Source organism: Corythoichthys intestinalis, chromosome 7 (genome assembly GCF_030265065.1).
Source record: "Corythoichthys intestinalis isolate RoL2023-P3 chromosome 7, ASM3026506v1, whole genome shotgun sequence".
Lineage (NCBI taxonomy): Eukaryota > Metazoa > Chordata > Actinopteri > Syngnathiformes > Syngnathidae > Corythoichthys > Corythoichthys intestinalis.
Genome location: NC_080401.1, coordinates 364,328 through 436,416, shown reverse-complemented (window position 1 = coordinate 436,416; position 72,089 = coordinate 364,328).

Below are 72,089 nucleotides of genomic sequence, written 5' to 3'. Positions count from 1 at the left end.
GGTGAAGTTTGGTTGACTTCTGCGCAGCGGTTTGGGAGTTAACATCAAATTTACATTTCTCGGCCATATCGCATAGATCTCACTGTGAAAAGGCTTAAATGACTTTTTTAATTAAGTTTGATGATTTCGCTCAAACAAAATTTCCTAGAACAAAATTTTCAAATGTAACTACTAGATTGTGATACAATACACTATTGGGTGAAGTTTGGTTGACTTCTGCGCAGCGGTTTGGGAGTTAACATCAAAATTACATTTCTCGGCCATATCGCATTGATCTCACTGTGAAAAGGCTTAAATGGCTTTTTTGACCTAAGTTTAATGATTGCGCTCAAACCAAATGTCCTAGAACGAAATTTTCAAATGTAACTACTAGAATGTGATACAATACACTATTGGGTGAAGTTTGGTTGACTTCTGCGCAGCGGTTTGGGAGTTAACATCAAAATTACATTTCTCGGCCATATCGCATAGATCTCACTGTGAAAAGGCTTAAATGGCATTTTTGACCTAAGTTTAATAATTGCGCTCAAACCAAATGTCCTAGAACGAAATTTTCAAATGTAACTACTAGAATGTGATACAATACACTATTGGGTGAAGTTTGGTTGACTTCTGCGCAGCGGTTTGGGAGTTAACATCAAAATTACATTTCTCGGCCATATCGCATAGATCTCACTGTGAAAAGGCTTAAATGGCTTTTTTGACCTAAGTTTGAGGATTGCGCTCAAATCAAATTTCCTAGAACCAAATTTTCACATGTAACTACTAGATTGTGATGCAATACACTAATGGGTGAAGTTTGGTTGACTTCTGCGCAGCGGTTTGGGAGTTAACATCAAATTTACATTTCTCGGCCATATCGCATAGATCTCACTGTGAAAAGGCTTAAATGACTTTTTTAATTAAGTTTGATGATTTCGCTCAAACAAAATTTCCTAGAACAAAATTTTCAAATGTAACTACTAGATTGTGATACAATACACTATTGGGTGAAGTTTGGTTGACTTCTGCGCAGCGGTTTGGGAGTTAACATCAAAATTACATTTCTCGGCCATATCGCATAGATCTCACTGTGAAAAGGCTTAAATGGCTTTTTTGACCTAAGTTTGAGGATTGCGCTCAAATCAAATGTCCTATAACCAAATTTCCACATGTAACTACTAGATTGTGATACAATACACTAATGGGTGAAGTTTGGTTGACTTCTGCGCAGAGGTTTGGGAGTTAACATCAAAATTACATTTCTCGGCCATATCGCATAGATCTCACTGTGAAAAGGCTTAAATGACTTTTTTAATTAAGTTTGATAATTGCGTTCAAACAAAATGTCCTAGAACAAAATTTTCAAATGTAACTACTAGATTGTGATACAATACACTAATGGGTGAAGTTTGGTTTACTTCTGCGCAGCGGTTTGGGAGTTAACATCAAAATTACATTTCTCGGCCATATCGCATAGATCTCACTGTGAAAAGGCTTAAATGGCTTTTTTGACCTAAGTTTAATGATTGCGCTCAAACCAAATGTCCTAGAACAAAATTTTCAAATGTAACTACTAGAATGTGATACAATACACTATTGGGTGAAGTTTGGTTGACTTCTGCGCAGCGGTTTGGGAGTTAACATCAAAATTACATTTCTCGGCCATATCGCATAGATCTCACTGTGAAAAGGCTTAAATGGCTTTTTTGACCTAAGTTTAATAATTGCGCTCAAACCAAATGTCCTAGAACGAAATTTTCAAATGTAACTACTAGAATGTGATACAATACACTATTGGGTGAAGTTTGGTTGACTTCTGCGCAGCGGTTTGGGAGTTAACATCAAAATTACATTTCTCGGCCATATCGCATAGATCTCACTGTGAAAAGGCTTAAATGGCTTTTTTGACCTAAGTTTAATAATTGCGCTCAAACCAAATGTCCTAAAACGAAATTTTCAAATGTAACTACTAGAATGTGATACAATACACTATTGGGTGAAGTTTGGTTGACTTCTGCGCAGCGGTTTGGGAGTTAACATCAAAATTACATTTCTCGGCCATATCGCATAGATCTCACTGTGAAAAGGCTTAAATGGCGTTTTTGACCTAAGTTTGAGGATTGCGCTCAAATCAAATGTCCTAGAACCAAATTTTCACATGTAACTATTAGATTGTGATACAATACACTAATGGGTGAAGTTTGGTTGACTTCTGCGCAGCGGTTTGGGAGTTAACATCAAAATTACATTTCTCGGCCATATCGCATAGATCTCACTGTGAAAAGGCTTAAATGACTTTTTTAATTAAGTTTGATGATTGCGCTCAAACAAAATTTCCTAGAACAAAATTTTCAAATGTAACTACTAGATTGTGATACAATACACTATTGGGTGAAGTTTGGTTGACTTCTGCGCAGCGGTTTGGGAGTTAACATCAAAATTACATTTCTCGGCCATATCGCATAGATCTCACTGTGAAAAGGCTTAAATGGCTTTTTTGACCTAAGTTTGAGGATTGCGCTCAAATCAAATTTCCTAGAACCAAATTTTCACATGTAACTACTAGATTGTGATACAATACACTAATGGGTGAAGTTTGGTTTACTTCTGCGCAGCGGTTTGGGAGTTAACATCAAAATTACATTTCTCGGCCATATCGCATAGATCTCACTGTGAAAAGGCTTAAATGGCTTTTTTGACCTAAGTTTAATAATTGCGCTCAAACCAAATGTCCTAGAACAAAATTTTCAAATGTAACTACTAGAATGTGATACAATACACTATTGGGTGAAGTTTGGTTGACTTCTGCGCAGCGGTTTGGGAGTTAACATCAAAATTACATTTCTCGGCCATATCGCATAGATCTCACTGTGAAAAGGCTTAAATGGCTTTTTTGACCTAAGTTTAAAGATTGCGCTCAAATCAAATGTCCTAGAACGAAATTTTCAAATGTATCTACTAGATTGTGATACAATACACTAATGGGTGAAGTTTGGTTTACTTCTGCGCAGCGGTTTGGGAGTTAACATCAAAATTACATTTCTCGGCCATATCGCATAGATCTCACTGTGAAAAGGCTTAAATGGCTTTTTTGACCTAAGTTTAATAATTGCGCTCAAACCAAATGTCCTAGAACGAAATTTTCAAATGTAACTACTAGAATGTGATACAATACACTATTGGGTGAAGTTTGATTGACTTCTGCGCAGCGGTTTGGGAGTTAACATCAAAATTACATTTCTCGGCCATATCGCATAGATCTCACTGTGAAAAGGCTTAAATGGCTTTTTTGACCTAAGTTTGAGGATTGCGCTCAAATCAAATGTCCTAGAAACAAATTTTCACATGTAACTACTAGATTGTGATACAATACACTAATGGGTGAAGTTTGGTTGACTTCTGCGCAGCGGTTTGGGAGTTAACATCAAATTTACATTTCTCGGCCATATCGCATAGATCTCACTGTGAAAAGGCTTAAATGACTTTTTTAATTAAGTTTGATGATTGCGCTCAAACAAAATTTCCTAGAACAAAATTTTCAAATGTAACTACTAGATTGTGATACAATACACTATTGGGTGAAGTTTGGTTGACTTCTGCGCAGCGGTTTGGGAGTTAACATCAAAATTACATTTCTCGGCCATATCGCATAGATCTCACTGTGAAAAGGCTTAAATGGCTTTTTTGACCTAAGTTTAATGATTGCGCTCAAACCAAATGTCCTAGAACGAAATTTTCAAATGTAACTACTAGAATGTGATACAATACACTATTGGGTGAAGTTTGGTTGACTTCTGCGCAGCGGTTTGGGAGTTAACATCAAAATTACATTTCTCGGCCATATCGCATAGATCTCACTGTGAAAAGGCTTAAATGGCTTTTTTGACCTAAGTTTAATAATTGCGCTCAAACCAAATGTCCTAGAACGAAATTTTCAAATGTAACTACTAGAATGTGATACAATACACTATTGGGTGAAGTTTGGTTGACTTCTGCGCAGCGGTTTGGGAGTTAACATCAAAATTACATTTCTCGGCCATATCGCATAGATCTCACTGTGAAAAGGCTTAAATGGCTTTTTTGACCTAAGTTTAATAATTGCGCTCAAACCAAATGTCCTAAAACGAAATTTTCAAATGTAACTACTAGAATGTGATACAATACACTATTGGGTGAAGTTTGGTTGACTTCTGCGCAGCGGTTTGGGAGTTAACATCAAAATTACATTTCTCGGCCATATCGCATAGATCTCACTGTGAAAAGGCTTAAATGGCTTTTTTGACCTAAGTTTGAGGATTGCGCTCAAATCAAATGTCCTAGAACCAAATTTTCACATGTAACTACTAGATTGTGATACAATACACTAATGGGTGAAGTTTGGTTGACTTCTGCGCAGCGGTTTGGGAGTTAACATCAAAATTACATTTCTCGGCCATTTCGCATAGATCTCACTGTGAAAAGGCTTAAATGACTTTTTTAATTAAGTTTGATGATTGCGCTCAAACAAAATTTCCTAGAACAAAATTTTCAAATGTAACTACTAGATTGTGATACAATACACTATTGGGTGAAGTTTGGTTGACTTCTGCGCAGCGGTTTGGGAGTTAACATCAAAATTACATTTCTCGGCCATATCGCATAGATCTCACTGTGAAAAGGCTTAAATGGCTTTTTTGACCTAAGTTTAATGATTGCGCTCAAACCATATGTCCTAGAACGAAATTTTTAAATGTAACTACTAGAATGTGATACAATACACTATTGGGTGAAGTTTGGTTGACTTCTGCGCAGCGGTTTGGGAGTTAACATCAAAATTACATTTCTCGGCCATATCGCATAGATCTCACTGTGAAAAGGCTTAAATTGCTTTTTTGACCTAAGTTTAATAATTGCGCTCAAACCAAATGTCCTAGAACGAAATTTTCAAATGTAACTACTAGAATGTGATACAATACACTAATGGGTGAAGTTTGGTTTACTTCTGCGCAGCGGTTTGGGAGTTAACATCAAAATTACATTTCTCGGCAATATCGCATAGATCTCACTGTGAAAAGGCTTAAATGACTTTTTTAATTAAGTTTGTTGATTGCGCTCAAACAAAATTTCCTAGAACAAAATTTTCAAATGTAACTACTAGATTGTGATACAATACACTATTGGGTGAAGTTTGGTTGACTTCTGCGCAGCGGTTTGGGAGTTAACATCAAAATTACATTTCTCGGCCATATCGCATAGATCTCACTGTGAAAAGGCTTAAATGACTTTTTTAATTAAGTTTGATGATTGCGTTCAAACAAAATGTCCTAGAACAAAATTTTCAAATGTAACTACTAGATTGTGATACAATACACTAATGGGTGAAGTTTGGTTTACTTCTGCGCAGCGGTTTGGGAGTTAACATCAAAATTACATTTCTCGGCCATATCGCATAGATCTCACTGTGAAAAGGCTTAAATGGCTTTTTTGACCTAAGTTTAAAGATTGCGCTCAAATCAAATGTCCTAGAACGAAATTTTCAAATGTATCTACTAGATTGTGATACAATACACTAATGGGTGAAGTTTGGTTTACTTCTGCGCAGCGGTTTGGGAGTTAACATCAAAATTACATTTCTCGGCCATATCGCATAGATCTCACTGTGAAAAGGCTTAAATGGCTTTTTTGACCTAAGTTTAATAATTGCGCTCAAACCAAATGTCCTAGAACGAAATTTTCAAATGTAACTACTAGAATGTGATACAATACACTATTGGGTGAAGTTTGATTGACTTCTGCGCAGCGGTTTGGGAGTTAACATCAAAATTACATTTCTCGGCCATATCGCATAGATCTCACTGTGAAAAGGCTTAAATGGCTTTTTTGACCTAAGTTTGAGGATTGCGCTCAAATCAAATGTCCTAGAAACAAATTTTCACATGTAACTACTAGATTGTGATACAATACACTAATGGGTGAAGTTTGGTTGACTTCTGCGCAGCGGTTTGGGAGTTAACATCAAATTTACATTTCTCGGCCATATCGCATAGATCTCACTGTGAAAAGGCTTAAATGACTTTTTTAATTAAGTTTGATGATTGCGCTCAAACAAAATTTCCTAGAACAAAATTTTCAAATGTAACTACTAGATTGTGATACAATACACTATTGGGTGAAGTTTGGTTGACTTCTGCGCAGCGGTTTGGGAGTTAACATCAAAATTACATTTCTCGGCCATATCGCATAGATCTCACTGTGAAAAGGCTTAAATGGCTTTTTTGACCTAAGTTTAATGATTGCGCTCAAACCAAATGTCCTAGAACGAAATTTTCAAATGTAACTACTAGAATGTGATACAATACACTATTGGGTGAAGTTTGGTTGACTTCTGCGCAGCGGTTTGGGAGTTAACATCAAAATTACATTTCTCGGCCATATCGCATAGATCTCACTGTGAAAAGGCTTAAATGGCTTTTTTGACCTAAGTTTAATAATTGCGCTCAAACCAAATGTCCTAGAACGAAATTTTCAAATGTAACTACTAGAATGTGATACAATACACTATTGGGTGAAGTTTGGTTGACTTCTGCGCAGCGGTTTGGGAGTTAACATCAAAATTACATTTCTCGGCCATATCGCATAGATCTCACTGTGAAAAGGCTTAAATGGCTTTTTTGACCTAAGTTTGAGGATTGCGCTCAAATCAAATTTCCTAGAACCAAATTTTCACATGTAACTACTAGATTGTGATACAATACACTAATGGGTGAAGTTTGGTTTACTTCTGCGCAGCGGTTTGGGAGTTAACATCAAAATTACATTTCTCGGCCATATCGCATAGATCTCACTGTGAAAAGGCTTAAATGGCTTTTTTGACCTAAGTTTAATAATTGCGCTCAAACCAAATGTCCTAGAACAAAATTTTCAAATGTAACTACTAGAATGTGATACAATACACTATTGGGTGAAGTTTGGTTGACTTCTGCGCAGCGGTTTGGGAGTTAACATCAAAATTACATTTCTCGGCCATATCGCATAGATCTCACTGTGAAAAGGCTTAAATGGCTTTTTTGACCTAAGTTTGAGGATTGCGCTCAAATCAAATTTCCTAGAACCAAATTTTCACATGTAACTACTAGATTGTGATACAATACACTAATGGGTGAAGTTTGGTTTACTTCTGCGCAGCGGTTTGGGAGTTAACATCAAAATTACATTTCTCGGCCATATCGCATAGATCTCACTGTGAAAAGGCTTAAATGGCTTTTTTGACCTAAGTTTAATAATTGCGCTCAAACCAAATGTCCTAGAACAAAATTTTCAAATGTAACTACTAGAATGTGATACAATACACTATTGGGTGAAGTTTGGTTGACTTCTGCGCAGCGGTTTGGGAGTTAACATCAAAATTACATTTCTCGGCCATATCGCATAGATCTCACTGTGAAAAGGCTTAAATGGCTTTTTTGACCTAAGTTTAAAGATTGCGCTCAAATCAAATGTCCTAGAACGAAATTTTCAAATGTATCTACTAGATTGTGATACAATACACTAATGGGTGAAGTTTGGTTTACTTCTGCGCAGCGGTTTGGGAGTTAACATCAAAATTACATTTCTCGGCCATATCGCATAGATCTCACTGTGAAAAGGCTTAAATGGCTTTTTTGACCTAAGTTTAATAATTGCGCTCAAACCAAATGTCCTAGAACGAAATTTTCAAATGTAACTACTAGAATGTGATACAATACACTATTGGGTGAAGTTTGATTGACTTCTGCGCAGCGGTTTGGGAGTTAACATCAAAATTACATTTCTCGGCCATATCGCATAGATCTCACTGTGAAAAGGCTTAAATGGCTTTTTTGACCTAAGTTTGAGGATTGCGCTCAAATCAAATGTCCTAGAAACAAATTTTCACATGTAACTACTAGATTGTGATACAATACACTAATGGGTGAAGTTTGGTTGACTTCTGCGCAGCGGTTTGGGAGTTAACATCAAATTTACATTTCTCGGCCATATCGCATAGATCTCACTGTGAAAAGGCTTAAATGACTTTTTTAATTAAGTTTGATGATTGCGCTCAAACAAAATTTCCTAGAACAAAATTTTCAAATGTAACTACTAGATTGTGATACAATACACTATTGGGTGAAGTTTGGTTGACTTCTGCGCAGCGGTTTGGGAGTTAACATCAAAATTACATTTCTCGGCCATATCGCATAGATCTCACTGTGAAAAGGCTTAAATGGCTTTTTTGACCTAAGTTTAATGATTGCGCTCAAACCAAATGTCCTAGAACGAAATTTTCAAATGTAACTACTAGAATGTGATACAATACACTATTGGGTGAAGTTTGGTTGACTTCTGCGCAGCGGTTTGGGAGTTAACATCAAAATTACATTTCTCGGCCATATCGCATAGATCTCACTGTGAAAAGGCTTAAATGGCTTTTTTGACCTAAGTTTAATAATTGCGCTCAAACCAAATGTCCTAGAACGAAATTTTCAAATGTAACTACTAGAATGTGATACAATACACTATTGGGTGAAGTTTGGTTGACTTCTGCGCAGCGGTTTGGGAGTTAACATCAAAATTACATTTCTCGGCCATATCGCATAGATCTCACTGTGAAAAGGCTTAAATGGCTTTTTTGACCTAAGTTTGAGGATTGCGCTCAAATCAAATTTCCTAGAACCAAATTTTCACATGTAACTACTAGATTGTGATACAATACACTAATGGGTGAAGTTTGGTTTACTTCTGCGCAGCGGTTTGGGAGTTAACATCAAAATTACATTTCTCGGCCATATCGCATAGATCTCACTGTGAAAAGGCTTAAATGGCTTTTTTGACCTAAGTTTAATAATTGCGCTCAAACCAAATGTCCTAGAACAAAATTTTTAAATGTAACTACTAGAATGTGATACAATACACTATTGGGTGAAGTTTGGTTGACTTCTGCGCAGCGGTTTGGGAGTTAACATCAAAATTACATTTCTCGGCCATATCGCATAGATCTCACTGTGAAAAGGCTTAAATGGCTTTTTTGACCTAAGTTTGAGGATTGCGCTCAAATCAAATTTCCTAGAACCAAATTTTCACATGTAACTACTAGATTGTGATACAATACACTAATGGGTGAAGTTTGGTTTACTTCTGCGCAGCGGTTTGGGAGTTAACATCAAAATTACATTTCTCGGCCATATCGCATAGATCTCACTGTGAAAAGGCTTAAATGGCTTTTTTGACCTAAGTTTAATAATTGCGCTCAAACCAAATGTCCTAGAACAAAATTTTCAAATGTAACTACTAGAATGTGATACAATACACTATTGGGTGAAGTTTGGTTGACTTCTGCGCAGCGGTTTGGGAGTTAACATCAAAATTACATTTCTCGGCCATATCGCATAGATCTCACTGTGAAAAGGCTTAAATGGCTTTTTTGACCTAAGTTTAATAATTGCGCTCAAACCAAATGTCCTAGAACGAAATTTTCAAATGTAACTACTAGAATGTGATACAATACACTAATGGGTGAAGTTTGGTTGACTTCTGCGCAGCGGTTTGGGAGTTAACATCAAATTTACATTTCTCGGCCATATCGCATAGATCTCACTGTGAAAAGGCTTAAATGACTTTTTTAATTAAGTTTGATGATTTCGCTCAAACAAAATTTCCTAGAACAAAATTTTCAAATGTAACTACTAGATTGTGATACAATACACTATTGGGTGAAGTTTGGTTGACTTCTGCGCAGCGGTTTGGGAGTTAACATCAAAATTACATTTCTCGGCCATATCGCATAGATCTCACTGTGAAAAGGCTTAAATGGCTTTTTTGACCTAAGTTTGAGGATTGCGCTCAAATCAAATGTCCTATAACCAAATTTCCACATGTAACTTCTAGATTGTGATACAATACACTAATGGGTGAAGTTTGGTTGACTTCTGCGCAGCGGTTTGGGAGTTAACATCAAAATTACATTTCTCGGCCATATCGCATAGATCTCACTGTGAAAAGGCTTAAATGGCTTTTTTGACCTAAGTTTAATAATTGCGCTCAAACCAAATGTCCTAGAACAAAATTTTCAAATGTAACTACTAGAATGTGATACAATACACTATTGGGTGAAGTTTGGTTGACTTCTGCGCAGCGGTTTGGGAGTTAACATCAAAATTACATTTCTCGGCCATATCGCATAGATCTCACTGTGAAAAGGCTTAAATGGCTTTTTTGACCTAAGTTTGAGGATTGCGCTCAAATCAAATTTCCTAGAACCAAATTTTCACATGTAACTACTAGATTGTGATACAATACACTAATGGGTGAAGTTTGGTTTACTTCTGCGCAGCGGTTTGGGAGTTAACATCAAAATTACATTTCTCGGCCATATCGCATAGATCTCACTGTGAAAAGGCTTAAATGGCTTTTTTGACCTAAGTTTAATAATTGCGCTCAAACCAAATGTCCTAGAACAAAATTTTCAAATGTAACTACTAGAATGTGATACAATACACTATTGGGTGAAGTTTGGTTGACTTCTGCGCAGCGGTTTGGGAGTTAACATCAAAATTACATTTCTCGGCCATATCGCATAGATCTCACTGTGAAAAGGCTTAAATGGCTTTTTTGACCTAAGTTTAATAATTGCGCTCAAACCAAATGTCCTAGAACGAAATTTTCAAATGTAACTACTAGATTGTGATACAATACACTATTGGGTGAAGTTTGGTTGACTTCTGCGCAGCGGTTTGGGAGTTAACATCAAAATTACATTTCTCGGCCATATCGCATAGATCTCACTGTGAAAAGGCTTAAATGGCTTTTTTGACCTAAGTTTGAGGATTGCGCTCAAATCAAATGTCCTATAACCAAATTTCCACATGTAACTTCTAGATTGTGATACAATACACTAATGGGTGAAGTTTGGTTGACTTCTGCGCAGCGGTTTGGGAGTTAACATCAAAATTACATTTCTCGGCCATATCGCATAGATCTCACTGTGAAAAGGCTTAAATGGCTTTTTTGACCTAAGTTTGAGGATTGCGCTCAAATCAAATGTCCTATAACCAAATTTCCACATGTAACTTCTAGATTGTGATACAATACACTAATGGGTGAAGTTTGGTTGACTTCTGCGCAGCGGTTTGGGAGTTAACATCAAAATTACATTTCTCGGCCATATCGCATAGATCTCACTGTGAAAAGGCTTAAATGGCTTTTTTGACCTAAGTTTAATAATTGCGCTCAAACCAAATGTCCTAGAACAAAATTTTCAAATGTAACTACTAGAATGTGATACAATACACTATTGGGTGAAGTTTGGTTGACTTCTGCGCAGCGGTTTGGGAGTTAACATCAAAATTACATTTCTCGGCCATATCGCATAGATCTCACTGTGAAAAGGCTTAAATGGCTTTTTTGACCTAAGTTTGAGGATTGCGCTCAAATCAAATTTCCTAGAACCAAATTTTCACATGTAACTACTAGATTGTGATACAATACACTAATGGGTGAAGTTTGGTTTACTTCTGCGCAGCGGTTTGGGAGTTAACATCAAAATTACATTTCTCGGCCATATCGCATAGATCTCACTGTGAAAAGGCTTAAATGGCTTTTTTGACCTAAGTTTAATAATTGCGCTCAAACCAAATGTCCTAGAACAAAATTTTCAAATGTAACTACTAGAATGTGATACAATACACTATTGGGTGAAGTTTGGTTGACTTCTGCGCAGCGGTTTGGGAGTTAACATCAAAATTACATTTCTCGGCCATATCGCATAGATCTCACTGTGAAAAGGCTTAAATGGCTTTTTTGACCTAAGTTTAATAATTGCGCTCAAACCAAATGTCCTAGAACGAAATTTTCAAATGTAACTACTAGAATGTGATACAATACACTAATGGGTGAAGTTTGGTTGACTTCTGCGCAGCGGTTTGGGAGTTAACATCAAATTTACATTTCTCGGCCATATCGCATAGATCTCACTGTGAAAAGGCTTAAATGACTTTTTTAATTAAGTTTGATGATTTCGCTCAAACAAAATTTCCTAGAACAAAATTTTCAAATGTAACTACTAGATTGTGATACAATACACTATTGGGTGAAGTTTGGTTGACTTCTGCGCAGCGGTTTGGGAGTTAACATCAAAATTACATTTCTCGGCCATATCGCATAGATCTCACTGTGAAAAGGCTTAAATGGCTTTTTTGACCTAAGTTTGAGGATTGCGCTCAAATCAAATGTCCTATAACCAAATTTCCACATGTAACTTCTAGATTGTGATACAATACACTAATGGGTGAAGTTTGGTTGACTTCTGCGCAGCGGTTTGGGAGTTAACATCAAAATTACATTTCTCGGCCATATCGCATAGATCTCACTGTGAAAAGGCTTAAATGACTTTTTTAATTAAGTTTGATGATTGCGTTCAAACAAAATGTCCTAGAACAAAATTTTCAAATGTAACTACTAGATTGTGATACAATACACTAATGGGTGAAGTTTGGTTTACTTCTGCGCAGCGGTTTGGGAGTTAACATCAAAATTACATTTCTCGGCCATATCGCATAGATCTCACTGTGAAAAGGCTTAAATGGCTTTTTTGACCTAAGTTTAATGATTGCGCTCAAACCAAATGTCCTAGAACGAAATTTTCAAATGTAACTACTAGAATGTGATACAATACACTATTGGGTGAAGTTTGGTTGACTTCTGCGCAGCGGTTTGGGAGTTAACATCAAAATTACATTTCTCGGCCATATTGCATAGATCTCACTGTGAAAAGGCTTAAATGGCTTTTTTGACCTAAGTTTAATAATTGCGCTCAAACCAAATGTCCTAGAACGAAATTTTCAAATGTAACTACTAGAATGTGATACAATACACTATTGGGTGAAGTTTGGTTGACTTCTGCGCAGCGGTTTGGGAGTTAACATCAAAATTACATTTCTCGGCCATATCGCATAGATCTCACTGTGAAAAGGCTTAAATGGCTTTTTTGACCTAAGTTTGAGGATTGCGCTCAAATCAAATTTCCTAGAACCAAATTTTCACATGTAACTACTAGATTGTGATACAATACACTAATGGGTGAAGTTTGGTTGACTTCTGCGCAGCGGTTTGGGAATTAACATCAAATTTACATTTCTCGGCCATATCGCATAGATCTCACTGTGAAAAGGCTTAAATGACTTTTTTAATTAAGTTTGATGATTGCGCTCAAACAAAATTTCCTAGAACCAAATTTTCACATGTAACTACTAGATTGTGATACAATACACTATTGGGTGAAGTTTGGTTGACTTCTGCGCAGCGGTTTGGGAGTTAACATCAAAATTACATTTCTCGGCCATATCGCATAGATCTCACTGTGAAAAGGCTTAAATGGCTTTTTTGACCTAAGTTTGAGGATTGCGCTCAAATCAAATGTCCTATAACCAAATTTCCACATGTAACTACTAGATTGTGATACAATACACTAATGGGTGAAGTTTGGTTGACTTCTGCGCAGCGATTTGGGAGTTAACATCAAAATTACATTTCTCGGCCATATCGCATAGATCTCACTGTGAAAAGGCTTAAATGACTTTTTTAATTAAGTTTGATAATTGCGTTCAAACAAAATGTCCTAGAACAAAATTTTCAAATGTAACTACTAGATTGTGATACAATACACTAATGGGTGAAGTTTGGTTTACTTCTGCGCAGCGGTTTGGGAGTTAACATCAAAATTACATTTCTCGGCCATATCGCATAGATCTCACTGTGAAAAGGCTTAAATGGCTTTTTTGACCTAAGTTTAATGATTGCGCTCAAACCAAATGTCCTAGAACAAAATTTTCAAATGTAACTACTAGAATTTGATACAATACACTATTGGGTGAAGTTTGGTTGACTTCTGCGCAGCGGTTTGGGAGTTAACATCAAAATTACATTTCTCGGCCATATCGCATAGATCTCACTGTGAAAAGGCTTAAATGGCTTTTTTGACCTAAGTTTAATAATTGCGCTCAAACCAAATGTCCTAGAACGAAATTTTCAAATGTAACTACTAGAATGTGATACAATACACTATTGGGTGAAGTTTGGTTGACTTCTGCGCAGCGGTTTGGGAGTTAACATCAAAATTACATTTCTCGGCCATATCGCATAGATCTCACTGTGAAAAGGCTTAAATGGCTTTTTTGACCTAAGTTTAATAATTGCGCTCAAACCAAATGTCCTAAAACGAAATTTTCAAATGTAACTACTAGAATGTGATACAATACACTATTGGGTGAAGTTTGGTTGACTTCTGCGCAGCGGTTTGGGAGTTAACATCAAAATTACATTTCTCGGCCATATCGCATAGATCTCACTGTGAAAAGGCTTAAATGGCTTTTTTGACCTAAGTTTGAGGATTGCGCTCAAATCAAATGTCCTAGAACCAAATTTTCACATGTAACTACTAGATTGTGATACAATACACTAATGGGTGAAGTTTGGTTGACTTCTGCGCAGCGGTTTGGGAGTTAACATCAAAATTACATTTCTCGGCCATTTCGCATAGATCTCACTGTGAAAAGGCTTAAATGACTTTTTTAATTAAGTTTGATGATTGCGCTCAAACAAAATTTCCTAGAACAAAATTTTCAAATGTAACTACTAGATTGTGATACAATACACTATTGGGTGAAGTTTGGTTGACTTCTGCGCAGCGGTTTGGGAGTTAACATCAAAATTACATTTCTCGGCCATATCGCATAGATCTCACTGTGAAAAGGCTTAAATGGCTTTTTTGACCTAAGTTTAATGATTGCGCTCAAACCATATGTCCTAGAACGAAATTTTTAAATGTAACTACTAGAATGTGATACAATACACTATTGGGTGAAGTTTGGTTGACTTCTGCGCAGCGGTTTGGGAGTTAACATCAAAATTACATTTCTCGGCCATATCGCATAGATCTCACTGTGAAAAGGCTTAAATTGCTTTTTTGACCTAAGTTTAATAATTGCGCTCAAACCAAATGTCCTAGAACGAAATTTTCAAATGTAACTACTAGAATGTGATACAATACACTAATGGGTGAAGTTTGGTTTACTTCTGCGCAGCGGTTTGGGAGTTAACATCAAAATTACATTTCTCGGCAATATCGCATAGATCTCACTGTGAAAAGGCTTAAATGACTTTTTTAATTAAGTTTGTTGATTGCGCTCAAACAAAATTTCCTAGAACAAAATTTTCAAATGTAACTACTAGATTGTGATACAATACACTATTGGGTGAAGTTTGGTTGACTTCTGCGCAGCGGTTTGGGAGTTAACATCAAAATTACATTTCTCGGCCATATCGCATAGATCTCACTGTGAAAAGGCTTAAATGACTTTTTTAATTAAGTTTGATGATTGCGTTCAAACAAAATGTCCTAGAACAAAATTTTCAAATGTAACTACTAGATTGTGATACAATACACTAATGGGTGAAGTTTGGTTTACTTCTGCGCAGCGGTTTGGGAGTTAACATCAAAATTACATTTCTCGGCCATATCGCATAGATCTCACTGTGAAAAGGCTTAAATGGCTTTTTTGACCTAAGTTTAAAGATTGCGCTCAAATCAAATGTCCTAGAACGAAATTTTCAAATGTATCTACTAGATTGTGATACAATACACTAATGGGTGAAGTTTGGTTTACTTCTGCGCAGCGGTTTGGGAGTTAACATCAAAATTACATTTCTCGGCCATATCGCATAGATCTCACTGTGAAAAGGCTTAAATGGCTTTTTTGACCTAAGTTTAATAATTGCGCTCAAACCAAATGTCCTAGAACGAAATTTTCAAATGTAACTACTAGAATGTGATACAATACACTATTGGGTGAAGTTTGATTGACTTCTGCGCAGCGGTTTGGGAGTTAACATCAAAATTACATTTCTCGGCCATATCGCATAGATCTCACTGTGAAAAGGCTTAAATGGCTTTTTTGACCTAAGTTTGAGGATTGCGCTCAAACCAAATGTCCTAGAAACAAATTTTCACATGTAACTACTAGATTGTGATACAATACACTAATGGGTGAAGTTTGGTTGACTTCTGCGCAGCGGTTTGGGAGTTAACATCAAATTTACATTTCTCGGCCATATCGCATAGATCTCACTGTGAAAAGGCTTAAATGACTTTTTTAATTAAGTTTGATGATTGCGCTCAAACAAAATTTCCTAGAACAAAATTTTCAAATGTAACTACTAGATTGTGATACAATACACTATTGGGTGAAGTTTGGTTGACTTCTGCGCAGCGGTTTGGGAGTTAACATCAAAATTACATTTCTCGGCCATATCGCATAGATCTCACTGTGAAAAGGCTTAAATGGCTTTTTTGACCTAAGTTTAATGATTGCGCTCAAACCAAATGTCCTAGAACGAAATTTTCAAATGTAACTACTAGAATGTGATACAATACACTATTGGGTGAAGTTTGGTTGACTTCTGCGCAGCGGTTTGGGAGTTAACATCAAAATTACATTTCTCGGCCATATCGCATAGATCTCACTGTGAAAAGGCTTAAATGGCTTTTTTGACCTAAGTTTAATAATTGCGCTCAAACCAAATGTCCTAGAACGAAATTTTCAAATGTAACTACTAGAATGTGATACAATACACTATTGGGTGAAGTTTGGTTGACTTCTGCGCAGCGGTTTGGGAGTTAACATCAAAATTACATTTCTCGGCCATATCGCATAGATCTCACTGTGAAAAGGCTTAAATGGCTTTTTTGACCTAAGTTTGAGGATTGCGCTCAAATCAAATTTCCTAGAACCAAATTTTCACATGTAACTACTAGATTGTGATACAATACACTAATGGGTGAAGTTTGGTTTACTTCTGCGCAGCGGTTTGGGAGTTAACATCAAAATTACATTTCTCGGCCATATCGCATAGATCTCACTGTGAAAAGGCTTAAATGGCTTTTTTGACCTAAGTTTAATAATTGCGCTCAAACCAAATGTCCTAGAACAAAATTTTCAAATGTAACTACTAGAATGTGATACAATACACTATTGGGTGAAGTTTGGTTGACTTCTGCGCAGCGGTTTGGGAGTTAACATCAAAATTACATTTCTCGGCCATATCGCATAGATCTCACTGTGAAAAGGCTTAAATGGCTTTTTTGACCTAAGTTTGAGGATTGCGCTCAAATCAAATTTCCTAGAACCAAATTTTCACATGTAACTACTAGATTGTGATACAATACACTAATGGGTGAAGTTTGGTTTACTTCTGCGCAGCGGTTTGGGAGTTAACATCAAAATTACATTTCTCGGCCATATCGCATAGATCTCACTGTGAAAAGGCTTAAATGGCTTTTTTGACCTAAGTTTAATAATTGCGCTCAAACCAAATGTCCTAGAACAAAATTTTCAAATGTAACTACTAGAATGTGATACAATACACTATTGGGTGAAGTTTGGTTGACTTCTGCGCAGCGGTTTGGGAGTTAACATCAAAATTACATTTCTCGGCCATATCGCATAGATCTCACTGTGAAAAGGCTTAAATGGCTTTTTTGACCTAAGTTTAATAATTGCGCTCAAACCAAATGTCCTAGAACGAAATTTTCAAATGTAACTACTAGAATGTGATACAATACACTAATGGGTGAAGTTTGGTTGACTTCTGCGCAGCGGTTTGGGAGTTAACATCAAATTTACATTTCTCGGCCATATCGCATAGATCTCACTGTGAAAAGGCTTAAATGACTTTTTTAATTAAGTTTGATGATTTCGCTCAAACAAAATTTCCTAGAACAAAATTTTCAAATGTAACTACTAGATTGTGATACAATACACTATTGGGTGAAGTTTGGTTGACTTCTGCGCAGCGGTTTGGGAGTTAACATCAAAATTACATTTCTCGGCCATATCGCATAGATCTCACTGTGAAAAGGCTTAAATGGCTTTTTTGACCTAAGTTTGAGGATTGCGCTCAAATCAAATGTCCTATAACCAAATTTCCACATGTAACTTCTAGATTGTGATACAATACACTAATGGGTGAAGTTTGGTTGACTTCTGCGCAGCGGTTTGGGAGTTAACATCAAAATTACATTTCTCGGCCATATCGCATAGATCTCACTGTGAAAAGGCTTAAATGACTTTTTTAATTAAGTTTGATGATTGCGTTCAAACAAAATGTCCTAGAACAAAATTTTCAAATGTAACTACTAGATTGTGATACAATACACTAATGGGTGAAGTTTGGTTTACTTCTGCGCAGCGGTTTGGGAGTTAACATCAAAATTACATTTCTCGGCCATATCGCATAGATCTCACTGTGAAAAGGCTTAAATGGCTTTTTTGACCTAAGTTTAATGATTGCGCTCAAACCAAATGTCCTAGAACGAAATTTTCAAATGTAACTACTAGAATGTGATACAATACACTATTGGGTGAAGTTTGGTTGACTTCTGCGCAGCGGTTTGGGAGTTAACATCAAAATTACATTTCTCGGCCATATCGCATAGATCTCACTGTGAAAAGGCTTAAATGGCTTTTTTGACCTAAGTTTAATAATTGCGCTCAAACCAAATGTCCTAGAACGAAATTTTCAAATGTAACTACTAGAATGTGATACAATACACTATTGGGTGAAGTTTGGTTGACTTCTGCGCAGCGGTTTGGGAGTTAACATCAAAATTACATTTCTCGGCCATATCGCATAGATCTCACTGTGAAAAGGCTTAAATGGCTTTTTTGACCTAAGTTTGAGGATTGCGCTCAAATCAAATTTCCTAGAACCAAATTTTCACATGTAACTACTAGATTGTGATACAATACACTAATGGGTGAAGTTTGGTTGACTTCTGCGCAGCGGTTTGGGAATTAACATCAAATTTACATTTCTCGGCCATATCGCATAGATCTCACTGTGAAAAGGCTTAAATGACTTTTTTAATTAAGTTTGATGATTGCGCTCAAACAAAATTTCCTAGAACAAAATTTTCAAATGTAACTACTAGATTGTGATACAATACACTATTGGGTGAAGTTTGGTTGACTTCTGCGCAGCGGTTTGGGAGTTAACATCAAAATTACATTTCTCGGCCATATCGCATAGATCTCACTGTGAAAAGGCTTAAATGGCTTTTTTGACCTAAGTTTAATGATTGCGCTCAAACCAAATGTCCTAGAACGAAATTTTCAAATGTAACTACTAGAATGTGATACAATACACTATTGGGTGAAGTTTGGTTGACTTCTGCGCAGCGGTTTGGGAGTTAACATCAAAATTACATTTCTCGGCCATATCGCATAGATCTCACTGTGAAAAGGCTTAAATGGCTTTTTTGACCTAAGTTTAATAATTGCGCTCAAACCAAATGTCCTAGAACGAAATTTTCAAATGTAACTACTAGAATGTGATACAATACACTATTGGGTGAAGTTTGGTTGACTTCTGCGCAGCGGTTTGGGAGTTAACATCAAAATTACATTTCTCGGCCATATCGCATAGATCTCACTGTGAAAAGGCTTAAATGGCTTTTTTGACCTAAGTTTGAGGATTGCGCTCAAATCAAATGTCCTAGAACCAAATTTTCACATGTAACTACTAGATTGTGATACAATACACTAATGGGTGAAGTTTGGTTGACTTCTGCGCAGCGGTTTGGGAGTTAACATCAAATTTACATTTCTCGGCCATATCGCATAGATCTCACTGTGAAAAGGCTTAAATGACTTTTTTAATTAAGTTTGATGATTTCGCTCAAACAAAATGTCCTAGAACAAAATTTTCAAATGTAACTACTAGATTGTGATACAATACACTAATGGGTGAAGTTTGGTTTACTTCTGCGCAGCGGTTTGGGAGTTAACATCAAAATTACATTTCTCGGCCATATCGCATAGATCTCACTGTGAAAAGGCTTAAATGGCTTTTTTGACCTAAGTTTAATGATTGCGCTCAAACCAAATGTCCTAGAACAAAATTTTCAAATGTAACTACTAGAATGTGATACAATACACTATTGGGTGAAGTTTGGTTGACTTCTGCGCAGCGGTTTGGGAGTTAACATCAAAATTACATTTCTCGGCCATATCGCATAGATCTCACTGTGAAAAGGCTTAAATGGCTTTTTTGACCTAAGTTTAATAATTGCGCTCAAACCAAATGTCCTAGAACGAAATTTTCAAATGTAACTACTAGAATGTGATACAATACACTATTGGGTGAAGTTTGGTTGACTTCTGCGCAGCGGTTTGGGAGTTAACATCAAAATTACATTTCTCGGCCATATCGCATAGATCTCACTGTGAAAAGGCTTAAATGGCTTTTTTGACCTAAGTTTAATAATTGCGCTCAAACCAAATGTCCTAAAACGAAATTTTCAAATGTAACTACTAGAATGTGATACAATACACTATTGGGTGAAGTTTGGTTGACTTCTGCGCAGCGGTTTGGGAGTTAACATCAAAATTACATTTCTCGGCCATATCGCATAGATCTCACTGTGAAAAGGCTTAAATGGCTTTTTTGACCTAAGTTTGAGGATTGCGCTCAAATCAAATGTCCTAGAACCAAATTTTCACATGTAACTACTAGATTGTGATACAATACACTATTGGGTGAAGTTTGGTTGACTTCTGCGCAGCGGTTTGGGAGTTAACATCAAAATTACATTTCTCGGCCATATCGCATAGATCTCACTGTGAAAAGGCTTAAATGGCTTTTTTGACCTAAGTTTGAGGATTGCGCTCAAACCAAATGTCCTAGAACGAAATTTTCAAATGTAACTACTAGAATGTGATACAATACACTATTGGGTGAAGTTTGGTTGACTTCTGCGCAGCGGTTTGGGAGTTAACATCAAAATTACATTTCTCGGCCATATCGCATAGATCTCACTGTGAAAAGGCTTAAATGGCTTTTTTGACCTAAGTTTAATAATTGCGCTCAAACCAAATGTCCTAGAACGAAATTTTCAAATGTAACTACTAGAATGTGATACAATACACTATTGGGTGAAGTTTGGTTGACTTCTGCGCAGCGGTTTGGGAGTTAACATCAAAATTACATTTCTCGGCCATATCGCATAGATCTCACTGTGAAAAGGCTTAAATGGCTTTTTTGACCTAAGTTTGAGGATTGCGCTCAAATCAAATTTCCTAGAACCAAATTTTCACATGTAACTACTAGATTGTGATACAATACACTAATGGGTGAAGTTTGGTTGACTTCTGCGCAGCGGTTTGGGAATTAACATCAAATTTACATTTCTCGGCCATATCGCATAGATCTCACTGTGAAAAGGCTTAAATGACTTTTTTAATTAAGTTTGATGATTGCGCTCAAACAAAATTTCCTAGAACAAAATTTTCAAATGTAACTACTAGATTGTGATACAATACACTATTGGGTGAAGTTTGGTTGACTTCTGCGCAGCGGTTTGGGAGTTAACATCAAAATTACATTTCTCGGCCATATCGCATAGATCTCACTGTGAAAAGGCTTAAATGGCTTTTTTGACCTAAGTTTAATGATTGCGCTCAAACCAAATGTCCTAGAACGAAATTTTCAAATGTAACTACTAGAATGTGATACAATACACTATTGGGTGAAGTTTGGTTGACTTCTGCGCAGCGGTTTGGGAGTTAACATCAAAATTACATTTCTCGGCCATATCGCATAGATCTCACTGTGAAAAGGCTTAAATGGCTTTTTTGACCTAAGTTTAATAATTGCGCTCAAACCAAATGTCCTAGAACGAAATTTTCAAATGTAACTACTAGAATGTGATACAATACACTATTGGGTGAAGTTTGGTTGACTTCTGCGCAGCGGTTTGGGAGTTAACATCAAAATTACATTTCTCGGCCATATCGCATAGATCTCACTGTGAAAAGGCTTAAATGGCTTTTTTGACCTAAGTTTGAGGATTGCGCTCAAATCAAATGTCCTAGAACCAAATTTTCACATGTAACTACTAGATTGTGATACAATACACTAATGGGTGAAGTTTGGTTGACTTCTGCGCAGCGGTTTGGGAGTTAACATCAAATTTACATTTCTCGGCCATATCGCATAGATCTCACTGTGAAAAGGCTTAAATGACTTTTTTAATTAAGTTTGATGATTTCGCTCAAACAAAATGTCCTAGAACAAAATTTTCAAATGTAACTACTAGATTGTGATACAATACACTAATGGGTGAAGTTTGGTTTACTTCTGCGCAGCGGTTTGGGAGTTAACATCAAAATTACATTTCTCGGCCATATCGCATAGATCTCACTGTGAAAAGGCTTAAATGGCTTTTTTGACCTAAGTTTAATGATTGCGCTCAAACCAAATGTCCTAGAACAAAATTTTCAAATGTAACTACTAGAATGTGATACAATACACTATTGGGTGAAGTTTGGTTGACTTCTGCGCAGCGGTTTGGGAGTTAACATCAAAATTACATTTCTCGGCCATATCGCATAGATCTCACTGTGAAAAGGCTTAAATGGCTTTTTTGACCTAAGTTTAATAATTGCGCTCAAACCAAATGTCCTAGAACGAAATTTTCAAATGTAACTACTAGAATGTGATACAATACACTATTGGGTGAAGTTTGGTTGACTTCTGCGCAGCGGTTTGGGAGTTAACATCAAAATTACATTTCTCGGCCATATCGCATAGATCTCACTGTGAAAAGGCTTAAATGGCTTTTTTGACCTAAGTTTAATAATTGCGCTCAAACCAAATGTCCTAAAACGAAATTTTCAAATGTAACTACTAGAATGTGATACAATACACTATTGGGTGAAGTTTGGTTGACTTCTGCGCAGCGGTTTGGGAGTTAACATCAAAATTACATTTCTCGGCCATATCGCATAGATCTCACTGTGAAAAGGCTTAAATGGCTTTTTTGACCTAAGTTTGAGGATTGCGCTCAAATCAAATGTCCTAGAACCAAATTTTCACATGTAACTACTAGATTGTGATACAATACACTATTGGGTGAAGTTTGGTTGACTTCTGCGCAGCGGTTTGGGAGTTAACATCAAAATTACATTTCTCGGCCATATCGCATAGATCTCACTGTGAAAAGGCTTAAATGGCTTTTTTGACCTAAGTTTGAGGATTGCGCTCAAATCAAATGTCCTATAACCAAATTTCCACATGTAACTACTAGATTGTGATACAATACACTAATGGGTGAAGTTTGGTTGACTTCTGCGCAGCGGTTTGGGAGTTAACATCAAAATTACATTTCTCGGCCATATCGCATAGATCTCACTGTGAAAAGGCTTAAATGACTTTTTTAATTAAGTTTGATAATTGCGTTCAAACAAAATGTCCTAGAACAAAATTTTCAAATGTAACTACTAGATTGTGATACAATACACTAATGGGTGAAGTTTGGTTTACTTCTGCGCAGCGGTTTGGGAGTTAACATCAAAATTACATTTCTCGGCCATATCGCATAGATCTCACTGTGAAAAGGCTTAAATGGCTTTTTTGACCTAAGTTTAATGATTGCGCTCAAACCAAATGTCCTAGAACAAAATTTTCAAATGTAACTACTAGAATGTGATACAATACACTATTGGGTGAAGTTTGGTTGACTTCTGCGCAGCGGTTTGGGAGTTAACATCAAAATTACATTTCTCGGCCATATCGCATAGATCTCACTGTGAAAAGGCTTAAATGGCTTTTTTGACCTAAGTTTAATAATTGCGCTCAAACCAAATGTCCTAGAACGAAATTTTCAAATGTAACTACTAGAATGTGATACAATACACTATTGGGTGAAGTTTGGTTGACTTCTGCGCAGCGGTTTGGGAGTTAACATCAAAATTACATTTCTCGGCCATATCGCATAGATCTCACTGTGAAAAGGCTTAAATGGCTTTTTTGACCTAAGTTTAATAATTGCGCTCAAACCAAATGTCCTAAAACGAAATTTTCAAATGTAACTACTAGAATGTGATACAATACACTATTGGGTGAAGTTTGGTTGACTTCTGCGCAGCGGTTTGGGAGTTAACATCAAAATTACATTTCTCGGCCATATCGCATAGATCTCACTGTGAAAAGGCTTAAATGGCTTTTTTGACCTAAGTTTGAGGATTGCGCTCAAATCAAATGTCCTAGAACCAAATTTTCACATGTAACTACTAGATTGTGATACAATACACTAATGGGTGAAGTTTGGTTGACTTCTGCGCAGCGGTTTGGGAGTTAACATCAAAATTACATTTCTCGGCCATATCGCATAGATCTCACTGTGAAAAGGCTTAAATGACTTTTTTAATTAAGTTTGATGACTGCGTTCAAACAAAATGTCCTAGAACAAAATTTTCAAATGTAACTACTAGATTGTGATACAATACACTAATGGGTGAAGTTTGGTTGACTTCTGCGCAGCGGTTTGGGAGTTAACATCAAAATTACATTTCTCGGCCATATCGCATAGATCTCACTGTGAAAAGGCTTAAATGGCTTTTTTGACCTAAGTTTAATGATTGCGCTCAAACCAAATGTCCTAGAACGAAATTTTCAAATGTAACTACTAGAATGTGATACAATACACTATTGGGTGAAGTTTGGTTGACTTCTGCGCAGCGGTTTGGGAGTTAACATCAAAATTACATTTCTCGGCCATATCGCATTGATCTCACTGTGAAAAGGCTTAAATGGCTTTTTTGACCTAAGTTTAATGATTGCGCTCAAACCAAATGTCCTAGAACGAAATTTTCAAATGTAACTACTAGAATGTGATACAATACACTATTGGGTGAAGTTTGGTTGACTTCTGCCCAGCGGTTTGGGAGTTAACATCAAAATTACATTTCTCGGCCATATCGCATAGATCTCACTGTGAAATGGCTTAAATGGCATTTTTGACCTAAGTTTAATAATTGCGCTCAAACCAAATGTCCTAGAACGAAATTTTCAAATGTAACTACTAGAATGTGATACAATACACTATTGGGTGAAGTTTGGTTGACTTCTGCGCAGCGGTTTGGGAGTTAACATCAAAATTACATTTCTCGGCCATATCGCATAGATCTCACTGTGAAAAGGCTTAAATGGCTTTTTTGACCTAAGTTTGAGGATTGCGCTCAAATCAAATGTCCTAGAACCAAATTTTCACATGTAACTACTAGATTGTGATACAATACACTATTGGGTGAAGTTTGGTTGACTTCTCCGCAGCGGTTTGGGAGTTAACATCAAAATTACATTTCTCGGCCATATCGCATAGATCTCACTGTGAAAAGGCTTAAATGGCTTTTTTGACCTAAGTTTGAGGATTGCGCTCAAATCAAATGTCCTATAACCAAATTTCCACATGTAACTACTAGATTGTGATACAATACACTATTGGGTGAAGTTTGGTTGACTTCTGCGCAGCGGTTTGGGAGTTAACATCAAAATTACATTTCTCGGCCATATCGCATAGATCTCACTGTGAAAAGGCTTAAATGGCTTTTTTGACCTAAGTTTGAGGATTGCGCTCAAATCAAATGTCCTATAACCAAATTTCCACATGTAACTACTAGATTGTGATACAATACACTAATGGGTGAAGTTTGGTTGACTTCTGCGCAGCGGTTTGGGAGTTAACATCAAAATTACATTTCTCGGCCATATCGCATAGATCTCACTGTGAAAAGGCTTAAATGACTTTTTTAATTAAGTTTGATAATTGCGTTCAAACAAAATGTCCTAGAACAAAATTTTCAAATGTAACTACTAGATTGTGATACAATACACTAATGGGTGAAGTTTGGTTTACTTCTGCGCAGCGGTTTGGGAGTTAACATCAAAATTACATTTCTCGGCCATATCGCATAGATCTCACTGTGAAAAGGCTTAAATGGCTTTTTTGACCTAAGTTTAATGATTGCGCTCAAACCAAATGTCCTAGAACAAAATTTTCAAATGTAACTACTAGAATGTGATACAATACACTATTGGGTGAAGTTTGGTTGACTTCTGCGCAGCGGTTTGGGAGTTAACATCAAAATTACATTTCTCGGCCATATCGCATAGATCTCACTGTGAAAAGGCTTAAATGGCTTTTTTGACCTAAGTTTAATAATTGCGCTCAAACCAAATGTCCTAGAACGAAATTTTCAAATGTAACTACTAGAATGTGATACAATACACTATTGGGTGAAGTTTGGTTGACTTCTGCGCAGCGGTTTGGGAGTTAACATCAAAATTACATTTCTCGGCCATATCGCATAGATCTCACTGTGAAAAGGCTTAAATGGCTTTTTTGACCTAAGTTTAATAATTGCGCTCAAACCAAATGTCCTAAAACGAAATTTTCAAATGTAACTACTAGAATGTGATACAATACACTATTGGGTGAAGTTTGGTTGACTTCTGCGCAGCGGTTTGGGAGTTAACATCAAAATTACATTTCTCGGCCATATCGCATAGATCTCACTGTGAAAAGGCTTAAATGGCTTTTTTGACCTAAGTTTGAGGATTGCGCTCAAATCAAATGTCCTAGAACCAAATTTTCACATGTAACTACTAGATTGTGATACAATACACTAATGGGTGAAGTTTGGTTGACTTCTGCGCAGCGGTTTGGGAGTTAACATCAAAATTACATTTCTCGGCCATATCGCATAGATCTCACTGTGAAAAGGCTTAAATGACTTTTTTAATTAAGTTTGATGATTGCGTTCAAACAAAATGTCCTAGAACAAAATTTTCAAATGTAACTACTAGATTGTGATACAATACACTAATGGGTGAAGTTTGGTTGACTTCTGCGCAGCGGTTTGGGAGTTAACATCAAAATTACATTTCTCGGCCATATCGCATAGATCTCACTGTGAAAAGGCTTAAATGGCTTTTTTGACCTAAGTTTAATGATTGCGCTCAAACCAAATGTCCTAGAACGAAATTTTCAAATGTAACTACTAGAATGTGATACAATACACTATTGGGTGAAGTTTGGTTGACTTCTGCGCAGCGGTTTGGGAGTTAACATCAAAATTACATTTCTCGGCCATATCGCATTGATCTCACTGTGAAAAGGCTTAAATGGCTTTTTTGACCTAAGTTTAATGATTGCGCTCAAACCAAATGTCCTAGAACGAAATTTTCAAATGTAACTACTAGAATGTGATACAATACACTATTGGGTGAAGTTTGGTTGACTTCTGCCCAGCGGTTTGGGAGTTAACATCAAAATTACATTTCTCGGCCATATCGCATAGATCTCACTGTGAAAAGGCTTAAATGGCTTTTTTGACCTAAGTTTGAGGATTGCGCTCAAATCAAATTTCCTAGAACCAAATTTTCACATGTAACTACTAGATTGTGATACAATACACTAATGGGTGAAGTTTGGTTGACTTCTGCGCAGCGGTTTGGGAATTAACATCAAATTTACATTTCTCGGCCATATCGCATAGATCTCACTGTGAAAAGGCTTAAATGACTTTTTTAATTAAGTTTGATGATTGCGCTCAAACAAAATTTCCTAGAACCAAATTTTCACATGTAACTACTAGATTGTGATACAATACACTATTGGGTGAAGTTTGGTTGACTTCTGCGCAGCGGTTTGGGAGTTAACATCAAAATTACATTTCTCGGCCATATCGCATAGATCTCACTGTGAAAAGGCTTAAATGGCTTTTTTGACCTAAGTTTGAGGATTGCGCTCAAATCAAATGTCCTATAACCAAATTTCCACATGTAACTACTAGATTGTGATACAATACACTAATGGGTGAAGTTTGGTTGACTTCTGCGCAGCGATTTGGGAGTTAACATCAAAATTACATTTCTCGGCCATATCGCATAGATCTCACTGTGAAAAGGCTTAAATGACTTTTTTAATTAAGTTTGATAATTGCGTTCAAACAAAATGTCCTAGAACAAAATTTTCAAATGTAACTACTAGATTGTGATACAATACACTAATGGGTGAAGTTTGGTTTACTTCTGCGCAGCGGTTTGGGAGTTAACATCAAAATTACATTTCTCGGCCATATCGCATAGATCTCACTGTGAAAAGGCTTAAATGGCTTTTTTGACCTAAGTTTAATGATTGCGCTCAAACCAAATGTCCTAGAACAAAATTTTCAAATGTAACTACTAGAATTTGATACAATACACTATTGGGTGAAGTTTGGTTGACTTCTGCGCAGCGGTTTGGGAGTTAACATCAAAATTACATTTCTCGGCCATATCGCATAGATCTCACTGTGAAAAGGCTTAAATGGCTTTTTTGACCTAAGTTTAATAATTGCGCTCAAACCAAATGTCCTAGAACGAAATTTTCAAATGTAACTACTAGAATGTGATACAATACACTATTGGGTGAAGTTTGGTTGACTTCTGCGCAGCGGTTTGGGAGTTAACATCAAAATTACATTTCTCGGCCATATCGCATAGATCTCACTGTGAAAAGGCTTAAATGGCTTTTTTGACCTAAGTTTAATAATTGCGCTCAAACCAAATGTCCTAAAACGAAATTTTCAAATGTAACTACTAGAATGTGATACAATACACTATTGGGTGAAGTTTGGTTGACTTCTGCGCAGCGGTTTGGGAGTTAACATCAAAATTACATTTCTCGGCCATATCGCATAGATCTCACTGTGAAAAGGCTTAAATGGCTTTTTTGACCTAAGTTTGAGGATTGCGCTCAAATCAAATGTCCTAGAACCAAATTTTCACATGTAACTACTAGATTGTGATACAATACACTAATGGGTGAAGTTTGGTTGACTTCTGCGCAGCGGTTTGGGAGTTAACATCAAAATTACATTTCTCGGCCATTTCGCATAGATCTCACTGTGAAAAGGCTTAAATGACTTTTTTAATTAAGTTTGATGATTGCGCTCAAACAAAATTTCCTAGAACAAAATTTTCAAATGTAACTACTAGATTGTGATACAATACACTATTGGGTGAAGTTTGGTTGACTTCTGCGCAGCGGTTTGGGAGTTAACATCAAAATTACATTTCTCGGCCATATCGCATAGATCTCACTGTGAAAAGGCTTAAATGGCTTTTTTGACCTAAGTTTAATGATTGCGCTCAAACCATATGTCCTAGAACGAAATTTTTAAATGTAACTACTAGAATGTGATACAATACACTATTGGGTGAAGTTTGGTTGACTTCTGCGCAGCGGTTTGGGAGTTAACATCAAAATTACATTTCTCGGCCATATCGCATAGATCTCACTGTGAAAAGGCTTAAATTGCTTTTTTGACCTAAGTTTAATAATTGCGCTCAAACCAAATGTCCTAGAACGAAATTTTCAAATGTAACTACTAGAATGTGATACAATACACTAATGGGTGAAGTTTGGTTTACTTCTGCGCAGCGGTTTGGGAGTTAACATCAAAATTACATTTCTCGGCAATATCGCATAGATCTCACTGTGAAAAGGCTTAAATGACTTTTTTAATTAAGTTTGTTGATTGCGCTCAAACAAAATTTCCTAGAACAAAATTTTCAAATGTAACTACTAGATTGTGATACAATACACTATTGGGTGAAGTTTGGTTGACTTCTGCGCAGCGGTTTGGGAGTTAACATCAAAATTACATTTCTCGGCCATATCGCATAGATCTCACTGTGAAAAGGCTTAAATGACTTTTTTAATTAAGTTTGATGATTGCGTTCAAACAAAATGTCCTAGAACAAAATTTTCAAATGTAACTACTAGATTGTGATACAATACACTAATGGGTGAAGTTTGGTTTACTTCTGCGCAGCGGTTTGGGAGTTAACATCAAAATTACATTTCTCGGCCATATCGCATAGATCTCACTGTGAAAAGGCTTAAATGGCTTTTTTGACCTAAGTTTAAAGATTGCGCTCAAATCAAATGTCCTAGAACGAAATTTTCAAATGTATCTACTAGATTGTGATACAATACACTAATGGGTGAAGTTTGGTTTACTTCTGCGCAGCGGTTTGGGAGTTAACATCAAAATTACATTTCTCGGCCATATCGCATAGATCTCACTGTGAAAAGGCTTAAATGGCTTTTTTGACCTAAGTTTAATAATTGCGCTCAAACCAAATGTCCTAGAACGAAATTTTCAAATGTAACTACTAGAATGTGATACAATACACTATTGGGTGAAGTTTGATTGACTTCTGCGCAGCGGTTTGGGAGTTAACATCAAAATTACATTTCTCGGCCATATCGCATAGATCTCACTGTGAAAAGGCTTAAATGGCTTTTTTGACCTAAGTTTGAGGATTGCGCTCAAACCAAATGTCCTAGAAACAAATTTTCACATGTAACTACTAGATTGTGATACAATACACTAATGGGTGAAGTTTGGTTGACTTCTGCGCAGCGGTTTGGGAGTTAACATCAAATTTACATTTCTCGGCCATATCGCATAGATCTCACTGTGAAAAGGCTTAAATGACTTTTTTAATTAAGTTTGATGATTGCGCTCAAACAAAATTTCCTAGAACAAAATTTTCAAATGTAACTACTAGATTGTGATACAATACACTATTGGGTGAAGTTTGGTTGACTTCTGCGCAGCGGTTTGGGAGTTAACATCAAAATTACATTTCTCGGCCATATCGCATAGATCTCACTGTGAAAAGGCTTAAATGGCTTTTTTGACCTAAGTTTAATGATTGCGCTCAAACCAAATGTCCTAGAACGAAATTTTCAAATGTAACTACTAGAATGTGATACAATACACTATTGGGTGAAGTTTGGTTGACTTCTGCGCAGCGGTTTGGGAGTTAACATCAAAATTACATTTCTCGGCCATATCGCATAGATCTCACTGTGAAAAGGCTTAAATGGCTTTTTTGACCTAAGTTTAATAATTGCGCTCAAACCAAATGTCCTAGAACGAAATTTTCAAATGTAACTACTAGAATGTGATACAATACACTATTGGGTGAAGTTTGGTTGACTTCTGCGCAGCGGTTTGGGAGTTAACATCAAAATTACATTTCTCGGCCATATCGCATAGATCTCACTGTGAAAAGGCTTAAATGGCTTTTTTGACCTAAGTTTGAGGATTGCGCTCAAATCAAATTTCCTAGAACCAAATTTTCACATGTAACTACTAGATTGTGATACAATACACTAATGGGTGAAGTTTGGTTTACTTCTGCGCAGCGGTTTGGGAGTTAACATCAAAATTACATTTCTCGGCCATATCGCATAGATCTCACTGTGAAAAGGCTTAAATGGCTTTTTTGACCTAAGTTTAATAATTGCGCTCAAACCAAATGTCCTAGAACAAAATTTTCAAATGTAACTACTAGAATGTGATACAATACACTATTGGGTGAAGTTTGGTTGACTTCTGCGCAGCGGTTTGGGAGTTAACATCAAAATTACATTTCTCGGCCATATCGCATAGATCTCACTGTGAAAAGGCTTAAATGGCTTTTTTGACCTAAGTTTGAGGATTGCGCTCAAATCAAATTTCCTAGAACCAAATTTTCACATGTAACTACTAGATTGTGATACAATACACTAATGGGTGAAGTTTGGTTTACTTCTGCGCAGCGGTTTGGGAGTTAACATCAAAATTACATTTCTCGGCCATATCGCATAGATCTCACTGTGAAAAGGCTTAAATGGCTTTTTTGACCTAAGTTTAATAATTGCGCTCAAACCAAATGTCCTAGAACAAAATTTTCAAATGTAACTACTAGAATGTGATACAATACACTATTGGGTGAAGTTTGGTTGACTTCTGCGCAGCGGTTTGGGAGTTAACATCAAAATTACATTTCTCGGCCATATCGCATAGATCTCACTGTGAAAAGGCTTAAATGGCTTTTTTGACCTAAGTTTAATAATTGCGCTCAAACCAAATGTCCTAGAACGAAATTTTCAAATGTAACTACTAGAATGTGATACAATACACTAATGGGTGAAGTTTGGTTGACTTCTGCGCAGCGGTTTGGGAGTTAACATCAAATTTACATTTCTCGGCCATATCGCATAGATCTCACTGTGAAAAGGCTTAAATGACTTTTTTAATTAAGTTTGATGATTTCGCTCAAACAAAATTTCCTAGAACAAAATTTTCAAATGTAACTACTAGATTGTGATACAATACACTATTGGGTGAAGTTTGGTTGACTTCTGCGCAGCGGTTTGGGAGTTAACATCAAAATTACATTTCTCGGCCATATCGCATAGATCTCACTGTGAAAAGGCTTAAATGGCTTTTTTGACCTAAGTTTGAGGATTGCGCTCAAATCAAATGTCCTATAACCAAATTTCCACATGTAACTTCTAGATTGTGATACAATACACTAATGGGTGAAGTTTGGTTGACTTCTGCGCAGCGGTTTGGGAGTTAACATCAAAATTACATTTCTCGGCCATATCGCATAGATCTCACTGTGAAAAGGCTTAAATGACTTTTTTAATTAAGTTTGATGATTGCGTTCAAACAAAATGTCCTAGAACAAAATTTTCAAATGTAACTACTAGATTGTGATACAATACACTAATGGGTGAAGTTTGGTTTACTTCTGCGCAGCGGTTTGGGAGTTAACATCAAAATTACATTTCTCGGCCATATCGCATAGATCTCACTGTGAAAAGGCTTAAATGGCTTTTTTGACCTAAGTTTAATGATTGCGCTCAAACCAAATGTCCTAGAACGAAATTTTCAAATGTAACTACTAGAATGTGATACAATACACTATTGGGTGAAGTTTGGTTGACTTCTGCGCAGCGGTTTGGGAGTTAACATCAAAATTACATTTCTCGGCCATATCGCATAGATCTCACTGTGAAAAGGCTTAAATGGCTTTTTTGACCTAAGTTTAATAATTGCGCTCAAACCAAATGTCCTAGAACGAAATTTTCAAATGTAACTACTAGAATGTGATACAATACACTATTGGGTGAAGTTTGGTTGACTTCTGCGCAGCGGTTTGGGAGTTAACATCAAAATTACATTTCTCGGCCATATCGCATAGATCTCACTGTGAAAAGGCTTAAATGGCTTTTTTGACCTAAGTTTGAGGATTGCGCTCAAATCAAATTTCCTAGAACCAAATTTTCACATGTAACTACTAGATTGTGATACAATACACTAATGGGTGAAGTTTGGTTGACTTCTGCGCAGCGGTTTGGGAATTAACATCAAATTTACATTTCTCGGCCATATCGCATAGATCTCACTGTGAAAAGGCTTAAATGACTTTTTTAATTAAGTTTGATGATTGCGCTCAAACAAAATTTCCTAGAACAAAATTTTCAAATGTAACTACTAGATTGTGATACAATACACTATTGGGTGAAGTTTGGTTGACTTCTGCGCAGCGGTTTGGGAGTTAACATCAAAATTACATTTCTCGGCCATATCGCATAGATCTCACTGTGAAAAGGCTTAAATGGCTTTTTTGACCTAAGTTTAATGATTGCGCTCAAACCAAATGTCCTAGAACGAAATTTTCAAATGTAACTACTAGAATGTGATACAATACACTATTGGGTGAAGTTTGGTTGACTTCTGCGCAGCGGTTTGGGAGTTAACATCAAAATTACATTTCTCGGCCATATCGCATAGATCTCACTGTGAAAAGGCTTAAATGGCTTTTTTGACCTAAGTTTAATAATTGCGCTCAAACCAAATGTCCTAGAACGAAATTTTCAAATGTAACTACTAGAATGTGATACAATACACTATTGGGTGAAGTTTGGTTGACTTCTGCGCAGCGGTTTGGGAGTTAACATCAAAATTACATTTCTCGGCCATATCGCATAGATCTCACTGTGAAAAGGCTTAAATGGCTTTTTTGACCTAAGTTTGAGGATTGCGCTCAAATCAAATGTCCTAGAACCAAATTTTCACATGTAACTACTAGATTGTGATACAATACACTAATGGGTGAAGTTTGGTTGACTTCTGCGCAGCGGTTTGGGAGTTAACATCAAATTTACATTTCTCGGCCATATCGCATAGATCTCACTGTGAAAAGGCTTAAATGACTTTTTTAATTAAGTTTGATGATTTCGCTCAAACAAAATGTCCTAGAACAAAATTTTCAAATGTAACTACTAGATTGTGATACAATACACTAATGGGTGAAGTTTGGTTTACTTCTGCGCAGCGGTTTGGGAGTTAACATCAAAATTACATTTCTCGGCCATATCGCATAGATCTCACTGTGAAAAGGCTTAAATGGCTTTTTTGACCTAAGTTTAATGATTGCGCTCAAACCAAATGTCCTAGAACAAAATTTTCAAATGTAACTACTAGAATGTGATACAATACACTATTGGGTGAAGTTTGGTTGACTTCTGCGCAGCGGTTTGGGAGTTAACATCAAAATTACATTTCTCGGCCATATCGCATAGATCTCACTGTGAAAAGGCTTAAATGGCTTTTTTGACCTAAGTTTAATAATTGCGCTCAAACCAAATGTCCTAGAACGAAATTTTCAAATGTAACTACTAGAATGTGATACAATACACTATTGGGTGAAGTTTGGTTGACTTCTGCGCAGCGGTTTGGGAGTTAACATCAAAATTACATTTCTCGGCCATATCGCATAGATCTCACTGTGAAAAGGCTTAAATGGCTTTTTTGACCTAAGTTTAATAATTGCGCTCAAACCAAATGTCCTAAAACGAAATTTTCAAATGTAACTACTAGAATGTGATACAATACACTATTGGGTGAAGTTTGGTTGACTTCTGCGCAGCGGTTTGGGAGTTAACATCAAAATTACATTTCTCGGCCATATCGCATAGATCTCACTGTGAAAAGGCTTAAATGGCTTTTTTGACCTAAGTTTGAGGATTGCGCTCAAATCAAATGTCCTAGAACCAAATTTTCACATGTAACTACTAGATTGTGATACAATACACTATTGGGTGAAGTTTGGTTGACTTCTGCGCAGCGGTTTGGGAGTTAACATCAAAATTACATTTCTCGGCCATATCGCATAGATCTCACTGTGAAAAGGCTTAAATGGCTTTTTTGACCTAAGTTTGAGGATTGCGCTCAAATCAAATGTCCTATAACCAAATTTCCACATGTAACTACTAGATTGTGATACAATACACTAATGGGTGAAGTTTGGTTGACTTCTGCGCAGCGGTTTGGGAGTTAACATCAAAATTACATTTCTCGGCCATATCGCATAGATCTCACTGTGAAAAGGCTTAAATGACTTTTTTAATTAAGTTTGATAATTGCGTTCAAACAAAATGTCCTAGAACAAAATTTTCAAATGTAACTACTAGATTGTGATACAATACACTAATGGGTGAAGTTTGGTTTACTTCTGCGCAGCGGTTTGGGAGTTAACATCAAAATTACATTTCTCGGCCATATCGCATAGATCTCACTGTGAAAATGCTTAAATGGCTTTTTTGACCTAAGTTTAATGATTGCGCTCAAACCAAATGTCCTAGAACAAAATTTTCAAATGTAACTACTAGAATGTGATACAATACACTATTGGGTGAAGTTTGGTTGACTTCTGCGCAGCGGTTTGGGAGTTAACATCAAAATTACATTTCTCGGCCATATCGCATAGATCTCACTGTGAAAAGGCTTAAATGGCTTTTTTGACCTAAGTTTAATAATTGCGCTCAAACCAAATGTCCTAGAACGAAATTTTCAAATGTAACTACTAGAATGTGATACAATACACTATTGGGTGAAGTTTGGTTGACTTCTGCGCAGCGGTTTGGGAGTTAACATCAAAATTACATTTCTCGGCCATATCGCATAGATCTCACTGTGAAAAGGCTTAAATGGCTTTTTTGACCTAAGTTTAATAATTGCGCTCAAACCAAATGTCCTAAAACGAAATTTTCAAATGTAACTACTAGAATGTGATACAATACACTATTGGGTGAAGTTTGGTTGACTTCTGCGCAGCGGTTTGGGAGTTAACATCAAAATTACATTTCTCGGCCATATCGCATAGATCTCACTGTGAAAAGGCTTAAATGGCTTTTTTGACCTAAGTTTGAGGATTGCGCTCAAATCAAATGTCCTAGAACCAAATTTTCACATGTAACTACTAGATTGTGATACAATACACTAATGGGTGAAGTTTGGTTGACTTCTGCGCAGCGGTTTGGGAGTTAACATCAAAATTACATTTCTCGGCCATATCGCATAGATCTCACTGTGAAAAGGCTTAAATGACTTTTTTAATTAAGTTTGATGACTGCGTTCAAACAAAATGTCCTAGAACAAAATTTTCAAATGTAACTACTAGATTGTGATACAATACACTAATGGGTGAAGTTTGGTTGACTTCTGCGCAGCGGTTTGGGAGTTAACATCAAAATTACATTTCTCGGCCATATCGCATAGATCTCACTGTGAAAAGGCTTAAATGGCTTTTTTGACCTAAGTTTAATGATTGCGCTCAAACCAAATGTCCTAGAACGAAATTTTCAAATGTAACTACTAGAATGTGATACAATACACTATTGGGTGAAGTTTGGTTGACTTCTGCGCAGCGGTTTGGGAGTTAACATCAAAATTACATTTCTCGGCCATATCGCATTGATCTCACTGTGAAAAGGCTTAAATGGCTTTTTTGACCTAAGTTTAATGATTGCGCTCAAACCAAATGTCCTAGAACGAAATTTTCAAATGTAACTACTAGAATGTGATACAATACACTATTGGGTGAAGTTTGGTTGACTTCTGCCCAGCGGTTTGGGAGTTAACATCAAAATTACATTTCTCGGCCATATCGCATAGATCTCACTGTGAAATGGCTTAAATGGCATTTTTGACCTAAGTTTAATAATTGCGCTCAAACCAAATGTCCTAGAACGAAATTTTCAAATGTAACTACTAGAATGTGATACAATACACTATTGGGTGAAGTTTGGTTGACTTCTGCGCAGCGGTTTGGGAGTTAACATCAAAATTACATTTCTCGGCCATATCGCATAGATCTCACTGTGAAAAGGCTTAAATGGCTTTTTTGACCTAAGTTTGAGGATTGCGCTCAAATCAAATGTCCTAGAACCAAATTTTCACATGTAACTACTAGATTGTGATACAATACACTATTGGGTGAAGTTTGGTTGACTTCTCCGCAGCGGTTTGGGAGTTAACATCAAAATTACATTTCTCGGCCATATCGCATAGATCTCACTGTGAAAAGGCTTAAATGGCTTTTTTGACCTAAGTTTGAGGATTGCGCTCAAATCAAATGTCCTATAACCAAATTTCCACATGTAACTACTAGATTGTGATACAATACACTATTGGGTGAAGTTTGGTTGACTTCTGCGCAGCGGTTTGGGAGTTAACATCAAAATTACATTTCTCGGCCATATCGCATAGATCTCACTGTGAAAAGGCTTAAATGGCTTTTTTGACCTAAGTTTGAGGATTGCGCTCAAATCAAATGTCCTATAACCAAATTTCCACATGTAACTACTAGATTGTGATACAATACACTAATGGGTGAAGTTTGGTTGACTTCTGCGCAGCGGTTTGGGAGTTAACATCAAAATTACATTTCTCGGCCATATCGCATAGATCTCACTGTGAAAAGGCTTAAATGACTTTTTTAATTAAGTTTGATAATTGCGTTCAAACAAAATGTCCTAGAACAAAATTTTCAAATGTAACTACTAGATTGTGATACAATACACTAATGGGTGAAGTTTGGTTTACTTCTGCGCAGCGGTTTGGGAGTTAACATCAAAATTACATTTCTCGGCCATATCGCATAGATCTCACTGTGAAAAGGCTTAAATGGCTTTTTTGACCTAAGTTTAATGATTGCGCTCAAACCAAATGTCCTAGAACAAAATTTTCAAATGTAACTACTAGAATGTGATACAATACACTATTGGGTGAAGTTTGGTTGACTTCTGCGCAGCGGTTTGGGAGTTAACATCAAAATTACATTTCTCGGCCATATCGCATAGATCTCACTGTGAAAAGGCTTAAATGGCTTTTTTGACCTAAGTTTAATAATTGCGCTCAAACCAAATGTCCTAGAACGAAATTTTCAAATGTAACTACTAGAATGTGATACAATACACTATTGGGTGAAGTTTGGTTGACTTCTGCGCAGCGGTTTGGGAGTTAACATCAAAATTACATTTCTCGGCCATATCGCATAGATCTCACTGTGAAAAGGCTTAAATGGCTTTTTTGACCTAAGTTTAATAATTGCGCTCAAACCAAATGTCCTAAAACGAAATTTTCAAATGTAACTACTAGAATGTGATACAATACACTATTGGGTGAAGTTTGGTTGACTTCTGCGCAGCGGTTTGGGAGTTAACATCAAAATTACATTTCTCGGCCATATCGCATAGATCTCACTGTGAAAAGGCTTAAATGGCTTTTTTGACCTAAGTTTGAGGATTGCGCTCAAATCAAATGTCCTAGAACCAAATTTTCACATGTAACTACTAGATTGTGATACAATACACTAATGGGTGAAGTTTGGTTGACTTCTGCGCAGCGGTTTGGGAGTTAACATCAAAATTACATTTCTCGGCCATATCGCATAGATCTCACTGTGAAAAGGCTTAAATGACTTTTTTAATTAAGTTTGATGATTGCGTTCAAACAAAATGTCCTAGAACAAAATTTTCAAATGTAACTACTAGATTGTGATACAATACACTAATGGGTGAAGTTTGGTTGACTTCTGCGCAGCGGTTTGGGAGTTAACATCAAAATTACATTTCTCGGCCATATCGCATAGATCTCACTGTGAAAAGGCTTAAATGGCTTTTTTGACCTAAGTTTAATGATTGCGCTCAAACCAAATGTCCTAGAACGAAATTTTCAAATGTAACTACTAGAATGTGATACAATACACTATTGGGTGAAGTTTGGTTGACTTCTGCGCAGCGGTTTGGGAGTTAACATCAAAATTACATTTCTCGGCCATATCGCATTGATCTCACTGTGAAAAGGCTTAAATGGCTTTTTTGACCTAAGTTTAATGATTGCGCTCAAACCAAATGTCCTAGAACGAAATTTTCAAATGTAACTACTAGAATGTGATACAATACACTATTGGGTGAAGTTTGGTTGACTTCTGCCCAGCGGTTTGGGAGTTAACATCAAAATTACATTTCTCGGCCATATCGCATAGATCTCACTGTGAAAAGGCTTAAATGGCATTTTTGACCTAAGTTTAATAATTGCGCTCAAACCAAATGTCCTAGAACGAAATTTTCAAATGTAACTACTAGAATGTGATACAATACACTATTGGGTGAAGTTTGGTTGACTTCTGCGCAGCGGTTTGGGAGTTAACATCAAAATTACATTTCTCGGCCATATCGCATAGATCTCACTGTGAAAAGGCTTAAATGGCTTTTTTGACCTAAGTTTGAGGATTGCGCTCAAATCAAATGTCCTAGAACCAAATTTTCACATGTAACTACTAGATTGTGATACAATACACTATTGGGTGAAGTTTGGTTGACTTCTGCGCAGCGGTTTGGGAGTTAACATCAAAATTACATTTCTCGGCCATATCGCATAGATCTCACTGTGAAAAGGCTTAAATGGCTTTTTTGACCTAAGTTTGAGGATTGCGCTCAAATCAAATGTCCTATAACCAAATTTCCACATGTAACTACTAGATTGTGATACAATACACTAATGGGTGAAGTTTGGTTGACTTCTGCGCAGCGGTTTGGGAGTTAACATCAAAATTACATTTCTCGGCCATATCGCATAGATCTCACTGTGAAAAGGCTTAAATGACTTTTTTAATTAAGTTTGATAATTGCGTTCAAACAAAATGTCCTAGAACAAAATTTTCAAATGTAACTACTAGATTGTGATACAATACACTAATGGGTGAAGTTTGGTTGACTTCTGCGCAGCGGTTTGGGAGTTAACATCAAAATTACATTTCTCGGCCATATCGCATAGATCTCACTGTGAAAAGGCTTAAATGGCTTTTTTGACCTAAGTTTAATGATTGCGCTCAAACCAAATGTCCTAGAACAAAATTTTCAAATGTAACTACTAGAATGTGATACAATACACTATTGGGTGAAGTTTAGTTGACTTCTGCGCAGCGGTTTGGGAGTTAACATCAAAATTACATTTCTCGGCCATATCGCATAGATCTCACTGTGAAAAGGCTTAAATGGCTTTTTTGACCTAAGTTTAATAATTGCGCTCAAACCAAATGTCCTAGAACGAAATTTTCAAATGTAACTACTAGAATGTGATACAATACACAATTGGGTGAAGTTTGGTTGACTTCTGCGCAGCGGTTTGGGAGTTAACATCAAAATTACATTTCTCGGCCATATCGCATAGATCTCACTGTGAAAAGGCTTAAATGGCTTTTTTGACCTAAGTTTAATAATTGCGCTCAAACCAAATGTCCTAAAACGAAATTTTCAAATGTAACTACTAGAATGTGATACAATACACTATTGGGTGAAGTTTGGTTGACTTCTGCGCAGCGGTTTGGGAGTTAACATCAAAATTACATTTCTCGGCCATATCGCATAGATCTCACTGTGAAAAGGCTTAAATGGCTTTTTTGACCTAAGTTTGAGGATTGCGCTCAAATCAAATGTCCTAGAACCAAATTTTCACATGTAACTACTAGATTGTGATACAATACACTAATGGGTGAAGTTTGGTTGACTTCTGCGCAGCGGTTTGGGAGTTAACATCAAAATTACATTTCTCGGCCATATCGCATAGATCTCACTGTGAAAAGGCTTAAATGACTTTTTTAATTAAGTTTGATGTTTGCGCTCAAACAAAATTTCCTAGAACAAAATTTTCAAATGTAACTACTAGATTGTGATACAATACACTATTGGGTGAAGTTTGGTTGACTTCTGCGCAGCGGTTTGGGAGTTAACATCAAAATTACATTTCTCGGCCATATCGCATAGATCTCACTGTGAAAAGGCTTAAATGGCTTTTTTGACCTAAGTTTAATGATTGCGCTCAAACCATATGTCCTAGAACGAAATTTTTAAATGTAACTACTAGAATGTGATACAATACACTATTGGGTGAAGTTTGGTTGACTTCTGCGCAGCGGTTTGGGAGTTAACATCAAAATTACATTTCTCGGCCATATCGCATAGATCTCACTGTGAAAAGGCTTAAATTGCTTTTTTGACCTAAGTTTAATAATTGCGCTCAAACCAAATGTCCTAGAACGAAATTTTCAAATGTAACTACTAGAATGTCATTCAATACACTAATGGGTGAAGTTTGGTTTACTTCTGCGCAGCGGTTTGGGAGTTAACATCAAAATTACATTTCTCGGCAATATCGCATAGATCTCACTGTGAAAAGGCTTAAATGACTTTTTTAATTAAGTTTGATGATTGCGCTCAAACAAAATTTCCTAGAACAAAATTTTCAAATGTAACTACTAGATTGTGATACAATACACTATTGGGTGAAGTTTGGTTGACTTCTGCGCAGCGGTTTGGGAGTTAACATCAAAATTACATTTCTCGGCCATATCGCATAGATCTCACTGTGAAAAGGCTTAAATGACTTTTTTAATTAAGTTTGATGATTGCGTTCAAACAAAATGTCCTAGAACAAAATTTTCAAATGTAACTACTAGATTGTGATACAATACACTAATGGGTGAAGTTTGGTTTACTTCTGCGCAGCGGTTTGGGAGTTAACATCAAAATTACATTTCTCGGCCATATCGCATAGATCTCACTGTGAAAAGGCTTAAATGGCTTTTTTGACCTAAGTTTAAAGATTGCGCTCAAATCAAATGTCCTAGAACGAAATTTTCATATGTATCTACTAGATTGTGATACAACACACTAATGGGTGAAGTTTGGTTTACTTCTGCGCAGCGGTTTGGGAGTTAACATCAAAATTACATTTCTCGGCCATATCGCATAGATCTCACTGTGAAAAGGCTTAAATGGCTTTTTTGACCTAAGTTTAATAATTGCGCTCAAACCAAATGTCCTAGAACGAAATTTTCAAATGTAACTACTAGAATGTGATACAATACACTATTGGGTGAAGTTTGGTTGACTTCTGCGCAGCGGTTTGGGAGTTAACATCAAAATTACATTTCTCGGCCATATCGCATAGATCTCACTGTGAAAAGGCTTAAATGGCTTTTTTGACCTAAGTTTGAGGATTGCGCTCAAATCAAATGTCCTAGAAACAAATTTTCACATGTAACTACTAGATTGTGATACAATACACTAATGGGTGAAGTTTGGTTGACTTCTGCGCAGCGGTTTGGGAGTTAACATCAAATTTACATTTCTCGGCCATATCGCATAGATCTCACTGTGAAAAGGCTTAAATGACTTTTTTAATTAAGTTTCATGATTGCGCTCAAACAAAATTTCCTAGAACAAAATTTTCAAATGTAACTACTAGATTGTGATACAATACACTATTGGGTGAAGTTTGGTTGACTTCTGCGCAGCGGTTTGGGAGTTAACATCAAAATTACATTTCTCGGCCATATCGCATAGATCTCACTGTGAAAAGGCTTAAATGGCTTTTTTGACCTAAGTTTAATGATTGCGCTCAAACCAAATGTCCTAGAACGAAATTTTCAAATGTAACTACTAGAATGTGATACAATACACTATTGGGTGAAGTTTGGTTGACTTCTGCGCAGCGGTTTGGGAGTTAACATCAAAATTACATTTCTCGGCCATATCGCATAGATCTCACTGTGAAAAGGCTTAAATGGCTTTTTTGACCTAAGTTTAATAATTGCGCTCAAACCAAATGTCCTAGAACGAAATTTTCAAATGTAACTACTAGAATGTGATACAATACACTATTGGGTGAAGTTTGGTTGACTTCTGCGCAGCGGTTTGGGAGTTAACATCAAAATTACATTTCTCGGCCATATCGCATAGATCTCACTGTGAAAAGGCTTAAATGGCTTTTTTGACCTAAGTTTGAGGATTGCGCTCAAATCAAATTTCCTAGAACCAAATTTTCACATGTAACTACTAGATTGTGATACAATACACTAATGGGTGAAGTTTGGTTTACTTCTGCGCAGCGGTTTGGGAGTTAACATCAAAATTACATTTCTCGGCCATATCGCATAGATCTCACTGTGAAAAGGCTTAAATGGCTTTTTTGACCTAAGTTTAATAATTGCGCTCAAACCAAATGTCCTAGAACAAAATTTTCAAATGTAACTACTAGAATGTGATACAATACACTATTGGGTGAAGTTTGGTTGACTTCTGCGCAGCGGTTTGGGAGTTAACATCAAAATTACATTTCTCGGCCATATCGCATAGATCTCACTGTGAAAAGGCTTAAATGGCTTTTTTGACCTAAGTTTGAGGATTGCGCTCAAATCAAATTTCCTAGAACCAAATTTTCACATGTAACTACTAGATTGTGATACAATACACTAATGGGTGAAGTTTGGTTTACTTCTGCGCAGCGGTTTGGGAGTTAACATCAAAATTACATTTCTCGGCCATATCGCATAGATCTCACTGTGAAAAGGCTTAAATGGCTTTTTTGACCTAAGTTTAATAATTGCGCTCAAACCAAATGTCCTAGAACAAAATTTTCAAATGTAACTACTAGAATGTGATACAATACACTATTGGGTGAAGTTTGGTTGACTTCTGCGCAGCGGTTTGGGAGTTAACATCAAAATTACATTTCTCGGCCATATCGCATAGATCTCACTGTGAAAAGGCTTAAATGGCTTTTTTGACCTAAGTTTGAGGATTGCGCTCAAATCAAATGTCCTAGAAACAAATTTTCACATGTAACTACTAGATTGTGATACAATACACTAATGGGTGAAGTTTGGTTGACTTCTGCGCAGCGGTTTGGGAGTTAACATCAAATTTACATTTCTCGGCCATATCGCATAGATCTCACTGTGAAAAGGCTTAAATGACTTTTTTAATTAAGTTTGATGATTGCGCTCAAACAAAATTTCCTAGAACAAAATTTTCAAATGTAACTACTAGATTGTGATACAATACACTATTGGGTGAAGTTTGGTTGACTTCTGCGCAGCGGTTTGGGAGTTAACATCAAAATTACATTTCTCGGCCATATCGCATAGATCTCACTGTGAAAAGGCTTAAATGGCTTTTTTGACCTAAGTTTAATGATTGCGCTCAAACCAAATGTCCTAGAACGAAATTTTCAAATGTAACTACTAGAATGTGATACAATACACTATTGGGTGAAGTTTGGTTGACTTCTGCGCAGCGGTTTGGGAGTTAACATCAAAATTACATTTCTCGGCCATATCGCATAGATCTCACTGTGAAAAGGCTTAAATGGCTTTTTTGACCTAAGTTTAATAATTGCGCTCAAACCAAATGTCCTAGAACGAAATTTTCAAATGTAACTACTAGAATGTGATACAATACACTATTGGGTGAAGTTTGGTTGACTTCTGCGCAGCGGTTTGGGAGTTAACATCAAAATTACATTTCTCGGCCATATCGCATAGATCTCACTGTGAAAAGGCTTAAATGGCTTTTTTGACCTAAGTTTGAGGATTGCGCTCAAATCAAATTTCCTAGAACCAAATTTTCACATGTAACTACTAGATTGTGATACAATACACTAATGGGTGAAGTTTGGTTTACTTCTGCGCAGCGGTTTGGGAGTTAACATCAAAATTACATTTCTCGGCCATATCGCATAGATCTCACTGTGAAAAGGCTTAAATGGCTTTTTTGACCTAAGTTTAATAATTGCGCTCAAACCAAATGTCCTAGAACAAAATTTTCAAATGTAACTACTAGAATGTGATACAATACACTATTGGGTGAAGTTTGGTTGACTTCTGCGCAGCGGTTTGGGAGTTAACATCAAAATTACATTTCTCGGCCATATCGCATAGATCTCACTGTGAAAAGGCTTAAATGGCTTTTTTGACCTAAGTTTGAGGATTGCGCTCAAATCAAATTTCCTAGAACCAAATTTTCACATGTAACTACTAGATTGTGATACAATACACTAATGGGTGAAGTTTGGTTTACTTCTGCGCAGCGGTTTGGGAGTTAACATCAAAATTACATTTCTCGGCCATATCGCATAGATCTCACTGTGAAAAGGCTTAAATGACTTTTTTAATTAAGTTTGATGATTGCGTTCAAACAAAATGTCCTAGAACAAAATTTTCAAATGTAACTACTAGATTGTGATACAATACACTAATGGGTGAAGTTTGGTTGACTTCTGCGCAGCGGTTTGGGAGTTAACATCAAAATTACATTTCTCGGCCATATCGCATAGATCTCACTGTGAAAAGGCTTAAATGGCTTTTTTGACCTAAGTTTAATGATTGCGCTCAAACCAAATGTCCTAGAACGAAATTTTCAAATGTAACTACTAGAATGTGATACAATACACTATTGGGTGAAGTTTGGTTGACTTCTGCGCAGCGGTTTGGGAGTTAACATCAAAATTACATTTCTCGGCCATATCGCATTGATCTCACTGTGAAAAGGCTTAAATGGCTTTTTTGACCTAAGTTTAATGATTGCGCTCAAACCAAATGTCCTAGAACGAAATTTTCAAATGTAACTACTAGAATGTGATACAATACACTATTGGGTGAAGTTTGGTTGACTTCTGCGCAGCGGTTTGGGAGTTAACATCAAAATTACATTTCTCGGCCATATCGCATAGATCTCACTGTGAAAAGGCTTAAATGGCATTTTTGACCTAAGTTTAATAATTGCGCTCAAACCAAATGTCCTAGAACGAAATTTTCAAATGTAACTACTAGAATGTGATACAATACACTATTGGGTGAAGTTTGGTTGACTTCTGCGCAGCGGTTTGGGAGTTAACATCAAAATTACATTTCTCGGCCATATCGCATAGATCTCACTGTGAAAAGGCTTAAATGGCTTTTTTGACCTAAGTTTGAGGATTGCGCTCAAATCAAATGTCCTAGAACCAAATTTTCACATGTAACTACTAGATTGTGATACAATACACTATTGGGTGAAGTTTGGTTGACTTCTGCGCAGCGGTTTGGGAGTTAACATCAAAATTACATTTCTCGGCCATATCGCATAGATCTCACTGTGAAAAGGCTTAAATGGCTTTTTTGACCTAAGTTTGAGGATTGCGCTCAAATCAAATGTCCTATAACCAAATTTCCACATGTAACTACTAGATTGTGATACAATACACTAATGGGTGAAGTTTGGTTGACTTCTGCGCAGCGGTTTGGGAGTTAACATCAAAATTACATTTCTCGGCCATATCGCATAGATCTCACTGTGAAAAGGCTTAAATGACTTTTTTAATTAAGTTTGATAATTGCGTTCAAACAAAATGTCCTAGAACAAAATTTTCAAATGTAACTACTAGATTGTGATACAATACACTAATGGGTGAAGTTTGGTTTACTTCTGCGCAGCGGTTTGGGAGTTAACATCAAAATTACATTTCTCGGCCATATCGCATAGATCTCACTGTGAAAAGGCTTAAATGGCTTTTTTGACCTAAGTTTAATGATTGCGCTCAAACCAAATGTCCTAGAACAAAATTTTCAAATGTAACTACTAGAATGTGATACAATACACTATTGGGTGAAGTTTGGTTGACTTCTGCGCAGCGGTTTGGGAGTTAACATCAAAATTACATTTCTCGGCCATATCGCATTGATCTCACTGTGAAAAGGCTTAAATGGCTTTTTTGACCTAAGTTTAATAATTGCGCTCAAACCAAATGTCCTAGAACGAAATTTTCAAATGTAACTACTAGAATGTGATACAATACACTATTGGGTGAAGTTTGGTTGACTTCTGCGCAGCGGTTTGGGAGTTAACATCAAAATTACATTTCTCGGCCATATCGCATAGATCTCACTGTGAAAAGGCTTAAATGGCTTTTTTGACCTAAGTTTAATAATTGCGCTCAAACCAAATGTCCTAAAACGAAATTTTCAAATGTAACTACTAGAATGTGATACAATACACTATTGGGTGAAGTTTGGTTGACTTCTGCGCAGCGGTTTGGGAGTTAACATCAAAATTACATTTCTCGGCCATATCGCATAGATCTCACTGTGAAAAGGCTTAAATGGCTTTTTTGACCTAAGTTTGAGGATTGCGCTCAAATCAAATGTCCTAGAACCAAATTTTCACATGTAACTACTAGATTGTGATACAATACACTAATGGGTGAAGTTTGGTTGACTTCTGCGCAGCGGTTTGGGAGTTAACATCAAAATTACATTTCTCGGCCATATCGCATAGATCTCACTGTGAAAAGGCTTAAATGACTTTTTTAATTAAGTTTGATGATTGCGCTCAAACAAAATTTCCTAGAACAAAATTTTCAAATGTAACTACTAGATTGTGATACAATACACTATTGGGTGAAGTTTGGTTGACTTCTGCGCAGCGGTTTGGGAGTTAACATCAAAATTACATTTCTCGGCCATATCGCATAGATCTCACTGTGAAAAGGCTTAAATGGCTTTTTTGACCTAAGTTTAATGATTGCGCTCAAACCATATGTCCTAGAACGAAATTTTTAAATGTAACTACTAGAATGTGATACAATACACTATTGGGTGAAGTTTGGTTGACTTCTGCGCAGCGGTTTGGGAGTTAACATCAAAATTACATTTCTCGGCCATATCGCATAGATCTCACTGTGAAAAGGCTTAAATTGCTTTTTTGACCTAAGTTTAATAATTGCGCTCAAACCAAATGTCCTAGAACGAAATTTTCAAATGTAACTACTAGAATGTGATACAATACACTAATGGGTGAAGTTTGGTTTACTTCTGCGCAGCGGTTTGGGAGTTAACATCAAAATTACATTTCTCGGCAATATCGCATAGATCTCACTGTGAAAAGGCTTAAATGACTTTTTTAATTAAGTTTGATGATTGCGCTCAAACAAAATTTCCTAGAACAAAATTTTCAAATGTAACTACTAGATTGTGATACAATACACTATTGGGTGAAGTTTGGTTGACTTCTGCGCAGCGGTTTGGGAGTTAACATCAAAATTACATTTCTCGGCCATATCGCATAGATCTCACTGTGAAAAGGCTTAAATGACTTTTTTAATTAAGTTTGATGATTGCGTTCAAACAAAATGTCCTAGAACAAAATTTTCAAATGTAACTACTAGATTGTGATACAATACACTAATGGGTGAAGTTTGGTTTACTTCTGCGCAGCGGTTTGGGAGTTAACATCAAAATTACATTTCTCGGCCATATCGCATAGATCTCACTGTGAAAAGGCTTAAATGGCTTTTTTGACCTAAGTTTAAAGATTGCGCTCAAATCAAATGTCCTAGAACGAAATTTTCAAATGTATCTACTAGATTGTGATATAATACACTAATGGGTGAAGTTTGGTTTACTTCTGCGCAGCGGTTTGGGAGTTAACATCAAAATTACATTTCTCGGCCATATCGCATAGATCTCACTGTGAAAAGGCTTAAATGGCTTTTTTGACCTAAGTTTAATAATTGCGCTCAAACCAAATGTCCTAGAACGAAATTTTCAAATGTAACTACTAGAATGTGATACAATACACTATTGGGTGAAGTTTGGTTGACTTCTGCGCAGCGGTTTGGGAGTTAACATCAAAATTACATTTCTCGGCCATATCGCATAGATCTCACTGTGAAAAGGCTTAAATGGCTTTTTTGACCTAAGTTTGAGGATTGCGCTCAAATCAAATGTCCTAGAAACAAATTTTCACATGTAACTACTAGATTGTGATACAATACACTAATGGGTGAAGTTTGGTTGACTTCTGCGCAGCGGTTTGGGAGTTAACATCAAATTTACATTTCTCGGCCATATCGCATAGATCTCACTGTGAAAAGGCTTAAATGACTTTTTTAATTAAGTTTGATGATTGCGCTCAAACAAAATTTCCTAGAACAAAATTTTCAAATGTAACTACTAGATTGTGATACAATACACTATTGGGTGAAGTTTGGTTGACTTCTGCGCAGCGGTTTGGGAGTTAACATCAAAATTACATTTCTCGGCCATATCGCATAGATCTCACTGTGAAAAGGCTTAAATGGCTTTTTTGACCTAAGTTTAATGATTGCGCTCAAACCAAATGTCCTAGAACGAAATTTTCAAATGTAACTACTAGAATGTGATACAATACACTATTGGGTGAAGTTTGGTTGACTTCTGCGCAGCGGTTTGGGAGTTAACATCAAAATTACATTTCTCGGCCATATCGCATAGATCTCACTGTGAAAAGGCTTAAATGGCTTTTTTGACCTAAGTTTAATAATTGCGCTCAAACCAAATGTCCTAGAACGAAATTTTCAAATGTAACTACTAGAATGTGATACAATACACTATTGGGTGAAGTTTGGTTGACTTCTGCGCAGCGGTTTGGGAGTTAACATCAAAATTACATTTCTCGGCCATATCGCATAGATCTCACTGTGAAAAGGCTTAAATGGCTTTTTTGACCTAAGTTTGAGGATTGCGATCAAATCAAATTTCCTAGAACCAAATTTTCACATGTAACTACTAGATTGTGATACAATACACTAATGGGTGAAGTTTGGTTTACTTCTGCGCAGCGGTTTGGGAGTTAACATCAAAATTACATTTCTCGGCCATATCGCATAGATCTCACTGTGAAAAGGCTTAAATGGCTTTTTTGACCTAAGTTTAATAATTGCGCTCAAACCAAATGTCCTAGAACAAAATTTTCAAATGTAACTACTAGAATGTGATACAATACACTATTGGGTGAAGTTTGGTTGACTTCTGCGCAGCGGTTTGGGAGTTAACATCAAAATTACATTTCTCGGCCATATCGCATAGATCTCACTGTGAAAAGGCTTAAATGGCTTTTTTGACCTAAGTTTGAGGATTGCGCTCAAATCAAATTTCCTAGAACCAAATTTTCACATGTAACTACTAGATTGTGATACAATACACTAATGGGTGAAGTTTGGTTTACTTCTGCGCAGCGGTTTGGGAGTTAACATCAAAATTACATTTCTCGGCCATATCGCATAGATCTCACTGTGAAAAGGCTTAAATGGCTTTTTTGACCTAAGTTTAATAATTGCGCTCAAACCAAATGTCCTAGAACAAAATTTTCAAATGTAACTACTAGAATGTGATACAATACACTATTGGGTGAAGTTTGGTTGACTTCTGCGCAGCGGTTTGGGAGTTAACATCAAAATTACATTTCTCGGCCATATCGCATAGATCTCACTGTGAAAAGGCTTAAATGGCTTTTTTGACCTAAGTTTAATAATTGCGCTCAAACCAAATGTCCTAGAACGAAATTTTCAAATGTAACTACTAGAATGTGATACAATACACTAATGGGTGAAGTTTGGTTGACTTCTGCGCAGCGGTTTGGGAGTTAACATCAAATTTACATTTCTCGGCCATATCGCATAGATCTCACTGTGAAAAGGCTTAAATGACTTTTTTAATTAAGTTTGATGATTTCGCTCAAACAAAATTTCCTAGAACAAAATTTTCAAATGTAACTACTAGATTGTGATACAATACACTATTGGGTGAAGTTTGGTTGACTTCTGCGCAGCGGTTTGGGAGTTAACATCAAAATTACATTTCTCGGCCATATCGCATAGATCTCACTGTGAAAAGGCTTAAATGGCTTTTTTGACCTAAGTTTGAGGATTGCGCTCAAATCAAATGTCCTATAACCAAATTTCCACATGTAACTTCTAGATTGTGATACAATACACTAATGGGTGAAGTTTGGTTGACTTCTGCGCAGCGGTTTGGGAGTTAACATAAAAATTACATTTCTCGGCCATATCGCATAGATCTCACTGTGAAAAGGCTTAAATGACTTTTTTAATTAAGTTTGATGATTGCGTTCAAACAAAATGTCCTAGAACAAAATTTTCAAATGTAACTACTAGATTGTGATACAATACACTAATGGGTGAAGTTTGGTTTACTTCTGCGCAGCGGTTTGGGAGTTAACATCAAAATTACATTTCTCGGCCATATCGCATAGATCTCACTGTGAAAAGGCTTAAATGGCTTTTTTGACCTAAGTTTAATGATTGCGCTCAAACCAAATGTCCTAGAACGAAATTTTCAAATGTAACTACTAGAATGTGATACAATACACTATTGGGTGAAGTTTGGTTGACTTCTGCGCAGCGGTTTGGGAGTTAACATCAAAATTACATTTCTCGGCCATATCGCATAGATCTCACTGTGAAAAGGCTTAAATGGCTTTTTTGACCTAAGTTTAATAATTGCGCTCAAACCAAATGTCCTAGAACGAAATTTTCAAATGTAACTACTAGAATGTGATACAATACACTATTGGGTGAAGTTTGGTTGACTTCTGCGCAGCGGTTTGGGAGTTAACATCAAAATTACATTTCTCGGCCATATCGCATAGATCTCACTGTGAAAAGGCTTAAATGGCTTTTTTGACCTAAGTTTGAGGATTGCGCTCAAATCAAATTTCCTAGAACCAAATTTTCACATGTAACTACTAGATTGTGATACAATACACTAATGGGTGAAGTTTGGTTTACTTCTGCGCAGCGGTTTGGGAGTTAACATCAAAATTACATTTCTCGGCCATATCGCATAGATCTCACTGTGAAAAGGCTTAAATGGCTTTTTTGACCTAAGTTTAATAATTGCGCTCAAACCAAATGTCCTAAAAACAAAATTTTCAAATGTAACTACTAGAATGTGATACAATACACTATTGGGTGAAGTTTGGTTGACTTCTGCGCAGCGGTTTGGGAGTTAACATCAAAATTACATTTCTCGGCCATATCGCATAGATCTCACTGTGAAAAGGCTTAAATGGCTTTTTTGACCTAAGTTTGAGGATTGCGCTCAAATCAAATTTCCTAGAACCAAATTTTCACATGTAACTACTAGATTGTGATACAATACACTAATGGGTGAAGTTTGGTTTACTTCTGCGCAGCGGTTTGGGAGTTAACATCAAAATTACATTTCTCGGCCATATCGCATAGATCTCACTGTGAAAAGGCTTAAATGGCTTTTTTGACCTAAGTTTAATAATTGCGCTCAAACCAAATGTCCTAGAACAAAATTTTCAAATGTAACTACTAGAATTTGATACAATACACTATTGGGTGAAGTTTGGTTGACTTCTGCGCAGCGGTTTGGGAGTTAACATCAAAATTACATTTCTCGGCCATATCGCATAGATCTCACTGTGAAAAGGCTTAAATGGCTTTTTTGACCTAAGTTTAATAATTGCGCTCAAACCAAATGTCCTAGAACGAAATTTTCAAATGTAACTACTAGAATGTGATACAATACACTAATGGGTGAAGTTTGGTTGACTTCTGCGCAGCGGTTTGGGAGTTAACATCAAATTTACATTTCTCGGCCATATCGCATAGATCTCACTGTGAAAAGGCTTAAATGACTTTTTTAATTAAGTTTGATGATTTCGCTCAAACAAAATTTCCTAGAACAAAATTTTCAAATGTAACTACTAGATTGTGATACAATACACTATTGGGTGAAGTTTGGTTGACTTCTGCGCAGCGGTTTGGGAGTTAACATCAAAATTACATTTCTCGGCCATATCGCATAGATCTCACTGTGAAAAGGCTTAAATGGCTTTTTTGACCTAAGTTTGAGGATTGCGCTCAAATCAAATGTCCTATAACCAAATTTCCACATGTAACTTCTAGATTGTGATACAATACACTAATGGGTGAAGTTTGGTTGACTTCTGCGCAGCGGTTTGGGAGTTAACATCAAAATTACATTTCTCGGCCATATCGCATAGATCTCACTGTGAAAAGGCTTAAATGACTTTTTTAATTAAGTTTGATGATTGCGTTCAAACAAAATGTCCTAGAACAAAATTTTCAAATGTAACTACTAGATTGTGATACAATACACTAATGGATGAAGTTTGGTTTACTTCTGCGCAGCGGTTTGGGAGTTAACATCAAAATTACATTTCTCGGCCATATCGCATAGATCTCACTGTGAAAAGGCTTAAATGGCTTTTTTGACCTAAGTTTAATGATTGCGCTCAAACCAAATGTCCTAGAACGAAATTTTCAAATGTAACTACTAGAATGTGATACAATACACTATTGGGTGAAGTTTGGTTGACTTCTGCGCAGCGGTTTGGGAGTTAACATCAAAATTACATTTCTCGGCCATATCGCATAGATCTCACTGTGAAAAGGCTTAAATGGCTTTTTTGACCTAAGTTTAATAATTGCGCTCAAACCAAATGTCCTAGAACGAAATTTTCAAATGTAACTACTAGAATGTGATACAATACACTATTGGGTGAAGTTTGGTTGACTTCTGCGCAGCGGTTTGGGAGTTAACATCAAAATTACATTTCTCGGCCATATCGCATAGATCTCACTGTGAAAAGGCTTAAATGGCTTTTTTGACCTAAGTTTGAGGATTGCGCTCAAATCAAATTTCCTAGAACCAAATTTTCACATGTAACTACTAGATTGTGATACAATACACTAATGGGTGAAGTTTGGTTGACTTCTGCGCAGCGGTTTGGGAATTAACATCAAATTTACATTTCTCGGCCATATCGCATAGATCTCACTGTGAAAAGGCTTAAATGACTTTTTTAATTAAGTTTGATGATTTCGCTCAAACAAAATTTCCTAGAACAAAATTTTCAAATGTAACTACTAGATTGTGATACAATACACTAATGGGTGAAGTTTGGTTGACTTCTGCGCAGCGGTTTGGGAGTTAACATCAAATTTACATTTCTCGGCCATATCGCATAGATCTCACTGTGAAAAGGCTTAAATGACTTTTTTAATTAAGTTTGATGATTTCGCTCAAACAAAATTTCCTAGAACAAAATTTTCAAATGTAACTACTAGATTGTGATACAATACACTAATGGGTGAAGTTTGGTTGACTTCTGCGCAGCGGTTTGGGAGTTAACATCAAAATTACATTTCTCGGCCATATCGCATAGATCTCACTGTGAAAAGGCTTAAATGGCTTTTTTGACCTAAGTTTGAGGATTGCGCTCAAATCAAATGTCCTATAACCAAATTTCCACATGTAACTACTAGATTGTGATACAATACACTAATGGGTGAAGTTTGGTTGACTTCTGCGCAGCGGTTTGGGAGTTAACATCAAAATTACATTTCTCGGCCATATCGCATAGATCTCACTGTGAAAAGGCTTAAATGACTTTTTTAATTAAGTTTGATGATTGCGTTCAAACAAAATGTCCTAGAACAAAATTTTCAAATGTAACTACTAGATTGTGATACAATACACTAATGGGTGAAGTTTGGTTTACTTCTGCGCAGCGGTTTGGGAGTTAACATCAAAATTACATTTCTCGGCCATATCGCATAGATCTCACTGTGAAAAGGCTTAAATGGCTTTTTTGACCTAAGTTTAATGATTGCGCTCAAACCAAATGTCCTAGAACGAAATTTTCAAATGTAACTACTAGAATGTGATACAATACACTATTGGGTGAAGTTTGGTTGACTTCTGCGCAGCGGTTTGGGAGTTAACATCAAAATTACATTTCTCGGCCATATCGCATTGATCTCACTGTGAAAAGGCTTAAATGGCTTTTTTGACCTAAGTTTAATGATTGCGCTCAAACCAAATGTCCTAGAACGAAATTTTCAAATGTAACTACTAGAATGTGATACAATACACTATTGGGTGAAGTTTGGTTGACTTCTGCGCAGCGGTTTGGGAGTTAACATCAAAATTACATTTCTCGGCCATATCGCATAGATCTCACTGTGAAAAGGCTTAAATGGCATTTTTGACCTAAGTTTAATAATTGCGCTCAAACCAAATGTCCTAGAACGAAATTTTCAAATGTAACTACTAGAATGTGATACAATACACTATTGGGTGAAGTTTGGTTGACTTCTGCGCAGCGGTTTGGGAGTTAACATCAAAATTACATTTCTCGGCCATATCGCATAGATCTCACTGTGAAAAGGCTTAAATGGCTTTTTTGACCTAAGTTTGAGGATTGCGCTCAAATCAAATGTCCTAGAACCAAATTTTCACATGTAACTACTAGATTGTGATACAATACACTATTGGGTGAAGTTTGGTTGACTTCTGCGCAGCGGTTTGGGAGTTAACATCAAAATTACATTTCTCGGCCATATCGCATAGATCTCACTGTGAAAAGGCTTAAATGGCTTTTTTGACCTAAGTTTGAGGATTGCGCTCAAATCAAATGTCCTATAACCAAATTTCCACATGTAACTACTAGATTGTGATACAATACACTAATGGGTGAAGTTTGGTTGACTTCTGCGCAGCGGTTTGGGAGTTAACATCAAAATTACATTTCTCGGCCATATCGCATAGATCTCACTGTGAAAAGGCTTAAATGACTTTTTTAATTAAGTTTGATAATTGCGTTCAAACAAAATGTCCTAGAACAAAATTTTCAAATGTAACTACTAGATTGTGATACAATACACTAATGGGTGAAGTTTGGTTTACTTCTGCGCAGCGGTTTGGGAGTTAACATCAAAATTACATTTCTCGGCCATATCGCATAGATCTCACTGTGAAAAGGCTTAAATGGCTTTTTTGACCTAAGTTTAATGATTGCGCTCAAACCAAATGTCCTAGAACAAAATTTTCAAATGTAACTACTAGAATGTGATACAATACACTATTGGGTGAAGTTTGGTTGACTTCTGCGCAGCGGTTTGGGAGTTAACATCAAAATTACATTTCTCGGCCATATCGCATTGATCTCACTGTGAAAAGGCTTAAATGGCTTTTTTGACCTAAGTTTAATAATTGCGCTCAAACCAAATGTCCTAGAACGAAATTTTCAAATGTAACTACTAGAATGTGATACAATACACTATTGGGTGAAGTTTGGTTGACTTCTGCGCAGCGGTTTGGGAGTTAACATCAAAATTACATTTCTCGGCCATATCGCATAGATCTCACTGTGAAAAGGCTTAAATGGCTTTTTTGACCTAAGTTTAATAATTGCGCTCAAACCAAATGTCCTAAAACGAAATTTTCAAATGTAACTACTAGAATGTGATACAATACACTATTGGGTGAAGTTTGGTTGACTTCTGCGCAGCGGTTTGGGAGTTAACATCAAAATTACATTTCTCGGCCATATCGCATAGATCTCACTGTGAAAAGGCTTAAATGGCTTTTTTGACCTAAGTTTGAGGATTGCGCTCAAATCAAATGTCCTAGAACCAAATTTTCACATGTAACTACTAGATTGTGATACAATACACTAATGGGTGAAGTTTGGTTGACTTCTGCGCAGCGGTTTGGGAGTTAACATCAAAATTACATTTCTCGGCCATATCGCATAGATCTCACTGTGAAAAGGCTTAAATGACTTTTTTAATTAAGTTTGATGATTGCGCTCAAACAAAATTTCCTAGAACAAAATTTTCAAATGTAACTACTAGATTGTGATACAATACACTATTGGGTGAAGTTTGGTTGACTTCTGCGCAGCGGTTTGGGAGTTAACATCAAAATTACATTTCTCGGCCATATCGCATAGATCTCACTGTGAAAAGGCTTAAATGGCTTTTTTGACCTAAGTTTAATGATTGCGCTCAAACCATATGTCCTAGAACGAAATTTTTAAATGTAACTACTAGAATGTGATACAATACACTATTCGGTGAAGTTTGGTTGACTTCTGCGCAGCGGTTTGGGAGTTAACATCAAAATTACATTTCTCGGCCATATCGCATAGATCTCACTGTGAAAAGGCTTAAATTGCTTTTTTGACCTAAGTTTAATAATTGCGCTCAAACCAAATGTCCTAGAACGAAATTTTCAAATGTAACTACTAGAATGTGATACAATACACTAATGGGTGAAGTTTGGTTTACTTCTGCGCAGCGGTTTGGGAGTTAACATCAAAATTACATTTCTCGGCAATATCGCATAGATCTCACTGTGAAAAGGCTTAAATGACTTTTTTAATTAAGTTTGATGATTGCGCTCAAACAAAATTTCCTAGAACAAAATTTTCAAATGTAACTACTAGATTGTGATACAATACACTATTGGGTGAAGTTTGGTTGACTTCTGCGCAGCGGTTTGGGAGTTAACATCAAAATTACATTTCTCGGCCATATCGCATAGATCTCACTGTGAAAAGGCTTAAATGACTTTTTTAATTAAGTTTGATGATTGCGTTCAAACAAAATGTCCTAGAACAAAATTTTCAAATGTAACTACTAGATTGTGATACAATACACTAATGGGTGAAGTTTGGTTTACTTCTGCGCAGCGGTTTGGGAGTTAACATCAAAATTACATTTCTCGGCCATATCGCATAGATCTCACTGTGAAAAGGCTTAAATGGCTTTTTTGACCTAAGTTTAAAGATTGCGCTCAAATCAAATGTCCTAGAACGAAATTTTCAAATGTATCTACTAGATTGTGATATAATACACTAATGGGTGAAGTTTGGTTTACTTCTGCGCAGCGGTTTGGGAGTTAACATCAAAATTACATTTCTCGGCCATATCGCATAGATCTCACTGTGAAAAGGCTTAAATGGCTTTTTTGACCTAAGTTTGAGGATTGCGCTCAAATCAAATGTCCTAGAACCAAATTTTCACATGTAACTACTAGATTGTGATACAATACACTAATGGGTGAAGTTTGGTTGACTTCTGCGCAGCGGTTTGGGAGTTAACATCAAAATTACATTTCTCGGCCATATCGCATAGATCTCACTGTGAAAAGGCTTAAATGACTTTTTTAATTAAGTTTGATGATTGCGCTCAAACAAAATTTCCTAGAACAAAATTTTCAAATGTAACTACTAGATTGTGATACAATACACTATTGGGTGAAGTTTGGTTGACTTCTGCGCAGCGGTTTGGGAGTTAACATCAAAATTACATTTCTCGGCCATATCGCATAGATCTCACTGTGAAAAGGCTTAAATGGCTTTTTTGACCTAAGTTTAATGATTGCGCTCAAACCATATGTCCTAGAACGAAATTTTTAAATGTAACTACTAGAATGTGATACAATACACTATTCGGTGAAGTTTGGTTGACTTCTGCGCAGCGGTTTGGGAGTTAACATCAAAATTACATTTCTCGGCCATATCGCATAGATCTCACTGTGAAAAGGCTTAAATTGCTTTTTTGACCTAAGTTTAATAATTGCGCTCAAACCAAATGTCCTAGAACGAAATTTTCAAATGTAACTACTAGAATGTGATACAATACACTAATGGGTGAAGTTTGGTTTACTTCTGCGCAGCGGTTTGGGAGTTAACATCAAAATTACATTTCTCGGCAATATCGCATAGATCTCACTGTGAAAAGGCTTAAATGACTTTTTTAATTAAGTTTGATGATTGCGCTCAAACAAAATTTCCTAGAACAAAATTTTCAAATGTAACTACTAGATTGTGATACAATACACTATTGGGTGAAGTTTGGTTGACTTCTGCGCAGCGGTTTGGGAGTTAACATCAAAATTACATTTCTCGGCCATATCGCATAGATCTCACTGTGAAAAGGCTTAAATGACTTTTTTAATTAAGTTTGATGATTGCGTTCAAACAAAATGTCCTAGAACAAAATTTTCAAATGTAACTACTAGATTGTGATACAATACACTAATGGGTGAAGTTTGGTTTACTTCTGCGCAGCGGTTTGGGAGTTAACATCAAAATTACATTTCTCGGCCATATCGCATAGATCTCACTGTGAAAAGGCTTAAATGGCTTTTTTGACCTAAGTTTAAAGATTGCGCTCAAATCAAATGTCCTAGAACGAAATTTTCAAATGTATCTACTAGATTGTGATATAATACACTAATGGGTGAAGTTTGGTTTACTTCTGCGCAGCGGTTTGGGAGTTAACATCAAAATTACATTTCTCGGCCATATCGCATAGATCTCACTGTGAAAAGGCTTAAATGGCTTTTTTGACCTAAGTTTAATAATTGCGCTCAAACCAAATGTCCTAGAACGAAATTTTCAAATGTAACTACTAGAATGTGATACAATACACTATTGGGTGAAGTTTGGTTGACTTCTGCGCAGCGGTTTGGGAGTTAACATCAAAATTACATTTCTCGGCCATATCGCATAGATCTCACTGTGAAAAGGCTTAAATGGCTTTTTTGACCTAAGTTTGAGGATTGCGCTCAAATCAAATGTCCTAGAAACAAATTTTCACATGTAACTACTAGATTGTGATACAATACACTAATGGGTGAAGTTTGGTTGACTTCTGCGCAGCGGTTTGGGAGTTAACATCAAATTTACATTTCTCGGCCATATCGCATAGATCTCACTGTGAAAAGGCTTAAATGACTTTTTTAATTAAGTTTGATGATTGCGCTCAAACAAAATTTCCTAGAACAAAATTTTCAAATGTAACTACTAGATTGTGATACAATACACTATTGGGTGAAGTTTGGTTGACTTCTGCGCAGCGGTTTGGGAGTTAACATCAAAATTACATTTCTCGGCCATATCGCATAGATCTCACTGTGAAAAGGCTTAAATGGCTTTTTTGACCTAAGTTTAATGATTGCGCTCAAACCAAATGTCCTAGAACGAAATTTTCAAATGTAACTACTAGAATGTGATACAATACACTATTGGGTGAAGTTTGGTTGACTTCTACGCAGCGGTTTGGGAGTTAACATCAAAATTACATTTCTCGGCCATATCGCATAGATCTCACTGTGAAAAGGCTTAAATGGCTTTTTTGACCTAAGTTTAATAATTGCGCTCAAACCAAATGTCCTAGAACGAAATTTTCAAATGTAACTACTAGAATGTGATACAATACACTATTGGGTGAAGTTTGGTTGACTTCTGCGCAGCGGTTTGGGAGTTAACATCAAAATTACATTTCTCGGCCATATCGCATAGATCTCACTGTGAAAAGGCTTAAATGGCTTTTTTGACCTAAGTTTAATAATTGCGCTCAAACCAAATGTCCTAAAACGAAATTTTCAAATGTAACTACTAGAATGTGATACAATACACTATTGGGTGAAGTTTGGTTGACTTCTGCGCAGCGGTTTGGGAGTTAACATCAAAATTACATTTCTCGGCCATATCGCATAGATCTCACTGTGAAAAGGCTTAAATGGCTTTTTTGACCTAAGTTTGAGGATTGCGCTCAAATCAAATGTCCTAGAACCAAATTTTCACATGTAACTACTAGATTGTGATACAATACACTAATGGGTGAAGTTTGGTTGACTTCTGCGCAGCGGTTTGGGAGTTAACATCAAAATTACATTTCTCGGCCATATCGCATAGATCTCACTGTGAAAAGGCTTAAATGACTTTTTTAATTAAGTTTGATGATTGCGCTCAAACAAAATTTCCTAGAACAAAATTTTCAAATGTAACTACTAGATTGTGATACAATACACTATTGGGTGAAGTTTGGTTGACTTCTGCGCAGCGGTTTGGGAGTTAACATCAAAATTACATTTCTCGGCCATATCGCATAGATCTCACTGTGAAAAGGCTTAAATGGCTTTTTTGACCTAAGTTTAATGATTGCGCTCAAACCATATGTCCTAGAACGAAATTTTTAAATGTAACTACTAGAATGTGATACAATACACTATTGGGTGAAGTTTGGTTGACTTCTGCGCAGCGGTTTGGGAGTTAACATCAAAATTACATTTCTCGGCCATATCGCATAGATCTCACTGTGAAAAGGCTTAAATTGCTTTTTTGACCTAAGTTTAATAATTGCGCTCAAACCAAATGTCCTAGAACGAAATTTTCAAATGTAACTACTAGAATGTGATACAATACACTATTGGGTGAAGTTTGGTTGACTTCTGCGCAGCGGTTTGGGAGTTAACATCAAAATTACATTTCTCGGCCATATCGCATAGATCTCACTGTGAAAAGGCTTAAATGGCTTTTTTGACCTAAGTTTAATAATTGCGCTCAAACCAAATGTCCTAGAACGAAATTTTCAAATGTAACTACTAGAATGTGATACAATACACTAATGGGTGAAGTTTGGTTGACTTCTGCGCAGCGGTTTGGGAGTTAACATCAAATTTACATTTCTCGGCCATATCGCATAGATCTCACTGTGAAAAGGCTTAAATGACTTTTTTAATTAAGTTTGATGATTTCGCTCAAACAAAATTTCCTAGAACAAAATTTTCAAATGTAACTACTAGATTGTGATACAATACACTATTGGGTGAAGTTTGGTTGACTTCTGCGCAGCGGTTTGGGAGTTAACATCAAAATTACATTTCTCGGCCATATCGCATAGATCTCACTGTGAAAAGGCTTAAATGGCTTTTTTGACCTAAGTTTGAGGATTGCGCTCAAATCAAATGTCCTATAACCAAATTTCCACATGTAACTTCTAGATTGTGATACAATACACTAATGGGTGAAGTTTGGTTGACTTCTGCGCAGCGGTTTGGGAGTTAACATAAAAATTACATTTCTCGGCCATATCGCATAGATCTCACTGTGAAAAGGCTTAAATGACTTTTTTAATTAAGTTTGATGATTGCGTTCAAACAAAATGTCCTAGAACAAAATTTTCAAATGTAACTACTAGATTGTGATACAATACACTAATGGGTGAAGTTTGGTTTACTTCTGCGCAGCGGTTTGGGAGTTAACATCAAAATTACATTTCTCGGCCATATCGCATAGATCTCACTGTGAAAAGGCTTAAATGGCTTTTTTGACCTAAGTTTAATGATTGCGCTCAAACCAAATGTCCTAGAACGAAATTTTCAAATGTAACTACTAGAATGTGATACAATACACTATTGGGTGAAGTTTGGTTGACTTCTGCGCAGCGGTTTGGGAGTTAACATCAAAATTACATTTCTCGGCCATATCGCATAGATCTCACTGTGAAAAGGCTTAAATGGCTTTTTTGACCTAAGTTTAATAATTGCGCTCAAACCAAATGTCCTAGAACGAAATTTTCAAATGTAACTACTAGAATGTGATACAATACACTATTGGGTGAAGTTTGGTTGACTTCTGCGCAGCGGTTTGGGAGTTAACATCAAAATTACATTTCTCGGCCATATCGCATAGATCTCACTGTGAAAAGGCTTAAATGGCTTTTTTGACCTAAGTTTAATAATTGCGCTCAAACCAAATGTCCTAGAACGAAATTTTCAAATGTAACTACTAGAATGTGATACAATACACTAATGGGTGAAGTTTGGTTGACTTCTGCGCAGCGGTTTGGGAGTTAACATCAAATTTACATTTCTCGGCCATATCGCATAGATCTCACTGTGAAAAGGCTTAAATGACTTTTTTAATTAAGTTTGATGATTTCGCTCAAACAAAATTTCCTAGAACAAAATTTTCAAATGTAACTACTAGATTGTGATACAATACACTATTGGGTGAAGTTTGGTTGACTTCTGCGCAGCGGTTTGGGAGTTAACATCAAAATTACATTTCTCGGCCATATCGCATAGATCTCACTGTGAAAAGGCTTAAATGGCTTTTTTGACCTAAGTTTGAGGATTGCGCTCAAATCAAATGTCCTATAACCAAATTTCCACATGTAACTTCTAGATTGTGATACAATACACTAATGGGTGAAGTTTGGTTGACTTCTGCGCAGCGGTTTGGGAGTTAACATAAAAATTACATTTCTCGGCCATATCGCATAGATCTCACTGTGAAAAGGCTTAAATGACTTTTTTAATTAAGTTTGATGATTGCGTTCAAACAAAATGTCCTAGAACAAAATTTTCAAATGTAACTACTAGATTGTGATACAATACACTAATGGGTGAAGTTTGGTTTACTTCTGCGCAGCGGTTTGGGAGTTAACATCAAAATTACATTTCTCGGCCATATCGCATAGATCTCACTGTGAAAAGGCTTAAATGGCTTTTTTGACCTAAGTTTAATGATTGCGCTCAAACCAAATGTCCTAGAACGAAATTTTCAAATGTAACTACTAGAATGTGATACAATACACTATTGGGTGAAGTTTGGTTGACTTCTGCGCAGCGGTTTGGGAGTTAACATCAAAATTACATTTCTCGGCCATATCGCATAGATCTCACTGTGAAAAGGCTTAAATGGCTTTTTTGACCTAAGTTTAATAATTGCGCTCAAACCAAATGTCCTAGAACGAAATTTTCAAATGTAACTACTAGAATGTGATACAATACACTATTGGGTGAAGTTTGGTTGACTTCTGCGCAGCGGTTTGGGAGTTAACATCAAAATTACATTTCTCGGCCATATCGCATAGATCTCACTGTGAAAAGGCTTAAATGGCTTTTTTGACCTAAGTTTGAGGATTGCGCTCAAATCAAATTTCCTAGAACCAAATTTTCACATGTAACTACTAGATTGTGATACAATACACTAATGGGTGAAGTTTGGTTGACTTCTGCGCAGCGGTTTGGGAATTAACATCAAATTTACATTTCTCGGCCATATCGCATAGATCTCACTGTGAAAAGGCTTAAATGACTTTTTTAATTAAGTTTGATGATTTCGCTCAAACAAAATTTCCTAGAACAAAATTTTCAAATGTAACTACTAGATTGTGATACAATACACTAATGGGTGAAGTTTGGTTGACTTCTGCGCAGCGGTTTGGGAGTTAACATCAAAATTACATTTCTCGGCCATATCGCATAGATCTCACTGTGAAAAGGCTTAAATGGCTTTTTTGACCTAAGTTTGAGGATTGCGCTCAAATCAAATTTCCTAGAACCAAATTTTCACATGTAACTACTAGATTGTGATACAATACACTAATGGGTGAAGTTTGGTTGACTTCTGCGCAGCGGTTTGGGAGTTAACATCAAATTTACATTTCTCGGCCATATCGCATAGATCTCACTGTGAAAAGGCTTAAATGACTTTTTTAATTAAGTTTGATGATTTCGCTCAAACAAAATTTCCTAGAACAAAATTTTCAAATGTAACTACTAGATTGTGATACAATACACTATTGGGTGAAGTTTGGTTGACTTCTGCGCAGCGGTTTGGGAGTTAACATCAAAATTACATTTCTCGGCCATATCGCATAGATCTCACTGTGAAAAGGCTTAAATGGCTTTTTTGACCTAAGTTTAATGATTGCGCTCAAACCAAATGTCCTAGAACGAAATTTTCAAATGTAACTACTAGAATGTGATACAATACACTATTGGGTGAAGTTTGGTTGACTTCTGCGCAGCGGTTTGGAAGTTAACATCAAAATTACATTTCTCGGCCATATCGCATAGATCTCACTGTGAAAAGGCTTAAATGGCTTTTTTGACCTAAGTTTAATAATTGCGCTCAAACCAAATGTCCTAGAACGAAATTTTCAAATGTAACTACTAGAATGTGATACAATACTCTAATGGGTGAAGTTTGGTTTACTTCTGCGCAGCGGTTTGGGAGTTAACATCAAAATTACATTTCTCGGCCATATCGCATAGATCTCACTGTGAAAAGGCTTAAATGACTTTTTTAATTAAGTTTGATGATTGCGCTCATACAAAATTTCCTAGAACAAAATTTTCAAATGTAACTACTAGATTGTGATACAATACACTATTGGGTGAAGTTTGGTTGACTTCTGCGCAGCGGTTTGGGAGTTAACATCAAAATTACATTTCTCGGCCATATCGCATAGATCTCACTGTGAAAAGGCTTAAATGGCTTTTTTGACCTAAGTTTGAGGATTGCGCTCAAATCAAATGTCCTATAACCAAATTTCCACATGTAACTACTAGATTGTGATACAATACACTAATGGGTGAAGTTTGGTTGACTTCTGCGCAGCGGTTTGGGAGTTAACATCAAAATTACATTTCTCGGCCATATCGCATAGATCTCACTGTGAAAAGGCTTAAATGACTTTTTTAATTAAGTTTGATGATTGCGTTCAAACAAAATGTCCTAGGACAAAATTTTCAAATGTAACTACTAGATTGTGATACAATACACTAATGGGTGAAGTTTGGTTTACTTCTGCGCAGCGGTTTGGGAGTTAACATCAAAATTACATTTCTCGGCCATATCGCATAGATCTCACTGTGAAAAGGCTTAAATGGCTTTTTTGACCTAAGTTTAAAGATTGCGCTCAAATCAAATGTCCTAGAACGAAATTTTCAAATGTATCTACTAGATTGTGATACAATACACTATTGGGTGAAGTTTGGTTTACTTCTGCGCAGCGGTTTGGGAGTTACCATCAAAATTACATTTCTCGGCCATATCGCATAGATCTCACTGTGAAAAGGCTTAAATGGCTTTTTTGACCTAAGTTTAATAATTGCGCTCAAACCAAATGTCCTAGAACGAAATTTTCAAATGTAACTACTAGAATGTGATAAAATACACTATTGGGTGAAGTTTGGTTGACTTCTGCGCAGCGGTTTGGGAGTTAACATCAAATTTACATTTCTCGGCCATATCGCATAGATCTCACTGTGAAAAGGCTTAAATGACTTTTTTAATTAAGTTTGATGATTGCGCTCAAACAAAATTTCCTAGAACAAAATTTTCAAATGTAACTACTAGATTGTGATACAATACACTATTGGGTGAAGTTTGGTTGACTTCTGCGCAGCGGTTTGGGAGTTAACATCAAAATTACATTTCTCGGCCATATCGCATAGATCTCACTGTGAAAAGGCTTAAATGGCTTTTTTGACCTAAGTTTGAGGATTGCGCTCAAATCAAATGTCCTATAACCAAATTTCCACATGTAACTACTAGATTGTGATACAATACACTAATGGGTGAAGTTTGGTTGACTTCTGCGCAGCGGTTTGGGAGTTAACATCAAAATTACATTTCTCGGCCATATCGCATAGATCTCACTGTGAAAAGGCTTAAATGACTTTTTTAATTAAGTTTGATGATTGCGTTCAAACAAAATGTCCTAGAACAAAATTTTCAAATGTAACTACTAGATTGGGATACAATACACTAATGGGTGAAGTTTGGTTTACTTCTGCGCAGCGGTTTGGGAGTTAACATCAAAATTACATTTCTCGGCCATATCGCATAGATCTCACTGTGAAAAGGCTTAAATGGCTTTTTTGACCTAAGTTTAAAGATTGCGCTCAAATCAAATGTCCTAGAACGAAATTTTCAAATGTATCTACTAGATTGTGATACAATACACTAATGGGTGAAGTTTGGTTTACTTCTGCGCAGCGGTTTGGGAGTTAACATCAAAATTACATTTCTCGGCCATATCGCATAGATCTCACTGTGAAAAGGCTTAAATGGCTTTTTTGACCTAAGTTTAATAATTGCGCTCAAACCAAATGTCCTAGAACGAAATTTTCAAATGTAACTACTAGAATGTGATACAATACACTACTGGGTGAAGTTTGGTTGACTTCTGCGCAGCGGTTTGGGAGTTAACATCAAAATTACATTTCTCGGCCATATCGCATAGATCTCACTGTGAAAAGGCTTAAATGGCTTTTTTGACCTAAGTTTGAGGATTGCGCTCAAATCAAATGTCCTAGAAACAAATTTTCACATGTAACTACTAGATTGTGATACAATACACTAATGGGTGAAGTTTGGTTGACTTCTGCGCAGCGGTTTGGGAGCTAACATCAAATTTACATTTCTCGGCCATATCGCATAGATCTCACTGTGAAAAGGCTTAAATGACTTTTTTAATTAAGTTTGATGATTGCGCTCAAACAAAATTTCCTAGAACAAAATTTTCAAATGTAACTACTAGATTGTGATACAATACACTATTGGGATGAAGTTTGGTTGACTTCTGCGCAGCGGTTTGGGAGTTAACATCAAAATTACATTTCTCGGCCATATCGCATAGATCTCACTGTGAAAAGGCTTAAATGGCTTTTTTGACCTAAGTTTAATGATTGCGCTCAAACCAAATGTCCTAGAACGAAATTTTCAAATGTAACTACTAGAATGTGATACAATACACTATTGGGTGAAGTTTGGTTGACTTCTGCGCAGCGGTTTGGGAGTTAACATCAAAATTACATTTCTCGGCCATATCGCATAGATCTCACTGTGAAAAGGCTTAAATGGCTTTTTTGACCTAAGTTTAATAATTGCGCTCAAACCAAATGTCCTAGAACGAAATTTTCAAATGTAACTACTAGAATGTGATACAATACACTATTGGGTGAAGTTTGGTTGACTTCTGCGCAGCGGTTTGGGAGTTAACATCAAAATTACATTTCTCGGCCATATCGCATAGATCTCACTGTGAAAAGGCTTAAATGGCTTTTTTGACCTAAGTTTGAGGATTGCGCTCAAATCAAATGTCCTAGAAACAAATTTTCACATGTAACTACTAGATTGTGATACAATACACTAATGGGTGAAGTTTGGTTGACTTCTGCGCAGCGGTTTGGGAGTTAACATCAAATTTACATTTCTCGGCCATATCGCATAGATCTCACTGTGAAAAGGCTTAAATGACTTTTTTAATTAAGTTTGATGATTGCGCTCAAACAAAATTTCCTAGAACAAAATTTTCAAATGTAACTACTAGATTGTGATACAATACACTATTGGTTGAAGTTTGGTTGACTTCTGCGCAGCGGTTTGGGAGTTAACATCAAAATTACATTTCTCGGCCATATCGCATAGATCTCACTGTGAAAAGGCTTAAATGGCTTTTTTGACCTAAGTTTAATGATTGCGCTCAAACCAAATGTCCTAGAACGAAATTTTCAAATGTAACTACTAGAATGTGATACAATACACTATTGGGTGAAGTTTGGTTGACTTCTGCGCAGCGGTTTTGGAGTTAACATCAAAATTACATTTCTCGGCCATATCGCATAGATCTCACTGTGAAAAGGCTTAAATGGCTTTTTTGACCTAAGTTTGAGGATTGCGCTCAAATCAAATGTCCTATAACCAAATTTCCACATGTAACTACTAGATTGTGATACAATACACTAATGGGTGAAGTTTGGTTGACTTCTGCGCAGCGGTTTGGGAGTTACCATCAAAATTACATTTCTCGGCCATATCGCATAGATCTCACTGTGAAAAGGCTTAAATGGCTTTTTTGACCTAAGTTTAATAATTGCGCTCAAACCAAATGTCCTAGAACGAAATTTTAAAATGTAACTACTAGAATGTGATAAAATACACTATTGGGTGAAGTTTGGTTGACTTCTGCGCAGCGGTTTGGGAGTTAACATCAAATTTACATTTCTCGGCCATATCGCATAGATCTCACTGTGAAAAGGCTTAAATGACTTTTTTAATTAAGTTTGATGATTGCGCTCAAACAAAATTTCCTAGAACAAAATTTTCAAATGTAACTACTAGATTGTGATACAATACACTATTGGGTGAAGTTTGGTTGACTTCTGCGCAGCGGTTTGGGAGTTAACATCAAAATTACATTTCTCGGCCATATCGCATAGATCTCACTGTGAAAAGGCTTAAATGGCTTTTTTGACCTAAGTTTAATGATTGCGCTCAAACCAAATGTCCTAGAACGAAATTTTCAAATGTAACTACTAGAATGTGATACAATACACTATTGGGTGAAGTTTGGTTGACTTCTGCGCAGCGGTTTGGGAGTTAACATCAAAATTACATTTCTCGGCCATATCGCATAGATCTCACTGTGAAAAGGCTTAAATGGCTTTTTTGACCTAAGTTTAATAATTGCGCTCAAACCAAATGTCCTAGAACGAAATTTTCAAATGTAACTACTAGAATGTGATACAATACACTATTGGGTGAAGTTTGGTTGACTTCTGCGCAGCGGTTTGGGAGTTAACATCAAAATTACATTTCTCGGCCATATCGCATAGATCTCACTGTGAAAAGGCTTAAATGGCTTTTTTGACCTAAGTTTGAGGATTGCGCTCAAATCAAATGTCCTAGAACCAAATTTTCACATGTAACTACTAGATTGTAATACAATACACTAATGGGTGAAGTTTGGTTGACTTCTGCGCAGCGGTTTGGGAGTTAACATCAAATTTACATTTCTCGGCCATATCGCATAGATCTCACTGTGAAAAGGCTTAAATGACTTTTTTAATTAAGTTTGATGATTTCGCTCAAACAAAATTTCCTAGAACAAAATTTTCAAATGTAACTACTAGATTGTGATACAATACACTAATGGGTGAAGTTTGGTTTACTTCTGCGCAGCGGTTTGGGAGTTAACATCAAAATTACATTTCTCGGCCATATCGCATAGATCTCACTGTGAAAAGGCTTAAATGGCTTTTTTGACCTAAGTTTAATGATTGCGCTCAAACCAAATGTCCTAGAACGAAATTTTCAAATGTAACTACTAGAATGTGATACAATACACTATTGGGTGAAGTTTGGTTGACTTCTGCGCAGCGGTTTGGGAGTTAACATCAAAATTACATTTCTCGGCCATATCGCATAGATCTCACTGTGAAAAGGCTTAAATGGCTTTTTTGACCTAAGTTTAATAATTGCGCTCAAACCAAATGTCCTAGAACGAAATTTTCAAATGTAACTACTAGAATGTGATACAATACACTATTGGGTGAAGTTTGGTTGACTTCTGCGCAGCGGTTTGGGAGTTAACATCAAAATTACATTTCTCGGCCATATCGCATAGATCTCACTGTGAAAAGGCTTAAATGGCTTTTTTGACCTAAGTTTGAGGATTGCGCTCAAATCAAATGTCCTAGAACCAAATTTTCACATGTAACTACTAGATTGTGATACAATACACTAATGGGTGAAGTTTGGTTTACTTCTGCGCAGCGGTTTGGGAGTTAACATCAAAATTACATTTCTCGGCCATATCGCATAGATCTCACTGTGAAAAGGCTTAAATGGCTTTTTTGACCAAAGTTTAAAGATTGCGCTCAAATCAAATGTTCTAGAACGAAATTTTCAAATGTATCTACTAGATTGTGATACAATACACTAATGGGTGAAGTTTGGTTTACTTCTGCGCAGCGGTTTGGGAGTTAACATCAAATTTACATTTCTCGGCCATATCGCATAGATCTCACTGTGAAAAGGCTTAAATGGCTTTTTTGACCTAAGTTTAATAATTGCGCTCAAACCAAATGTCCTAGAACGAAATTTTCAAATGTAACTACTAGATTCTGATACAATACACTATTGGGTGAAGTTTGGTTGACTTCTGCGCAGCGGTTTGGGAGTTAACATCAAAATTACATTTCTCGGCCATATCGCATAGATCTCACTGTGAAAAGGCTTAAATGGCTTTTTTGACCTAAGTTTGAGGATTGCGCTCAAATCAAATGTCCTATAACCAAATTTCCACATGTAACTACTAGATTGTGATACAATACACTAATGGGTGAAGTTTGGTTGACTTCTGCGCAGCGGTTTGGGAGTTAACATCAAAATTACATTTCTCGGCCATATCGCATAGATCTCACTGTGAAAAGGCTTAAATGACTTTTTTAATTAAGTTTGATGATTGCGTTCAAACAAAATGTCCTAGAACAAAATTTTCAAATGTAACTACTAGATTGTGATACAATACACTAATGGGTGAAGTTTGGTTTACTTCTGCGCAGCGGTTTGGGAGTTAACATCAAAATTACATTTCTCGGCCATATCGCATAGATCTCACTGTGAAAAGGCTTAAATGGCTTTTTTGACCTAAGTTTAAAGATTGCGCTCAAATAAAATGTCCTAGAACGAAATTTTCAAATGTATCTACTAGATTGTGATACAATACACTAATGGGTGAAGTTTGGTTTACTTCTGCGCAGCGGTTTGGGAGTTAACATCAAAATTACATTTCTCGGCCATATCGCATAGATCTCACTGTGAAAAGGCTTAAATGGCTTTTTTGACCTAAGTTTAATAATTGCGCTCAAACCAAATGTCCTAGAACGAAATTTTCAAATGTAACTACTAGAATGTGATACAATACACTACTGGGTGAAGTTTGGTTGACTTCTGCGCAGCGGTTTGGGAGTTAACATCAAAATTACATTTCTCGGCCATATCGCATAGATCTCACTGTGAAAAGGCTTAAATGGCTTTTTTGACCTAAGTTTGAGGATTGCGCTCAAATCAAATGTCCTAGAAACAAATTTTCACATGTAACTACTAGATTGTGATACAATACACTAATGGGTGAAGTTTGGTTGACTTCTGCGCAGCGGTTTGGGAGCTAACATCAAATTTACATTTCTCGGCCATATGGCATAGATCTCACTGTGAAAAGCCTTAAATGACTTTTTTAATTAAGTTTGATGATTTCGCTCAAACAAAATTTCCTAGAACAAAATTTTCAAATGTAACTACTAGATTGTGATACAATACACTATTGGGTGAAGTTTGGTTGACTTCTGCGCAGCGGTTTGGGAGTTAACATCAAAATTACATTTCTCGGCCATATCGCATAGATCTCACTGTGAAAAGGCTTAAATGGCTTTTTTGACCTAAGTTTAATGATTGCGCTCAAACCAAATGTCCTAGAACGAAATTTTCAAATGTAACTACTAGAATGTGATACAATACACTATTGGGTGAAGTTTGGTTGACTTCTGCGCAGCGGTTTGGGAGTTAACATCAAAATTACATTTCTCGGCCATATCGCATAGATCTCACTGTGAAAAGGCTTAAATGGCTTTTTTGACCTAAGTTTGAGGATTGCGCTCAAATCAAATGTCCTAGAACCAAATTTTCAAATGTAACTACTAGATTGTGATACAATACACTAATGGGTGAAGTTTGGTTGACTTCTGCGCAGCGGTTTGGGAGTTAACATCAAAATTACATTTCTCGGCCATATCGCATAGATCTCACTGTGAAAAGGCTTAAATGGCTTTTTTGACCTAAGTTTAATAATTGCGCTCAAACCAAATGTCCTAGAACGAAATTTTCAAATGTAACTACTAGAATGTGATACAATACACTATTGGGTGAAGTTTGGTTGACTTCTGCGCAGCGGTTTGGGAGTTAACATCAAAATTACATTTCTCGGCCATATCGCATAGATCTCACTGTGAAAAGGCTTAAATGGCTTTTTTGACCTAAGTTTGAGGATTGCGCTCAAATCAAATGTCCTAGAACCAAATTTTCACATGTAACTACTAGATTGTGATACAATACACTAATGGGTGAAGTTTGGTTTACTTCTGCGCAGCGGTTTGGGAGTTAACATCAAAATTACATTTCTCGGCCATATCGCATAGATCTCACTGTGAAAAGGCTTAAATGG